General features: G+C 44.7%; 13 protein-coding genes across 32 annotated transcripts in view; 7 read left to right on the top strand and 6 right to left on the bottom strand.

Annotated features, from left to right (window-relative positions):
• Positions 1-21,015, top strand: part of cpx (synaptic transmission protein complexin) — a 23,792-nt gene extending 2,777 nt beyond the window's left edge. The window contains exons 3-7 of one of the 13 annotated variants that reach the window (XM_070282164.1): positions 1,616-1,773; positions 5,008-5,019; positions 12,735-12,892; positions 13,194-13,326; positions 20,740-21,015. In XM_070282164.1, coding sequence (XP_070138265.1) covers positions 1,719-1,773; positions 5,008-5,019; positions 12,735-12,892; positions 13,194-13,326; positions 20,740-20,801 — 420 coding nt within the window. In that variant the 5' untranslated portion in view covers positions 1,616-1,718 and the 3' untranslated portion in view covers positions 20,802-21,015. Of the gene's footprint in view, positions 1-1,615; positions 1,774-5,007; positions 5,020-9,388; positions 9,837-9,867; positions 10,027-12,725; positions 12,893-13,193; positions 13,327-15,390; positions 15,676-18,006; positions 19,641-20,739 lie in introns of those variants that run through there. The other 12 variants (XM_070282163.1, XM_017246442.3, XM_017246450.3 and 9 more) reach the window with 12 other exon arrangements.
• Positions 10,028-12,381, bottom strand: Nepl11 (Neprilysin-like 11). Its single transcript, XM_017246441.3, has 2 exons — positions 11,267-12,381; positions 10,028-11,213 (listed from the first exon to the last, which is right to left on the bottom strand). The coding sequence occupies exons 1-2, from the start codon at positions 12,165-12,167 to the stop codon at positions 10,297-10,299; spliced, it is 1,818 nt and encodes a 605-aa protein (XP_017101930.2). The 5' UTR covers positions 12,168-12,381; the 3' UTR covers positions 10,028-10,296.
• Positions 21,016-25,056: 4,041 nt separating the features above from the next.
• MP1 (Melanization Protease 1) lies at positions 25,057-26,835 on the top strand. The gene is made up of 4 exons (XM_070280989.1): positions 25,057-25,247; positions 25,456-25,619; positions 25,708-25,930; positions 25,988-26,835. Exons 1-4 carry the CDS (start codon positions 25,178-25,180, stop codon positions 26,710-26,712), a joined length of 1,182 nt encoding a protein of 393 aa, XP_070137090.1. The 5' UTR covers positions 25,057-25,177; the 3' UTR covers positions 26,713-26,835.
• Vps24 (vacuolar protein sorting 24) lies at positions 26,751-28,007 on the bottom strand. Its single transcript, XM_017246599.3, has 3 exons — positions 27,844-28,007; positions 27,476-27,716; positions 26,751-27,421 (listed from the first exon to the last, which is right to left on the bottom strand). Exons 1-3 carry the CDS (start codon positions 27,886-27,888, stop codon positions 27,024-27,026), a joined length of 684 nt encoding a protein of 227 aa, XP_017102088.2. The 5' UTR covers positions 27,889-28,007; the 3' UTR covers positions 26,751-27,023.
• A 150-nt stretch (positions 28,008-28,157) lies between these two features.
• Positions 28,158-31,111, top strand: Suv3 (Suv3 helicase). Its single transcript, XM_017246595.3, has 6 exons — positions 28,158-28,691; positions 28,749-29,252; positions 29,311-29,620; positions 29,670-29,804; positions 29,867-30,496; positions 30,555-31,111. Exons 1-6 carry the CDS (start codon positions 28,382-28,384, stop codon positions 30,958-30,960), a joined length of 2,295 nt encoding a protein of 764 aa, XP_017102084.2. The 5' UTR covers positions 28,158-28,381; the 3' UTR covers positions 30,961-31,111.
• A 21-nt stretch (positions 31,112-31,132) lies between these two features.
• Syt14 (Synaptotagmin 14) lies at positions 31,133-35,201 on the bottom strand. The gene is made up of 5 exons (XM_017246597.3): positions 34,849-35,201; positions 34,631-34,792; positions 34,232-34,558; positions 33,936-34,168; positions 31,133-33,878 (listed from the first exon to the last, which is right to left on the bottom strand). The coding sequence occupies exons 1-5, from the start codon at positions 34,892-34,894 to the stop codon at positions 32,901-32,903; spliced, it is 1,746 nt and encodes a 581-aa protein (XP_017102086.3). The 5' UTR covers positions 34,895-35,201; the 3' UTR covers positions 31,133-32,900.
• Positions 35,202-35,936: 735 nt separating this feature from the next.
• botv (exostosin like glycosyltransferase 3) lies at positions 35,937-39,580 on the top strand. The gene has a single exon (XM_017246766.3). It carries the CDS (start codon positions 36,011-36,013, stop codon positions 38,924-38,926), a length of 2,916 nt encoding a protein of 971 aa, XP_017102255.2. The 5' UTR covers positions 35,937-36,010; the 3' UTR covers positions 38,927-39,580.
• A 1,210-nt stretch (positions 39,581-40,790) lies between these two features.
• LOC108128762 (uncharacterized) lies at positions 40,791-48,573 on the top strand. 6 transcript variants are annotated; one of them, XM_070280674.1, is made up of 10 exons: positions 40,799-40,929; positions 43,984-44,156; positions 45,438-45,826; positions 45,900-46,123; positions 46,177-46,388; positions 46,566-46,739; positions 46,814-46,898; positions 46,960-47,041; positions 47,103-47,713; positions 47,936-48,573. In XM_070280674.1, the coding sequence occupies exons 2-10, from the start codon at positions 44,015-44,017 to the stop codon at positions 48,078-48,080; spliced, it is 2,064 nt and encodes a 687-aa protein (XP_070136775.1). In that variant the 5' UTR covers positions 40,799-40,929; positions 43,984-44,014; the 3' UTR covers positions 48,081-48,573. The 6 variants fall into 6 exon arrangements, with proteins under 6 accessions (XP_070136778.1, XP_070136775.1, XP_070136774.1 ...); XM_070280673.1 differs by having other exon boundaries at positions 40,799-41,362; XM_043211746.2 differs by having other exon boundaries at positions 40,799-41,366.
• Positions 48,570-54,081, bottom strand: LOC108128761 (zinc finger matrin-type protein CG9776). Of its 3 annotated transcripts, none has more exons than XM_017246541.3 (7): positions 53,198-54,081; positions 52,976-53,131; positions 52,230-52,417; positions 51,491-52,150; positions 50,894-51,042; positions 48,902-50,835; positions 48,570-48,821 (listed from the first exon to the last, which is right to left on the bottom strand). In XM_017246541.3, exons 1-7 carry the CDS (start codon positions 53,943-53,945, stop codon positions 48,802-48,804), a joined length of 3,855 nt encoding a protein of 1,284 aa, XP_017102030.2. In that variant the 5' UTR covers positions 53,946-54,081; the 3' UTR covers positions 48,570-48,801. The 3 variants fall into 3 exon arrangements, with proteins under 3 accessions (XP_017102030.2, XP_070136773.1, XP_043067680.2); XM_070280672.1 differs by having other exon boundaries at positions 48,570-48,762; XM_043211745.2 differs by lacking the exons at positions 51,491-52,150; positions 52,230-52,417; positions 52,976-53,131; positions 53,198-54,081 and adding an exon at positions 51,200-51,351.
• An 891-nt stretch (positions 54,082-54,972) lies between these two features.
• LOC108128859 (uncharacterized) lies at positions 54,973-55,446 on the top strand. Its single transcript, XM_017246695.3, has one exon. It carries the CDS (start codon positions 55,104-55,106, stop codon positions 55,395-55,397), a length of 294 nt encoding a protein of 97 aa, XP_017102184.1. The 5' UTR covers positions 54,973-55,103; the 3' UTR covers positions 55,398-55,446.
• On the bottom strand, positions 55,068-57,758 carry Skp2 (S-phase kinase-associated protein 2). The gene is made up of 5 exons (XM_017246694.3): positions 57,554-57,758; positions 56,463-57,345; positions 55,998-56,394; positions 55,769-55,928; positions 55,068-55,712 (listed from the first exon to the last, which is right to left on the bottom strand). The coding sequence occupies exons 1-5, from the start codon at positions 57,610-57,612 to the stop codon at positions 55,526-55,528; spliced, it is 1,686 nt and encodes a 561-aa protein (XP_017102183.2). The 5' UTR covers positions 57,613-57,758; the 3' UTR covers positions 55,068-55,525.
• Positions 57,759-57,847: 89 nt separating this feature from the next.
• LOC108128515 (uncharacterized) lies at positions 57,848-59,552 on the top strand. Its single transcript, XM_017246194.3, has 3 exons — positions 57,848-58,079; positions 58,150-58,462; positions 58,718-59,552. The coding sequence occupies exons 2-3, from the start codon at positions 58,246-58,248 to the stop codon at positions 59,176-59,178; spliced, it is 678 nt and encodes a 225-aa protein (XP_017101683.2). The 5' UTR covers positions 57,848-58,079; positions 58,150-58,245; the 3' UTR covers positions 59,179-59,552.
• A 4,325-nt stretch (positions 59,553-63,877) lies between these two features.
• hkb (zinc finger transcription factor huckebein) lies at positions 63,878-65,520 on the bottom strand. Its single transcript, XM_017246277.3, has 2 exons — positions 64,706-65,520; positions 63,878-64,634 (listed from the first exon to the last, which is right to left on the bottom strand). Exons 1-2 carry the CDS (start codon positions 65,364-65,366, stop codon positions 64,396-64,398), a joined length of 900 nt encoding a protein of 299 aa, XP_017101766.2. The 5' UTR covers positions 65,367-65,520; the 3' UTR covers positions 63,878-64,395.
• Positions 65,521-65,721: the final 201 nt, after the last annotated feature.

Raw genomic sequence — 65,721 nt, 5'->3', positions numbered from 1 at the left:
AGGGCCCAACCTATCAGAAAAGTGTCCAAAGAATGCGACAAGTATGCTCCAAACTTTTACGCATTTCACGTTAAATGTTTGTGCAAACTTTCTCGCAGCTTGCACATTTTTGTCCACATTTTGACGCGCTCAAAGCTGCGGTGCTATTATAAATCCTTCAAATTCCTAAAGAGCAGCGAGATTTCGTTTGGGGGACCTTCTTCTTTGACGCTTACTTTTCCAGGTTGCAGCCAACACGGCGGATACTTAATATTGTTGCTTAGTCCTCTTTGTAGTGTACTCGCTGACCCTATTCCTGGCCAGAATGTGGCTATGGAAGGGGTATGGTCCGGTTAGAGTCAGGCAACAATACTATACCGAATACCGAACCGAACGCAGCTTATTTGCGTGTTTATTGGCTTTGGCTTTCATACTGGTTCCTGTATTAGAAAACTTCAAACGTAATTGGATAGCCAGGCCACAGCCGAGCGGCGTTTGTTTGTAAAGGGGAAAGCGGATAGGGGACGAACGGATCTTGTTCTTGTCGGGCTGTTCTGTTCAGGGGACCACACCTTGGCCCACCTGACCATAAAATTCTAAGCACGAATGCCATAAATTTTCGCTTCTATTTACATATATTAAGTCAGGCATGCTCTTCCTGCCCGAGCCCGAGCGTTCCTACTGGAGCGTAGAAAACCCGTTTCCTTGCCTAATTTTCTCTGCCAGGCGGCTGGTGGAGATTAAAGTGAATTTTCCAAAATGTAAATGCTCTGGCCAATAAACAATTCAACTGTCTGTCCTATGCTGACTGAGTGGACTGACGAAAGGACTGCCAGCGGGAAAGGACTCTGCAGCATCAGCTTAATTCATTAGCTTAGACCGAAAATGGGGGCTGGCCGGAGGATGGAGGAAAGAGCGCACAAGTCAGCAACAAAATACGGACTACGGTCCTGCCTCGTCCTTTGGCTCGTCCTTCTCGTAAATGCTTTTTATGTCAATCTAATTTCGTTGCTCGTTTGCTGGTGTTGTTTTAATTTGCGCAGATAGTCGGAAAGCAAGTTGCCGCCTTCAGCTTAAGTTCGTTAGCCCAATTTGCGCAAATATTAATACATGGTTACATACAAAGCACACAGACAGACCCAGGCAGAGACAAGGCCAGCGGCAAGAGGATGTTCGGCCAGAGAGCCGGATTCGAATTCGAAGCCGGAGTCGGAGTCTGAGCCAGTAACCGGAGCTGGTGATGCTGCTGTTGCTGCTTCCCCAGCCGGAGGCAATAATAAAATTGAAAATTTTTGGCCGGGAGGCTTCGTGCCCACATTCATTACGGCATTATTGTACTAGAGGGCCCAGCCAGAGATATTAGATTTCCCCGAATTAAGTACACCACCACCACGGGACGGGGCAGAGTCGCAGCTGCAATTGATGAGACTTGAAACGAGTCGGGACTCGAAAAGAATTGTCTCAACAAGGACGAACCGTACCGACTCTTCGGGGAGTCTGACGACCAAAGGCATTTAAGCTAAGCGGCTTATGGTATCAGGCCCGGGCAGGTGACAGGGCAGCTTGTCGAATCTTCTTCGTCCTTCCATCCTGCCATACACGACATTTTAATTTGTCCTTTTCTCTTTGCTTACAGGAAAGGTCAGCTCGGACCGCGATTGCATTGCCGCAAGATCCGCAGGACTCACTAGAAGGACCTCACTAGGTGCCACGCCCGTGAAGAGACTTAAAGCTTAAAGATGGCGGCCTTCATAGCCAAGCAAATGGTTGGAAACCAATTAAGCGCCGTTAAAGGTAAGTCCCCGACCAGAGCAGGTCCCACCCAGTATCGAATCGAGGTATCAACCCTGGGCATTTTATTTTTGGCACCCGATCAATATGTGTAGTCCTTGCCAGGACCCAGGGGCATACATAATTCACTCTCAAGCTGCTGCGCAGCAACACAAAATAAAATTAAACACATGAAAGTGGCCAATGCTTTTAGATATATATCAGACCCCAGCCCCAGTCCCAGCCCCAGCTCCAAGCCCCGCCCTGCTGCCTGGGCATTAGGTAATGTCATTGGGTTCCCATTGTGGCTGCTGCTGCTGTTTAATCAGCGGCTGTGCAATCGCTCGGAAAATCATTGAATGCTTTCAGAAAGGCGCCCAGATGAGGGCGGGAATATTTAAGTTAAAATGCTTATCAGCCGACAACATGCGAACGAACCCATCATGGTCCTTAGTTTCCCAGTTCCCTCATCCCAGTAGCTCCATGTAAATGGCAGCGGTGCCTTCTGTGACATAATGCTCCTATATTTACCAAGTTGGCTGACGCGGTGGCAGCCCCTTCTGTTCAATTTGCAAGCGAACTGCAAGTGCCCCTCCAAGAATTCAAGAAACCATCCCTCAATGCTCCTAACAGAAGGATGCAGCAGTTCGGGGGCACATTACCGAGCAACGAGTCGCTTATCGAAACGAAAAAATTCTGCACGAATGCGCAGGGAAGTGGTTCCAGGAAAATTGATACACTTAATTGTGTAGATTGATGCGGAATTTGCCACACTTGCCTGCCCCAAAGTCGAGCCGGAACTTGGGCTGGCTGACAGCTGAGGCTCTCGCCCAAATTGTGGTTAGTACAGTCGGCCATTAGGCTGTCAGGTTTGGCAGGCGTGTACACGGAAACGCTATTAGCATGGCCGTAAAACCAGAAAAACCGAATTAAATAATCCGAATTTAGTGGAGGACTTAGTGTACGTACATAAGTGCATATTCATACGCGTGCCGATTCCGAGAATGTCTCACAAAGATATGCCTTCCGATTCGGACTCTGAGAAAGGAGGCTGGCACTTTTGGCGCCCAATGAGGCAGGAAAGCGGCCTCTTAAAGTTCGCCATAAAAGTGCGGCAGTGTGATGAAAATGAAATAAAATATCCCCATAAAAGCCACGGACGGGGTGATTTCTTGGCTGGCACGCAGAATTGTTCAGCAATTTCTGAGCTTCGTTTCCGCTTGTCAATTATCACAGACCGTGTTTTCTTCCAGCACTCCCCGGCTATAGATTGCGGCTCTATTCCGGACTTTTCGAGGTGAAGGATAGGGGTCTGGGAGTGAAAAGGGAGTGGGCTGGCAGGCAGGATATGAAGCCAGCTAATGCGTTTCCATTGTCAACCATTGCGCTCGCAATCAGACAATTTATTTGAGCTCGCGTTAGCCTTTATTACTATTGCCTGTCTTACGTAAGGATAAGTTATGGATTTGTTGTATCCGCTTACAGATTTGTTGGACTTTCATGGGGGAGTACAAGGAAGTGTTTCAAAGACTATGTCCTTAAAGGGTTAAGAGCTTACGCATAAAGTATGGCCCGGAAATGGAGTATTTTATTGCCAAATAATTGTTTTCCTCATAGGGCTATTATGTCATTAGTTTTATCTACAAAACCAATCTTACAAATCCTATACCATAATTACTGATAATATCTTTCTTTTCAGGTAAGCGTTCGTGCAAGAATCTCTACTGATTTAACTTTTAACCTTTGTCCGTAAGTTACTAACACAACTAGTCCATATACATTAACGATAATACATCAAAATAACATTTATGAATAATATCTAATACAATAATAATATCTAGTAAAGAAGCATTATAAAAAAGCACACTTTGTTTACAGTTCACTGATTCTGTTTCAGTTTTGAATGGGATTTGAGATTTTATTTTATTGGCAATACTAGCATGATTGAAATTTTTGAATAGTTACCCCAACGGCCGTTCAAGATTGAAACTGCAAGAAAGGCTTTTAATAAACTAAAAAAAATATTCTTTTTCTAAGCTTAGCATTGCACCAATACCATAGTTTTATCGAAAAATCCTAAGTTTTGAAACAACGCATATTATAATCGACCCGAGCTATGCACCCGCACATAAACCTCAACCCGAATATCAATACCCGATACCTGGAGCTCAGCTCTTTGAAACTAAGCTAATATTAACCTTTCGCGTCCGTGATTACTCCTAGATCATCTTATCCTTGCTCAGATTTAATCAAAACAACACACACACCAAACTTCCTAACGTAGATCAAGAGTTATCGTAATTTATTTAAGCTAAGTACACTCATGGATCATGCAACACTGACTCGTCCTCAGAAAAAGTATCCCCAAATAGGAAAAAAAAAATAATAAAAAAATAAAGAATATTTTTCATTCCTCCAATGCCTTCACAGCCGAACTTTACCTCATTGTAAAACACACAAACATAAGAGCTTGACAAACACACCGAGCCCAAATACACAAAAACGACTCCCAAGTGCACAGCAATCTACAGACTTTTCCTCTCCAGACCCCAACAGACCCCACCCACCAGACCCTCCTATCCTATCACACCCACGCCTACACCCGGTCCTAACCACCCACTGCAGTGTACCCAACAATGCCATACACAGACTCCAACAACAAAAGCAACAGAAACAACAAGAACACGAACAACAAAAGCCACACAATGAACAGCTGCCATCTCCCCGATAAAAAACATACAGAAAACACAATTCAATTTCTTCTATTACGATTTCTTCCTGTTCTACCAACCCTCGCCGTCTTTCTGCTCTTTATTTCGTACTCTCGTATATTTACATGAATGCCACACCCACGTCCATGTCCGCCTTCGCTCCATGCACCCCGAACGAACCAAAAGATCCTGCTACGCTCCTGCAAAGTGACTGGCCAGGATTTGTCCATCCGGCAACTGGTACAGCTACCACTTTGTAGGGCGACATACCCCCATTAAGACCCCCTACTTAACCATCTCCTAGCGACTTTTTCTCTTAGCCAACTTCTATGATTATGCCACTTATTATATGCCCACCAATGCTCACACTCATCCGCAGTGGTGGCACTGCTTATTATATACTCACATCCAAACTCGCCACTTGCCACTCGCAACTCGCAACTTGCAACTCAAATCGCAATTCACAAGCGTCGCAACTAATCCCAATAGAGAGTGAAATATTAATGGAACTTTTCCTCTACTCCCCCGACCACAACACGCTCGACAGATGCTGCAGGCGGTAATTTCTCAACTTTCTCAACTTATCGTATTTTTACATTTTACTTCGTGCATCCTTATATCTCGTTTGACTTAGTGTTGGTGCTGACGCCGTTGCAACTACATACATAGTATTGTAGCATCAACCACCCCCACCCATTAGGCATCCATTCCCACCTAGAAGCCGTATCAGACGGTATTAGTGGCCAAAAAAAAAAGTGAAATTCAAATTCAAAGTCAGTCTCTGCTTCAGCATCAGCCGCAAAATTAGCGTCATGATTCGAAATTGGCAAAGATGCCTCGAAATGTATCTCACAATTAAATAGTTTGCCACGCTGCAATTGCACGCCTCCTGAAAGATACCCAAGTATATTTGAAAAGTATCTTAACGATATCTACCCGAACTTACTTCCGAGAGCTGTTCAGTTCAGATAAAGTTTTTGGGGCAGAGTGCAGCGTGCCGCAAATGCGAACTAAAAGAGCCTTCATTCATTATTCGATTCGGCAGCAAATTCGATTCGAATTCGACGCAAAAATAAAACACGAATTAAAAAACACGCCCTATATTCGAACACCACAATGCCAGTTGGAAAAACATTTTTATTCGAACTGCGCATAGTTAGCATTGCCTTGAGTTTGTTTTATCGATTTAGTTGGGTTCTTTACGACATTAATACGTTACTCACCAAGACTAACAATTATTGGTTTTTGATTGATTTGGTTTGGTACAAAGTATACTGTTTATAACGTTCCATTCAAACTTTTTCTTTCTGCCAAAAAAGTTTTCTTTAAAATGCTTCTTTATCTACTTCTACTTCTTCTACTACTACTACTACTACTACTCTACTATCGAACTACTTCTTCTACTGCCTGTACTACTTAAACAAATATGGAACCATACTAACTACAAAACTACTTACATCTTCTACTATTCTACTATAACTACTACTCTAACTACAACTCAACTACAACTCAACCAATATACTACGAATTTACAATGAGGTAAAGTATAAGAATAAAGTATATCTATAAAGTATAGCAATCAAGCCCACGATACTCCACACGATGACACACTTTAAGTCCGGGAGTCTATTGCCCGATGTACATACAACCAGAAAAAGCCGCTCGATATTCGCCAGTTGAATCTGTCAGCAGCACAAGTGCTGGGTCCCATGAAAAAGGAGGTCCTTTTTCCCCCCTCGAAACACCACACTCTAGTAGACCAGTACACCCGTACACATATCCGTCCCGATAAGCAGACATTTTGACACATATGACGACTGCGACACATTCCTTCGTGCAGAGGACAGCTCTCCGAGAACAGCTGTGGGTGTCGTCCGGTGTCCTTTGGTATTCCGGTGTCCCCTCCCCAGCCACCCATGTAAATCAGGCAAATATTGCTCATGTCGGCAATATTTCAATTGTCTGAAGCACGTGCGCCACTAACTGCTTACCTCCCAGGATTCAATTCCTTGTTAGCAGGACGCAGGACTTGAATGCCTCAGGACACAAGTACATCGATCAATTTTTGAAATAACTTTGTCCACAAAGTCCTCGCCGAGTATGATGTGGTAATTCACGCGTTGCGGCCTGTCCGAAAGTCATAAATGGGCCGCACAGAGACGGGGGCTTCAACGGGACTGTCATGAGTCTGGAATAAATTATGTATATGAAAAATTCCTCGAATACCCTGCCGAACAGAGGCTTAAATATTTGCATGCACTCGGCTCGGCTTTCGACCGCACATGATGCGCAGTTGTGCAGCATTTTTGATAAATTTTCGCATTTACTGGCATGTCATCGCATTCCCGGCAAAGGGATGAGACCAGGATAATGGAAAAGGATCAGGGAGTAAGAACCAGGGACCAGGGATAGGGAACAAGGGAGCTGGGAAATGAAAGTGGAAATGGAAATGGATGGTTGGGTGGATTTTCTATTTACGGGGCAAAACTAATTGCTGCCGCTATAAGAAAAGTCGTGTGCAGCCTGCGAAATGTCAACGGGATGTCCTGCCCGTCCTGTTCCCTCGCTCGCAGCTCCTTCGGCGCTTCCGTTGCCAAGAAAAGCCAGACGGAATGCTAGTTCCGTGCCTCGAGAGCCGCAAGACAAGTCAGTCAAAATAGAACACAGAGCACAGAACCGAGAGCATTCAAAGACAAAGTGTCGACATAATTTCAACACTTGCAATTATGTCAGCACTGCTCCTTTGACTGCTTCTTGGGTCGTCCTGCCGCCCCTCCCCAAAGGACATACGAGTGCGGCCTCTTTGAGTCTCTCAAAATGTAATTACGAATGGAATATGGTAGTGTTCATATAAGCATCTATGACAATGAAAATATTGGGGAGTGCGTGCTGCTAAGCCGGGAGTTCCTTAGAAGGCTCACGTACTCACACCCAGCCACCCAGGCACCCAGCAGCCTCCTTCCCCGTGCCTGGCCTTTGACCCAGATGCGTACTGGGCCCAGCCAAGTTCAGCGGGCTTGAACCGGATTAAGCAAGAAAATAATTTGCTGTTCGTGCCTTTTCACCAACTCCTTGTGGAGGAGGAAGCAAAAAATTACGCTGCCTCGGGCCGGAACCAGGGGGCATAGAACACTTGACACAAATGAGAGCAGCTTCCTCTCCATTTCCATGCACAAATGTATCTGGATATGGATGTGGATGTGGATGTGAATGTGGACGACCGCTAGCACAATAAAAATGGAAATGGAACTCTAATGTCGTATTCCTTGGGCAAGCATGTATTAAGTCGAATAAATGTCACCCAGCGAGCATCCGCATCCGCATCCTTAGACTTATGGCTGGGGATAAGACAATTACGCTGGCCCCTTAGTTCTACTTTTGGGCCGGGCCTGGCCTGGCCTGACTTGGCATCCGCATCGGGTTCCGCTGACGTGTTGGTATTCAAAATAGCAGTTTAAGCAATAAAACACACTCTAGGGCTTATCCGTGGGCTGCGGCTCGTATATCAGACTTATGACTTCTGCCAAACACTTTGTGATGTATTGTGGGTGCGGGGCAGGACTACTCCTTCTCGGCCGTGCTGCGTGCTCATCCCGCAGCTCTCATCCCCAGTCCCCTGTGGCAGAAAGGTATTAAGTACCCTCATTTTGGCCATGACACGCAGCGAAAAGTAAAGCTTTTAACGGCAAAGGAAGCAGCAGGATGATGAAATGAATGAAGGAAAGAAACCCCAAGAACCAACAACCAATTTGTTCGGACAGCCGAAGCAGATTTTCTTTTCCCTTTTTTTTTTCGTTTCTTTTCTTTTTTTTGGCTGTCAGGAGCATTTTTCATGCAAATTGAAAGATTCCGCAGCCTTAAAGGACTCCCATCCTATTACTGGCCGGGACGCAGAGCCGTAACGGGTTGCCCATTTCCATTAGTGGGTGCTGAGGCGGCAAAAGGACGAGAAGGACTCCGAAGAAATACTAAGAATGCCGGACAAGAAGAAGTGCGTCTTGCTCAAGCGGTGTTAATTATGTTGGCCTGATAATTGCATTACAATAGGCTTGATTAGTTTTTAATTGAGTTGTGCACTTACTCGGGTCCCATCTTGAATCTGCGACTGGAAAGTCGATTGTTAAAGGGCTTTCGTTATCCAGTTTGCGGGCCAAGTTATGTATGTATGTAAGGACATGCCAGGCACGTATGTCCTGCCATACAAAAAAAAAAATAATAAAAGGAACGACCAACAGTAGGAGGGAGTTCATAAAGTTCATAAAGCAAATTACAAAAGTCCCATAAAAGCGGGTGCACTTTGGCTACTGAAGTCTCAGCTCCGGCCACTGGCACTGCCACTGCCCCAGCTCCTGCCACAGGCCCTGCCTGTCGCCCTGTCAGCCATTTGACACCATTTTCGGAAATCAATTTTTATTATAAAATACTTTGACTAATTTATGAAAACAATAAATGGTTCTGCAAATCAAGTCACAGTCACCCTAAAAAGTTCATTCACAAAGCTATTCGCCAAATTGATGACTATAAATTCAATTTAATGTGCGTTGCCTTTTGCGCAGAAAGAGAGGACCGGAGAGGCGTCAAAGTGTGGTCATCCCTCGTCCTCCACTGGGAGCTCGGAGCTGGGAGTTTGTGCGTTTGCGCCATTAATCGAGGCAGAGCAGCTGACGTAAACGCCACAGACGCTGCCTCTGCCACTGCCTCAGTCGACGGGGGCGGCGATGGCGACAGCGACGTCCTGCTGCCCTTATCAGGGAATCAGTGTTAGCAATCAGAGCCAGAATCCGACTCAATGCCCGTGGGGACCTGCGCAGGCGCGTGGTGGAGCTCCAAAAACTCAAATTGGTCCAGCGGCGCTGACGTCGCTGCTGCCGCTGCTTCCGACTGCGGCGGCAGGACATAAAAGGACAGGCAACTACTGCCAGTACTCCTACTCCAAGTTCGCACTCCTGCGGCTAAAGTCCCAAGCTGCGCTCCATCTCCAGCTTCAGATTCTGCATCGACTTCCGATTTCGAGTCCTCCTCCGAAAAGGACGACTTCCTGCGTTCAGTTCGTGCGTGCTCGTGGTCGCGTTCGCACTGCACTTCGTGGCCAGCGCTGGAATCGATTCGGATAGCCATGGCAACCCAGACACGGCAGCCATCACCGGCAGCAGCAGCATCGCGGCAACTGCGACTGCGGCAGAAAGCCACGAGGGGGGCACAGGGTGCTCCCGGCTGAGGCCGCTGCAACGAGAATGGCCAGTAGCCAGTAGTGTCAGCGTCGGCTGCGACAACGGTTGCAACCATCCACTTGCCCGCATCGGAGTCCGGAAAGCCCGAGCACGGACAGATAGCAGTAACTGCCGAGGGCGCCCCGAAATCAAATGAATTTCATTGGTATGCTTTCAAGTCCAAAACAGCCAGATTTGAGCCAGACTCGAGTCTGCCAGACTGGTCAAAATTTTGATTTCGTCTTCTCTCTATCTGCAACACTCTTCTACAATCCAAAAACTACAACCAAAACCCACTCTAACAACATCAACTTAAACGCAATTCTACAAACACAATCTTTCCGAAACGCTTCCATGTAAGTCTTTGAAAGAAAATCCGTTTATTTCGTTCTGTTTTTTTCGCCTCATGTGCTCTCTCGTACGTAACCTATTCGTAAGCATATGCTAGCCTGGCCCACTGCAACTGGGCCGAGAAAAATCAATTGATTGGGGCGACCATGTGATTGCATGGTTGCAGGGCCCGCGTATCGATTTTTAACACACACCCCTCAACACAGCCAACGGCCGCCCCGCAAAAATGTCAAGGTCCGACCGAAGTTGTCCGAAAAGCTTACAATTAACCAGGCCTAGAGGGGATTGCAGCGCTGCTGCTGTTGCAGCGGATGGAGGGCATCGCCAGGTCGGCATTGAAAGGCCTCGCCGAACTCGCGCGAGTTGCGCAAGATGGCGTGTGTCAGCTGACGTTTCCGCTCCTGCTGGAGGACCCCCTGGTCGGACCGGCAGTCAACGATCAGGCTGCCCACAAAGTATAGCTTCTGCAGGGACGTCTTTAGCCGCCCGACGGCTAGTAATGAGTCGATCCTTGTCTGGAGAGTAGTCCGAGTGGGTTGTCCTAGCCACTGACGGTAGCTGCGCAGGGCCTGTCGTTGGGCGAGTAATCCCAGGAGCAAATCATTAGTGTTAACCTGGTCGGCATGGGCTCCTCCAGCTCCCGCTACGCATTCGTGAAAGGCGTTGAAGCGACCCTCTGAGTCGGAGCTCCGCCAGGCGCCTGGGGTGCGACTGTTGCTGCCCGCGGCTAGGAGGCTCCTCGAGAAGTACTCCCCAAGCAGGAGGTAATTAAGCGGGGTACTCAGGTTCTGGCGACCCAGTAGGGCGTTTACCGTGGGAAACACCTGGGCGAACTCGCGTAGGTCCTTGTTGGCCTGCGAGACTGGAGGGCGGTGCCGCTGGAAGCGGCGGAGCTTCTCCAGATTCCGGTAAAAACTGCGTCGTCCCAGTAGTATCTCGCGGTAGGCGGCGTCCAGGCGCTCGTCCCCATTGAGGGTCAAGTGCATGAGTTGTCCGAGGAACTGCTTCGAGCTAACCTGGGATATTTCGTCGATCCACACGCTTCCCACTAGCTGCTCGGAGTAGGCTTTTCCCAGAGAGGCGTACATCTGGGCAAGCCCCGCCCTGTCGGCCGTTACTCGTTGCACTACATGGGCGTAAATGTCTCCGGCGTAGGTCTCCGCCAGCTGGTGGCAGTCGGTGTCCACAATGTCTGCGAAACTTGAATCTTTAGCATATATTTTAAATAGTATTCCTTGCACTCACCCATCAGATAATCCGTCCAAATCCAGTTAAGCAGCCGATGCATGCTGGTGTTCTGAAGAAGCACAAAGTACTCCACCAGTCGGGGCAGCTGCTTCACCACAATTGTGTCCGTTGCCTGAGGCGTCTTGCCGCCCAGCAGCTTCCGGAAGTAGACGTCCCAGTCGAGTCTAGCGAGGGAGGCGTTTCCGAAAGCACTCCGCTTGAAGTTACCGTAGCTGAACTGCACCTGGTCCTCGATGTGGTCGGCCTTGACTATGTCACGCCTTGCCCGCTCCAGGCTGAGCACCTCTAGGGCGGCCACATGAGCGCGGCTCTGTTCGATGCCGAAGCTCTTCAGGACCTCACTGACTCGCTGCTCGAACTTCCGCAAGGTATGCCGTCGCGTCGTGTCCGGCTGGAGCACCACCACCCGCTTGTTCGACTGCATGGTGACCACCGTCTCGAAGAAATAGGGCGCTCCTACCTCGTGGAAGAGTCCCAATAGCCCCAGCCAGCTCAGAGTCTGATTGCTGAGGCGCTGCGGGCCTCCTTCTGTCTTTGCTGCCTCCAGAACGGGCCAGCCTCCGCTCATCCTGTAGAGCTGCGATCCCTTGAGCGCATCCCCGCCACGTCCTGTTTCGCAGGACTTAAAAAGGTTAACCAGCTGGAGCTCCATGTCCATGAGCTGGTTGTCGTCGGCTCCCTTAAGGAAGCTTTGGAAGCGCTGGCGACCCGACTGGCTGAGGTTGGCGCTTCGCGAGCACACATATCCGTAAAAGTCCTGGCACGGCTGCCTGCCAGTGTCCAGGTACTGTTCGAGCTTGTAGGAGAAGTGCAGTAGCTCATTCTCTATCTGGGCTGTGCCATTCTGGCCGCGCACGATGCCTACCACCCAAAGGATGGCTAGAGCTGGCAAAATCATTTCCGCTGCACTGCTGCCTCTTCGGCGACCCGACGCGAAATGAGTGAGCCACTTTTTTGAGCCTTAGTTGGCCTTAGTCTTGGGCTCGTTTGTGGCCTTTTGAGGTCGGCTGAGTAAAGGTCACTGCTAATGCGACGACAGACTTCCGGAAAACTAGGTCCGCCCACTCCTCTTTACGAACTGAGGCACTGAGCTGCTGAGACGGTCGCTGCCAAGCCGCAATCCCAACTAATCGCGTTCCCAATAGTTTACCATGTCAGTGGCAAAGAGAATGAAACTGGCGGAGAGATAACCCGCCGCCAGATAAGGTGAACGCGGGGTCGGGCAATCAAATGTGTCAAAATGCCGGGCATTGGACATCGGGAGAGAACCAAAATTGGTCACGGCCGATTTTAATTGAATATCAAGTTGAACTCCTTATCGGAAAAGCCTGGAAACTTTTAGGAGTTCTCCGCGAGAACCCTAATGACCTCAATCAATTCTCATATGATTCCGAAGCGTAGCCAGATAATGACTCTTTGCTAACCACTTTCATTCCCTCACATTCCTCACACACAGGCGCCGTAGGAGGTGATGGCGGTGACGATGGCGACGACAAGGAAAAGGCAGAGGAGGAGGAGAGGGAGCGCCAGGAAGCTATCCGCGAGGCCGAGGAGCGGCGCAAGGAGAAGCACCGGAAGATGGAGGAGGAACGCGAAAAGATGAGGCAAGACATTCGCGACAAGGTGAGTGCTCGCTGATGGCTCGTAAGTGGCCAACATAAAGTGAATAAAGTGAGAAAATGTCCTGAAAAGGGTACTGAGATGCGGCCTTCCACCAACCCACCAACCACTTCCTGGCGCAGTTCAAATTGACTCTAGTAGGGAGTCCTTTTAACGAGCGACTCCCTAACGGAGTCAGATTGAATTACAAAGGAGCGAGACAACGACTAAGGGATTGCCCAAAAAGTGTTAGACTTTAAGACAAAATCTAAGATCTAATCCTACCAATCTGACCTGATGATCTTAACCCTTTGCACACCTTTAGTACAACATCAAGAAGAAGGAGGAAATCGTCGAGGCTGCTCCCCAGGAGGAGCCCAATCCCCTGATGAGGAAAAAGAAGACGCCCGAGGAGCTCGCCGCCGAAGCGGAGCAGGAGGAGCTCGACGATTTTACAAGTAAGTGGTCGTTGTTGTGCCCGTTGATTGCCGTTAACCTTTCGCTCAGCTACTGGCATCTATCTACTGCTAATCCAACTCACCAAACGGGCCGCTCCCCGATCCTGGGGTTCGGACCCGGTAGATACTCTGTGTAACTGTGTTTTGATTTAGGTTACTCTATTATTTCGTTCTCCCACTACTGATTTTCTACAATTAATAAAAAGATAGGCCCTCTGGCCGTCGAGTCCAGACAATACCAAAATACATAATTTTGACCAACAACCAAAAACCTACAAGAACCAAGAAACTAAACCCAATAACTAAACCCAGCTAAATACTCAACGGCGCTCGAAAGTAGTAACTGTGTTTATGTTTGTGCATCTGTGTGTATTTTCTATTTACCAATAAGTGCAATCGATCTATCTAATCTAACTCTATGAACAACAGCTACTAACCAACGCTATCTATCCATCTAATCTATCTATCTCTATCTCTACTCTGAACTCTAAACTCTAAACTCTATACTATGTTCTCTGTTTCCTGTGCGTGTAATAAGTAAGCTCTAACCTATGCTAAACTGTACTAACTTTAAATCTAAACCCAACTCTAAAGCTAAACCTTAACTACAATCTGTCATATCACATGTGTTTAAGATTTAACCGTCAACTGAAATGCAACGATGAATATGAACTCTCTATCTGCAAAATATCTACTTTTTTAACCAGCGTGCACTCCATTTTCACATTAATTTTGATTAAGTTTTCTATTATTGTAAGTTATGGATTACTATGTGTGTCTTGGGATGTCGATTGAGGGGAGGAATCTGAAAGGCTCCCAAATCGACCTCCCAAAAGCACTTGTGCCCCTAAGGTCACCGTTTTTGTTTGTAAATATTTTATTTGAAATGAATTCTGGGCTAAAACTAATTCGATTAATTGTGTTAGCAGACCTACTGCTTAGGTTTCATGTCATTTAATTAATTAGTCTAAGGTAAGTGCGATTATTCGTAAAGCCGTATGATTTCTTTGTGTGGTAATCTATATGTAATACCTTTGTATTCATGAACTACTCTACTAACTTCACCACCAACAGAAAAACAATCTCTTCTTCTCTATAATACTCACTCTGTATAAAAAAATGTATAAATATATGATAGGAAAAACCCAACTCTTTAAAAAACAAACCAAAAAATAGTAAGGATTATTTTCAAATTCAAAATTAGTCTTGAAGTAAGCAAATCAGGAGGTAGTACTGGGGTCCTTAGATTACGTTTCAAATGATTTTCCACGTTTATTTTAACAACATCCAACTCACCCACTGCACCTTTACTTTCATTATATAATATATTATATATATATATATTAAAATAAACACTTAAACAGCTTGTGTGCTAAACTGCATTTTGAAACGCAACACTCATAACAATATAAATGTAACCGAACTGTCAACTAAAAATATAAAACTAAACGATCAACGAATATTGGACTAGAAACCAATACAAAACTTTTTCCCTCTCGTTTACTTTCCTTACTTTCCTTCTATATGTGTGCTATATGTATTTTACACTGATCGACAATTGTGAAATATATATACGACATGTATACTGCATATGTATGTGTATTTCTCCAGCACCGAATCACCAAGTCTTGTCATTACTATCCCTATCTATTTTCAACTATAACTATTTCATTAAATCTAAGCTCGAATCTTCTATTTTGACACACTATCCTAAAGAACTGAACAAACAACGACTGATCCCCAAGAAATTCTTTTTTTTTTCTTTAAATATACGTTAATATCTTTTTATTTTGTTATTTTTAAGAATAATTCAAATCAAATTAGACTTTTGAAGGCATCATGGCTTTCCTGACTGCGCGCTAGTGATCTAGAATCTACAACTACGAATTACCTCCCAAATAAAATATACTATTTTAACCACACAGTTACCGACACAGTAGACAAGTTACAGTACATGAGCAACCATAAATACATATACATACCAGTTAACATATTTAACATTTGTAGTCTACTCTACAAAATATGCTTATTTATTGCTGTTTCCATACTCAATTTCTTTTACAGAACTGAAAAATCAAATAGAAACGCAAGTAAATGAGCTAAAAACTCAAATAGAGGGAAAATGTGTCATGCAGTGATATGTCAGTCAACAAAATAAAAGAGAAACATATATAATACAAATTCCATAATAATAATAGCATTGAGCCCATAAAAGGAAATTGTTTTAATTCTTCTCTAAATAATTGAATTTGTTATGATAACACGTATAACTGTTACGTTATCCCCATGGAAGCCCCTTCCCCAAAAAAAACAGAAAAAGAATAAACTTTAAAAAGCTAAACAATAAATGCGTAAAATTAGCCCTTAACGCGACAGCAATAATTTGAAACAAATTCGGAATTTAATCCTATTATGATCCCAATATTTTAAATACCAAAATCGACGAAAGCCATATGCGATAAATAAAGTAATAGAGATCCGGAATGAAAATGCGAACAGGACGGTGAACTCCTAATGAATTTTAAAGTAGCTAAAGAATAAACCAAATTATTTAAAAACCAAAGATAGTAAAAGCCTTTACTAATATTCAAATCACTTTGCTTCGATGATAATGTAATATACTCAACCCCAATATACAATACATAATCGTTGTTTAGTTGATAACATAACAAATATAATGACAAAAAAATAAATAATGAAACCATCGAAACGGCACGATGACATTCGATGCCAAATCGAAATAAATAAATGAAATAAAGCGAATGAAAATAAATATATAAAAACAAAAGACAAAAAAAGCAAAAAAAAAAAATTAATTAAAATAAATAAATAAGCGAATGGTGCGACAGAGGAGGTTGCTGAATCATGTCGAACCGTCGAAAATACATTGCTGAAATCACTTTGGACTTTAAATTCATATACTTAAGTGTGTATGAGTATGGAAAGATTATGAATTAAATCGGCGAATACGTTGTAATTTTCATTCAGATTATTATATATACCCGTTATGTATATAATGTACATTTTCATGAATTTAACCACGACTAAATGACTACACTTGCAAACGAACTGACGCAGATACGTAAAATTATTATTGCCGGTTCTCGATCGGCAAATCGCACTTCCAGAAGCCAGAAAAAGCAACAATATACGAAATACGAAAACAAAAATTACAAAACAATTTCAGTCAGTTTGTTTTTGAAAGTTTTTGAGAAATTCATCTTTAACAGCTGTTACATTTTGTTTCTTTCCTGTACAAACAACATACAACATACACCACAATTGAGTATTTCTAACTCTTTGAGATAGTTACCGATCTCTCCGGTTGATTCTTCTGAAATGTAAGTAAAAACCAGAAAACTAACTCTATCTAATATACCTACCTGTACCCCAATCTATGTATACCCCCACTATTTCTTAAATATATAATCAAGGACATTCAAGGACTTTCAGTTGGTTCATTTACCATTTGGTTTTTTGTTTTGGTTAGGCAACGCCCATTCGGTAGGAAATATATTGTGAAACAATATACTAAAGGATAATATACTAGCTGTAGCCATTTAGACAAGGACAATAGCTTTTAAGAGACGCTAGGCAGTTCTAGAGCATATTGCTGTGATACATTTAGCATACATATTTCACCGATAAACGCACACACTGGCCTCTGACCCGAGAACCCAGAAACCCCAAAAGAAACCCCAGAAACTAGAGCTAAACCAATCAGACGCTAAATCCAAATCAATTTTAGACTCAGATTCCGATTCAGATTCAGAACAAGTAACATGCATGCTAATCGGCTATCAAGAAACAAAGACATTAAGCATACGACACGTGTAAATAAGTACTCTTCACCGAATACCGAATACCCTTCACAAAGTCTGATGGGTGGGAATCCAAATCCATACACCTCCTACATGCTGTCGTCTTCTACCACGCATCCCTGCTGCACTCAAGGGGCCGAGTTAGTGCCGTACAAGGATGGACTTGCGCATGGATGGACATTCATGAAATCGAGCCGTCCTCGTTCCTAAATCCGCAAAACAATATTTCCCAGAGGTTTCGAAGAAGTGATTTCGGTCTTGATGTAGCATGGCCAGCCAAAGATTTCAGTTTCAATCCGATTTGTGACGAGAACGGCTCGGGGACGTGTTATCAATGTAGCTATACAGACATTCCAATACCATAATATATCATTCTTAACCACATACATGGACAACATATAATGTCCTTCCCACTATAGCCCCAGACTGGAGGGTTGTCGGGAAGGACATTCGAGCTCCGGATGACCGGATAGAGCTATTCCTAAATATATCACCACTCGTCATTATTTTCTGTTTGTCGAGAAACGCATACAACTACCAACTATTTGTACTTATATGACTAAATGTTTTAAATACACTGCATTCTATATATATATATAAATATCTCTCTCTCTCTCTCTTTCTCTGGTGTCTTTCTCTCTTTCTCTTCTTTTGATTTCGACACTGTCTTTAAATCTTTAATCTGCGCCACTTCTACTCTGCCTCAAAAAATCTTATATCTGATAAAAAAACAACAACCTGAACAACATTTGCAACAACAACACGAAACAACTAACTACAATCTCAACTAAAAATAACATCAACAACGACAACTACTCTACCAAAATCTTCACAACTACAACTTGATGGTCTCTCTCAGACATGTATTCTCGGTGTTTTACAAATGATATATCATCAATAACAACAACAACAACATCAAGTACAAGCAGAACAACAGCACAAGTAAACGCCTACAGCCAGTACAAGAACAACATCAACAACATCCAGTACATCCAATCTACAGAAGTGACTAGCTATGTAATATACGATATGAACTATACTATCAAAGTACTATAGAAGCCAAGCAAATAGTGAAATGATCAAAAACGGCATCAAACAAAATATATATATAGATCGTCTCTATTTGAGAATGACTACTTCATACTTCTGAACGTTGTGAATTCGTTTTTTATGGCTATAATAACCACTCATAAGTTTACAGACATCCACCCACACTAAACACGAGCATTCAAATAGATGTATGGTGTTGTAAATGGTTAAATACATAAATTTACAGATCCAAGTAATACCATAGAAATGTATCTACAATTTGCATTAATAGTCGACACACCAAACGAAATAGCAACCATGTCAGATGCAACATTCGTGTACATTGTACATCAAGGATGACGAGGATGATGTTTAACACCCATCTCTAACTATCCTTTCGAGCCGTGCTCTCACTTACTTTCCTGTCTAACTTTAAGCGGGATTCTATGTTTTTTTTTTCTTACTTCTTCACACAAAAATTATATTGGTAAGACAGCAATAAAGCCACAAGGCTCAACACCTCTCTCTGTCAATCTACTGAAGCAATCCTCTAGTGCCCCTCGCTCCATACAAAGTTAGGAACGATCGAACTAATGAATGAATGCCTTAACGTGGCTGAAACGACTAGACCATGAGTAGAGATTAGTTGATGATAAACCAGGATGACCATGTGGTTCTACCACGGGGAAAGGAGCCTACTACCCCCTAACTAATACTAGCTTTCTTGTTCCCATCGCACTCCTGTTACTGAACCGATACAGATACAGATGTCTCTAACAATTAGCTATGCTCTTTTCGAAACTCGAAACTATTAATGGCTTTCTAAATACGATTAGAAAATGTTTACCTAGATTCTACTACTATATCCATTGCGTTTTTCTCTCAGATACTTATGTGATTTCAATGTCACTTTAATTGTTTATTATATATTGAAACGAAAAATAAATGAATAAAACAAAAAAAAAAAAAACAAACAAAAATAAACATATTATTCAATCATAACCAAGTTTTTAACGTAATCATAAATGTTGAAAATGTTAAATGGTTCAGCCGATTTATTTTTGATTTCTGTTTGATAATATTGTGTTAACGTTAATATTATAGTTATGATAATGTAATTATATGTATATCAGACAGTTCACAAATCACGGATGATTAAACATTATTATCTATATATATAAATATGTATATGTGTAACTTAATAGGGAAATGAATTTAATAGAGAAACAACAGACAAAAATGATAAATAATAATGTTGGAAAATTACCATTCAAGTCATTATTAGATGTGAAAGACGTTCTATACACAACAAATGAATAAACAAAACCAAAAATTAAGAAAAGCGTTAATAGTTGATTAATTATATTGTTACTTTGAACATTTAATTAAAAGCAAACAAAACAATAGAAGGTATAATAAAAAAATATATATATATGTATAAATATATATGAGAAAACACAACAATACATTTGGTTTTTATTCCTAGCCGGACATTATCTCGAGGTTATAGCCTTTTATTGCCGTATTATCGTCACACACTAAATCCCACCGAAAACATATATTTCTCCCCAAGTACACTGCCGACTCTTTACCTGCCTGATATCTAATATCTGATACGTATAGTGAACTTCATTTGGCATGACCGTTAGTCTATATGTTTTTCTATCTATGTGTACATGTCGACCTTCTCTCTCTATCTCTCTATCTGCCTCTTACTCTTCCTCTATTTCCCTAAACTTTCTCTATTATCCTTCCCCAAAGTCTTTGTCTGTATCCAACCGCCTCTATATACATGTGTATGTTTATCCTTACGAATCTCGGCGAGAGCCTGTGTGTCCGCCAAGGGCGATTTCACAAGCTATATCCTAAGATAAGGGGAGGAGAAAAGCCCCTACGTTTCAGTATCTTAACACCTTTTGCATCGCCAAAGGCACTGTAAGAATAGGTGACCTAGAATAAGCCCATATCCTGTAACCAGCAGCGTTCCTAGGTGAGTGGCATCTGTTCCTAGGTGACTTCCTAGGTGAGTGGCGCAAAGGAGGTCGGTCGAGTAAGTACCTATTTACATTTGAACGATATTTTTTTAAGCTGTGTACCATTTCTGTTGTGTAACCGGGTCCATCGACCGCTCGGACAGGTACAGGTAGGTAACATAATGGCTTAGCCAGTCAATTTCGTGCCCATACTTCATGCCACCACCCCACCCCACGCCACATCCACAATCTCACACCAGCCATAACACCCACCTAGCTAACCAGCTATCCAGCCACGAAAAAAATTACTTTCAAAAGTTCCATTGTCGAAAAAGTTAATGACCACAGCAATTTGAAACAATAAGCAAACAAAACCAATCCCTTAGGGAGTATATTCTATTTACGCTGTCACTCTGAGGGTGAAAACAATGAAACTGCCAAGCAACTACCCTTTCATTTCTATAAGTTTTTTTTCTGCTATTCGTTTTTTGGTTTATGCAACTTAACATTTCGATTTCGTAGGCAGTTTTCCAATTTAAACTTTTTGGTTTTGTGCACCTTAACTGATTTCGCTCTGTTTGTACTTTCAGCCAAGTTGAAAAAACGTCTTAGTGATGCTTTTAAGAGTTGTCCACTGAGGAACTTGTTCTGAACAAGTCCGAAAAGATATCAAGGCGCGAGTCATACGACGATTCGGTTTCGGTTTCAGATATCGCACAAGGTGTCCACTGGTCAGGGAAATGCCAAGACCCGGAGGACATGTGGTGTGTTGGTGGGAAAGAACTACTCTACAAAAAAACGACGACGCCTTCTACCAGCCCCAAGCCCCCAAGTGCTCTGTTCGGCCCTTCCACGTGCATTACCTGCCAGCTCCTGATCCGCGAAGGACATGTCGCGGCGTTGCAGCCTTTCCAGCAGCTAAACTAGGTATTTGTAAGACGATCCTCAGATACGAACTCGCCCATATCCAATTAGCCGCATTGCCTATATTGTATTACTCGAACTATATGACAATTTTAGTGGTCTCTTTACCGCCTCATTGTGAGATCCAGACCCAAGTGTGAGGAACCGCATTTTAGAATTAGCACGTTTGCAAATGTTGGATATTTAAAAGGTAGTTTTAACTAGGTGATTTAGTTGACCCCAAGAGTAACGCACATGAAGCTTAGCGACAATTAGTTCCTTTATACTCGAAAATCGAAATGAGACATTTTAGAGTCGTTCGAAATTCGAATTCGGTTTATCCATAGGCACAACGATTAGAAGATAACAAATTTACGCTTCACCTACTAAATTGAGTAGAAGGAAATATAGCAACCAAATGTGAAATCAGAGATGAATCAACAACGACATTAGTTTAAATATCGATTTAGAATAGTCCATTTCGCCGCATACAAAGACGTCTTTCAACGGTGCCGAGTGCACTTTCTCCCAACATTCGATATGCGAATGCTACAGATACAAGTAGTTTACATAGTATCTGGCCCGGTTGCTTTCCTCATTTGCCAAAATAATTCATAAGATTTTCAAAGTACCTGAAATTCCAATGACCCTAGTGGAAGTGTAGTTAATAGGTTAAGTTTCTTGAAATGACAAATATTGTACCGATTATGGAACTTTCTGCACCCTCATAAAAAATCGTGCTAAGCCATTACTATCTTCGTATTTCAACTTTAAGAGTTTCATGCTGGCCGAGATTACTTTCGGCCCCACTTACTTGGCCTAAATAATTTCCCCTTTGACAATTATTCTTGACGAGCTTGGAAAAGATATAAGCATTTTTTCATCAATCATATAAATAAAACAATCATATCTAAACTTAAAAAATTTCGTGTCTTAATTTAAAAATTACATGGTTTTACAAGTTAAATAATAAAAATCGAAATACATAATAAGAGAGTAATCGAAAAAGAAAGCAAAAATCAACAAAAAAAACTTAAAGAAAAATCAGAAGTAATTATAGCCTAAGTATATATAATTTACATACCAAAATGACCGACTGAAATTATTGTTAAACGTTTTATGAACTATACTTGCATATATACATATATTGATATGATCAAGTAAAAGGAAAAATAAAGAAATATATATACAAGAATTCATAATAATATATTAAAGTTTCTATACCCTAACCAATCATAAATTTGCGATTCAATATATACATGCATACCTTAATATAAAGATAGACGAACGAAATCAAATTTTAACGATGCCACGTCGAGCATATCCAAGTTAATATAGTTATCTAGTGCCATAAAAACAAATAAAGCCAATTCGAACATCAGTTTGGACAGGGTCATCGAAATCATAATGTTTACTTGAATTACAAATAGAAACCCCACCCTCTTGGCCATCTACCATCGATCGAATGTGATCCGATGTTTTGATAATAAATGTCAAAATCAACGCAAGACTATTGAAAACAAATTCGATACAGTATGAGTTTAAAATAGCCGATATCCAAAACGAAATCTTAAATGTCCTTATGAAAAAAAGCAAAACAAAACCAAGAAAAATAAAACGTGACAAAATACCAGCCTAGCAAGTTATCAAAGTTCAATTTAGTATTAATGCATTTCGAAAACGTTTCGAAAAAATAACTACCCAACGCCATTGGCTCTTTCGAAAGTACATATTTATAATAATCCGCAGGTCATTGTGCATAAATACATATAGTACATATGTACTTGCAGAGTCGGAATAGCGAATAAAATAAATGACATTGCGATTGCCAGAATTGTACGAGATCTAAATTGAATTGAATTGAATTGTATTGTATTGCATTGTAATATGTTGTATTGTATTTACTGTTGGATTGTATTTTAATATAGAACGAGTTAATTTCCAATAAACAGTTTTTAAATGCATTATGAGAACTCCGGGCGTTTCTTTATTGCATGTCGATGGGCGGGTAAGGGTCTCCAACTCCAACTCCACCTCCATTATATTTTAATAAATAGAGGGCAGGACGACACAGGAAAACAGGAAGTTGTCGCTGCCACGCAGGAAGCTTTTATTGGAATTTAGTTAAACTCTTACCCAGCATTCTGCTCTGGTGTCTTTTTGCGAGCCCGCATTGTTTGGACATAAAATTCCAAAGTGCTTGGAATTCACAGTCTTCCGTGATGACTATGCTGCTGACTTCCTGCGTTGCCTTTGTCCCTGTGGCAGGGGCACCCCATTCCTTCCGATGCAGATGGTGTCAAGGAGTGGAATATGATGGGGCGAGCTTCCTCCTCAGCTTCCATTGCTTCTTCGTTAGGGGCTCACGTTCGACAAATCAATACGGAGAATGCTTGCGATTCCAATACACATATTAGGTTTAATTAAAAAAGTTCATCGTTGTTTCGGAACAATTGATTCCCTAAATAGACATCGATGACATTTCATTCTTACTGTCGGCCAGTCACATAATTCCCTTTGAAATGGCATCGCTGCTCTGGAACTCCGAGTCCTGGTTGACCCAAAATCTGAACACTTTTCACAAGTCCCGCTTAAGCGACCCAGCACCCGACCATTAGACCTGAATCTTATAAATTATTCAGTTAATGCTTTTAATTATACAAACGCATCGGTGGGATTCGCATTTCACCGTCCAGTCTCTTTGCAGCCAGTCAAGTGTGAAGAAGCCGTGTTTATTAGCCTGAAGAAACAACTTCGGCGCCATCCTGACCCACCCTTCATCCATCTACCCTTTCCCGGTGGTCCTCAGATTCTACTTTAATTTAATAGGAGTTACCCGGGCGGGAGATACATGCGGGAGAGCTCAGTGATAACCTCCGGCTTAAGCCCTAATGAAATGCATTGTCAAATGAAATGGTAAAATTGACGACGTCCACTTTTTCCTGAAGTGGCCATTGGCATTAAATCAGCAAACTAACTGCCACTAAACAAACAGCAACACACGCACCCTCGTCCGGGAAGGTGCCGGCTGGGCAGCTGAAAGCAGCCGCCTTGCCAAGTGCCCACACACTCGCATCCTGTCCGTTCGATATAAACATAAAAGCACTTGTAACAAATTGAAATCATCTATCTTACTTTTCGCATTCATTTGCACCACAACCCTCTCCTCAAGCACCCTCCCCAGTCAGTCCACTCCAAACTCTGGCCCCCAAAAAGCAATTTTCAGAGAGGGTTTGGGGTTTCCACGATGTTAAGTACTAATCGTGGGGATGTCGGAAAAGGGATATCTTCTGTACGTCTTCTACCTATCACGATAATAAATAATTTGTTTCTTTAAAATTATTCCCATTTTTAAGAATTTTATTTATGCAAAACTTAATTTTTAAAAATCTTTAAGCCTAATTATCTGAAAGCGTATATCAGAAGCAATTTTTTCTGGTCCTAAAATCCTAAAATTCAGATTCTAAAATTTTACAATAAAATATAATTTTGTGCTGCGTGTTTAGATATCAGACAGATATCTCAGTATGAGATTGTATTAATAAAATAAATGCACTCGTCCTTATAATGACACTTGCACAAGTATTTAGGTGTCACAAGCTGTTCGCTTGTCTGAATAAAAAATTGAACGCCCTCTCAATCAGCTTGTCGGCTGCAGAAGTAGCAATGGCATGGCTATTAAAGTGGGCCAAGACCTGTCAACCCCAAGTGCAACAGAGGGTAGAATCATCCCACCGCTGGAGTGGAAATTGCCCCGATGCTTGATGAGTCGGCAAGAGCACAAGAAGACTCACTGAATTCACCAATATATGTAAAGAACGCTTGCACATTTAATAAGCCTCCTCCTCTCAAGCTGAGAGAACGCATAACCCAAACCAAAAACCAGAAACAAACCCAGGCGGGCTCAGACCCAGACCGGACTTGAAATCTCTTGATTCTGGTTTTCTCCGGCCTTTGGAGTGGGAGAAAACCGCCGCTCGCTCAGCTGGCTGATAAGCTCGGCCTCAGACTCAGAACGTGAAGTCCGTTCACCAGGCCAGTCGCAGTCAGTGAGGTTCCAACACGCTTTGCGCTTTGAGTGGTTCTGCCTCAGAGAGCCCCAACTACCAAATACAATCTATCGCCATGGAGCAGTGCCTTCTTCTGGGAGTTCTGGCGATATTACTAGCCGGAGCTAGTGATGTTAAGTCCCAAGGTAAGTACTGCCCCAAGGAATTGTTTACATCGGAGCTGAAAATTGGGTACTACTTAGTCGCAATGATCAACTATCAGTTCTGAACTTGACCCCGGCGATTCGACAACAAACTGGCTCGACGGGGGGCATTCCCAATCTCGTTTTCGTTCTGTTTTCAATCCCGCGCAACCAGCCTTGTCATGGATGTTGATATTTTTTTCCGCCACAGAAATCTTTGGGTATTGCACAACGCCGGACGAAAGTAATGGAAGGTGCATTAATCTCAGAGAATGTGGATACCTGTTCGAGATAGTCCAGCGTGGGGCTCTTTCCCCTCAGGACCGTAAATTCTTGCAAGATAGCCAGTGCGGCTACCGCAACGGACAGGTGCTTGTAAGTAATAATCCGATACCCGATTGGGTTTATCCCCTGTTTGGATGAGTCAGGCGCTTATTTACCATTCACCTCGACTATGTTGTAGATCTGCTGCGCCAACAGCGGCACGCGCACCCAGCAGCCGCAGTGGGGAAACCAGGGTCAGCCCGCCCCAAGGCCAGTGACCCAAACTTCCTCATCAGGATCGGGATCCAGCCTGCTGCCCAAGGCGCCCTATTGTGGCGACAACTTCGAAAACCGCGTGGTGGGAGGCGTGGAGACGGGAAAGAGGGAGTTCCCCTGGATGGCGCTGATCGAGTACACAAAACGTATGTAATCAGAAGCCCCTATTTTAAATGATATAAGACCACATAATCTGCCCCCAGCTGGCAACATCAAGGGCCACCACTGTGGCGGTTCGCTGATCAACAACCGGTATGTGCTCACTGCAGCGCACTGTGTAGCAGCTATTCCTTCAGATTGGCGGCTAACAGGAGTGCGTCTCGGCGACTGGGACACGAGAACGAACCCAGACTGCACCACAGAGTTGAACGGTCGGCAGGATTGCAACGACCCTTTTGTAGACATTGCTGTATCTGAGCGCATTCCTCATCCGCAGTACCCAGGCAATGCGCGCGACCAGCTCCACGACATCGCACTGCTTCGGCTACGGAATGAGGTTAAATTCAGTGACTTCATTTCTCCCGTGTGCCTACCCAGCCTGCCTACCCAGCGTGACACGATTTTCCTTGGGAGCAAAGTAGTTGTTGCCGGGTGGGGTCGCACCGAAACAAATTCTACTTCCAACATCAAGCTGAAGGCGGAACTGGATCCGGTGCCCACATCAACCTGCAACGAGCGGTACGCCAGTCAGCGTCGGACGGTGACCGACAATCAGCTGTGTGCCGGGGGCGTCGAAGGAGTCGACTCTTGCCGGGGAGACTCCGGGGGACCCCTGCTCCTCGAAGACTATTATGAGGGAAATTCTAATTACTATATTGCCGGAGTGGTTTCCTACGGCCCCACACCCTGCGGCCTAAAAGGGTGGCCAGGTGTATATACTCGCGTGGCGGCCTACCTCGACTTCATTGAGAACAACATCAGACCTTAAGTTGACCTTTACATCCAAATGAACCGATTTACAAAGGATTGTCACAGCAAAAATCGATTTTTAATACAAGGTAAATAATAACATAAATAAATTTAATTTGAATAAATTAAATGTAAAAGCGGATGGTCCAATATAATTTGAACTGGGGCACTGTACACTTAAAAGATAAAAACGGAGTGTTATTCAAAGATTATTTTGGTTTACACAAAGTTCAAGGTTTCGCGTGCTTCTTGAGGTTCGAATTTAAAAAGGGGTTTGCCAGATTGTGGGGTTTAGAATCACTAGTTTATGCTAAATGCAACCTCTTAACTCTACGAGCGCAATGACGCCAACCGCTTTTGCATTTCCTGTAGTTCTTCGCCTTCGTCCTCGTCGTCTTCTTCTTGGACTGCAACGCGGGCTGGCGCAGGAGCAGCGGCAGCTTTGTCCGCGGGAGTAGCTTCTGGAGGTAGGGGAGCTTCACCCAGTTTGCCATCGGTTATCTCCCACAGAACTTTGTCGACCTCCTTTGCCGCCTCTTCCTCCAGCTCCTCGGACTCTTCCAGCGAATCCATGGTCTCGTCCAGCATCTCCTCGATTATCCCCGCCTTCATCATTTCCTTCGACATGTCACGCATAATGCCAGCCAGCTCTGGGTATCGAACCAGGTTTTGCATTGCTTGCATCACTTCCGTTGACTTTTGCAAAGATCCTGCGACTCGGAGCGTGGCTGAAAACAAATCATATTTCATTCTGTCCAGGTGCTAAGGTAAGGCGTACTAACCCAACTGATTTTTCATCTGCATTTGTATAGAGTTTAGATGCGCTTTCGACGTGTATATGCGATTAACAGCCTTCCGAGAGTTGACGATTTCCTTGGCCAGAATGACGCAGGTGTCACGGTCATTTTTCTGGGCAGCCTGCTTTAGAGAGCGTTTCACTTTATCCTCTTCGCGCTGAATACTCCGTATCTGCCGATCCAGCTGGTTTCCCTCCTTGCGTATTTTATGCGTCCATTCTTGAACCTAATTAGAGAGTATTTTAGAATATAAATAAATGTGTCAGAGTAACAAATTAATAAAAACAACGGGAACGTGACATCATTTCGCGAAAGTCATATTATCGAGAGGTCACTGGTGCGCCACGCCTTACCTGTTCCTTGGGGTCTTTACTTGGAGTTTTGCCGAACAAACCCATTGCAACGTTCTGGGGTGAGAAATTTGTTTATTGCTTTACTGTTTAAACTTGTATTTTGTTTTTAAAAGGCCAAGTGAGTCATTTTGTTAGAGCAAACATTAAGGGGGCTGCCAACTTATAGAACGATTCTAGAGAGGAGACACGAAACGAAATTTATTGAAAAATGGATTGCCTAAATTAAAACATATACTAATTTTATATATGAATATTATTATTTATTGAACATATCTGAAAATTTAAAAATATATATACATTTTTTACTTTTATTCGCACGATAAAATTATTGCAAGCCGAATTGTCGATGTGGCAACACTTTAAGTAGTAACAGTGACGTCACGCAAAGCGTAAGCCCCCACCTTAAAAACAGCTGAGCCTCAGCTGCACTGCCGCCCGCTATGTTATATCAGAACCAACAACGTGGATTGAGTTCCTTGCGATTTTCGCCAATTTTCTGAATTAAAATAAGTCTGAATTTCTCTGGACACATTCTGCTATGCAGCACTCGAAGCGCTGCATTAGCCTGTTGGGCGTCGTGCGGCAACCCCATTGCCTGCGTCCGTGTTTCTGGGCAGCACCTGGTATCCGGCAATTTCACCGGTCAACAATTGGGTATGCTCGAAAAAAGCAAGAGACTAACGTCTCCGCACTTTTTAAGCCGGTTCAAGTGCAGGCCAATGTCGATGCCGAGGACGTAGGCTCAGAGCTAGTTGGTAAACTGGAGAAGGCGGAGCTGCTGAAGATCCTCAACAAGTTTACTCAACGCCGGGAAGTGAAAATTTTATGCAGTGAGAATGGATTGGATTGTAAGTTTCAATTCTTTGTTTAACCTTCGATTGTCTAACTCGCTCTCCATGATCTAGCCTATTTGCAGCAACAGGCTTTTGGTTCCTTTCGACGATATTGTATCGAGGCAGAGAATCTCCCCGTGGACCTGCACATAACATTCAGTGACATAATGCAAGGAGCAGGACACATCGACGATATATTTCCTTACTTCCTCCGCCATGCCAAAACCGTGTTCCCGCATCTTGATTGCATGGATGACCTGAAAAAGATATCCGATCTGCGACAGCCCGCCAACTGGTACACGAATGCCCGCGCCATTACCCGAAAAATAGTTTTCCACGCCGGACCTACCAACTCCGGCAAGACGTATCACGCCATGGAGAGATACCTGACTGCCAAGTCCGGTGTCTACTGTGGGCCACTCAAGCTACTCGCCACTGAAGTGTTCAACAAGGCGAACGAAAGAGGTACTCCTTGCGACTTGGTCACTGGCGAGGAGAGAAAGTTTGGCATAAGCGAGGGCTCCCCCGCAAACCATGTGGCGTGTACGGTGGAAATGACCTCAGTTAACACTCCTTGTAAGTAGTGTACAATTCCCATGAGATATGGTAGTTTAACTCTTATATGTTATGGCAGATGAAGTTGCTGTAATCGATGAAATTCAGCAAATCCGCGACCCTCAACGTGGCTGGGCATGGACGCGGGCGTTTCTAGGATTAATTGCCGATGAGGTGCACGTCTGTGGTGAGGCCGGGTCATTGGGACTCCTGGAGAAAATTTGCGAAACCACCGGAGAAACGGTTGAAGTGCGACGTTACGATCGACTTACCGAGTTAACCGTGGAAAACACAGCTCTGGGATCCCTGGACAACGTCGTACCGGGCGACTGTATTGTCTGCTTTAGCAAGCATGATATATACACAGTATCTCGCGAAATCGAGGCCAGGTGAGTAAGTTTACGCCACCAAAGTATTCTTTTATAATTGTTCTATTAGAGGAAAGGAGGTAGCCGTTATCTATGGAGGCCTGCCACCAGGAACCAAGCTCGCACAAGCCGCTAAGTTTAATGATCCCGCCAATAGTTGTAAAGTTATGGTAGCCACAGATGCGATTGGAATGGGTTTGAACTTGTAAGTAGGAGAATCCCCTATTTATAAAATCGAAATAGACTGAAACCCTTATCTCTCGATAGGAGCATACGCCGTATTATATTTTACTCCTTGGTGAAGCCGACGATGAACGAGAAGGGTGAGCGTGAGATCGATACAATCTCAGTGTCGTCCGCTCTTCAGATAGCCGGGCGCGCTGGTCGGTTCCGGACGCAGTGGGAACATGGTTTTGTTACCACCTTTAAGCCAGAAGATCTGCAGACCCTGCATCGCATATTATCACAAACACCTGATCCTTTAAAACAGGCTGGCTTGCATCCCACTGCCGATCAAATAGAACTATATGCCTACCACCTGCCGAACTCCACTCTGAGCAACCTTATGGACATATTTGTGAATTTGTGCACAGTCGACGACTCGTTGTATTTTATGTGCAATATCGAGGACTTTAAGTTCCTAGCTGAGATGATACAGCACGTGCCTCTACCTCTGCGAGCTCGCTACGTCTTTTGCTGTGCGCCCATCAACCGAAAAATGCCATTTGTGTGTTCGATGTTTCTCAAAATAGCAAGGCAGTATAGCCGCAACGAACCCATCACTTTTGATTTTATCAAAAAGAACTGTGGCTGGCCTTTCAAGCTGCCAAAAACCATCCTTGACCTTGTACACTTGGAGGCAGTATTTGACGTGATGGATCTATACCTTTGGCTAAGGCAAGTTATTTTTGTTAAATATAAATCCAAATATTAATAATTGAATGTATCCGAGCAGCTACCGGTTTATGGACCTATTCCCGGAGGCTAATAACGTGCGAGAGGCCCAAAAGGAGTTGGACGAGATCATTCAGCAAGGAGTCTTCCAAATAACTCGGCTACTCAAGAACACTGAGGCCAACCAGGACGGAGATGTGTCGAGCTACACAGTGCGCCGCATAACACATACCAAAGAACCTCGTATTCCCAGCTCGTCGCGGGGCCGGCTTACGGAACGGTTGCTTGCTCAGGGCCTTCTGACGCCGGGAATGCTAAGTGAGTTGCGCAAGGAGTGGGACGCCCAGCAAGGCGGCCAATCTAGTGGGGGCCAATCCAAGGAGACTCAGGACACAAACACAGATAGTGACGACGAGGATAATTTATCCGGAAACAGTAAGAAGCTGAGGCGAAAGCGCAAAAAATAAGTGATAAGTTTTAAGTGATAGACGGTAGACTAGGTATAAGCTTTATGTATAGGTCAGTTGTTTTATATAATATATTTTTATTTTAAGTGGCAATTATGTAATATTAAAATTATTTTTTGATAATCAACGATGACAATTTAATTGTTTAAATTGAAGAGTAGAAAGATGCAATCTGCTTCAGACAAAATTAATCACTTCATTAGCATTTAATATATGGAGGGAGATTCTACTCAGAGCCTGAAATACTTGACATTAAATCCGCGCTTAGTGGCGAGGCTAACGGCTGTCGAACTCTCAAAATTGGGATTATTTTTAATACTGGCATTTGGAGTTTTAACAATTTAGATTGGTTGATAGTCCCTTAGCTGTTTAGCCTCACCTGTCTCCCGAAACGAATTCATATACTTAGCGTAAAAGTTACGTTTGTTGCAACAACGAACACACGATCACTTGAAGTGTGACTATAAAATATTCGACATTCAAAACATATAGATTTTTAAAAGATACAAATATTATCCGTTACAAAATACATTCATATGCTTGTTCATATAACTAATATTAAGTTTTTTGCATTAGAATTGCAATAGTTTAATAGATGTTATCCGTTTTTTGTTAATTTTTTGTTTTAGTTTGAATTAAAACCAATTAGTACCAATAATTATTAAAGCTTTCATATCTCCGTGTATAAGTTAAACTTATGTACTTTCAGAAACAGTGTCCTGTCATTTATAGAACTCTTAAGAATTCAATCATATGCAAGTTCCTGACCTTGGGCTCATCTTTCCAATTTTTAAATCGGATTAGAGGGCATTGAGAAAATTTTCCTATTACCTGACTGCAATACTTGTTATTTTCATGTATCCATATTAGCTTATATCTTATCAACTTCCACTTCCAACATCGCTTCCTTCCGGTTGTACATCGATCTTTGTGCGTTCGAATTCTAAGGTACCGATATTAATATTTTTCCGTATATCAAAAACTGGAACATGCGCATGGGCCTTGATCAAAATCACAAGAATTAATTATGTAGTTAGGTGTTTTCGGGTATGTATGCATGTAGGTTTGCAGGTATAATAATATAAAGACAGGGGCGCACTCACAAATATACTGTTAGGCGTTTAATTTAAAATTGTTTGAGTTTAAGGAAAAGTTAGTTTAACCGGACGATAGGTAGGTATAATTATTATAGTTAGTTCATTTGTGATTACGCCCATGTTTGCATATGCATATTATTATATTTTTATCATTCTACAATGGTTCCTTTTTGTTTTAGTTTTTATCCATTTGTAATAAAAAAGTGCTACTCTTAAAAGACGTCGGGTTCTCCGTGTTAGGCTTAATATTTTAAGATACGATGCAGAAAGGTTTTAATTACAAAAATTCGACATTCGAGCAGACCTTTAGTATCGGCCTCATCGGCTATTTAGTATTATTCATTATCACAAACAATCATAAAATTCAAATTTGAGTAATTTTTAAGTATTTTTGGCTGCCGTTCACAAGCCATTGCGTATAAAAATCCGATATTCTAGGTTCTTTTTTCGTGCATCTCACATTTTATCAAAAAATGTGTGCCAAATGGTTTACAAATACAAATATTCCCTGGCCCGTTTCGGGCCAGATCCGGAGGAGAATCCAAACATGACGGTCTGGATCGTCCGGCCGGCTCGCAGCTACAACAATCATGGTCGGTCCTGTTTGGACCGCCAAAAAACAAATCACAAACTTCGCACTCGGCCTCGGCTCTAGACAAAGTCGAGCTCGAGGCCCGGCTCAATGTCCACTGCAACGGCGTTGTCTGCAGGGAATTGGTCACCGTCGTCCTCGGCATACGAATCCTTCGCAGCCTTATCCCGGGACCGGTCCTTGAAGGCGGTCAGGCCCAGCTTCCGGAGGGCCTTGCCGCCACGACTTGAGGACTGGCCCAACTGCTCGAATCAGGAATCGACCAAAACATGCCAGCGGGCCAGCATCTCACCCTTGGGCATCTCACACACATCCGTCCAATGCGCCACCTCCTCCGGTCCGGACGAGTTCAGGCCCATGCTGAACCAGCCGACCATCTCATTCTTTTTCATGTGTCGCTTTGCATAAACGGAGATCATCAGCGTAACATCGTTGAGCTGGAAGAGAGCCACCTGGAAGGCAAACGTCTCCTTGAAGAGTGGGTTTGGCTGGCCCCGGCGGATCGAGGTCTTGGCGCGCGATATCTCCTGCCCGATACTGCTCACCATAACCATCTTAACGTAGGTGTCCGGAGCCTTGTTTAGGGAAAGGCTGCGGAACTGGCTGCCCTTGATGACCTCCACGCTCAGCCGACCTGTTACGCCGTTGTAGCTCAGGCCCAACAGCAGCTCCGATACGCCACCATGCTGCATGGACGATGTGGAGCCCGCGCTCTCTGACCGCGCCAGACTCAGGAGGTCGCTGGTGGATCCCAGAACCGAGGAGGTGTTGCGCGGTTCCAACGGCAGCCACAGGTTGGTTTCCAGTTCCAAGTCGACGGTAGCGAAACTCACGTATGCCTCGCCGATCAGACGCTCCTTGCGCAACCGTTCGCACCCGTACAGACGAACCCGCAGTCCCATGTTGTTCACGTCCTCAGGATTGACGCGATGGAGCAAGAAGCTCTCCATGTACTGCGGGTTCTCCCCGCTGCGGATCTTTGTCTTGAGCTTCTGCTTTTTGGTGGGCAGCATCAGCATTCGCACCTGGGTGTGCGTCGGCTGCCCGCTGGCCAGAGGCGGCAGGCTCCGCGCCTGCATCACGTGCACCGTCATCTTCCGCATGGGCGCGTCGTAGAGCAACGAAAGCTCCAGCTCGATTGGGCCACGAGGCGCAACCTTCACATCGCCGCCCACCAGCATGTCGTCCGACTTGATCGAGCGAAGATCACTGGTATCAAAAAGGGGTTCCTGAAAAGGGCAATATTATATAAAAATATCCGTTTCCCAAAGGAAGAAGGTCCTTACATCATCGTTGTTGTTATTATTGTTGTTGGTGGTGATGGTATTGTTGTTGTTAGTCACGCTGGAGTTGTTGTTGTTGCAGGAATTGGACATGGGCACCACCACGGAATTGCTGTCACGCTCCTTGTCATGCTTGGGCGGCACCACCACCTCGACCCTGTGCTGATACCTCAAGGCCTGCGTCTTGGCCCGATGATCCGCATACGGATTTCGGTAAGACGACGCCGGGTGAGAACCTGTCAATATGTCCAATTCAATCAGTTGTTCTGACACATCCTCTGTCTGACCCTGCTGCTTACCCTTGCTCTCGCCCGTGAGGATACCTGTATGACTGTCCACAGAGGCCTCCATCGAGTCGTTGGAGCTACATTCGCTGTGCGACGACGGGATGCCGACCTTACCCCTCTCGGCGACAGCCAACGGGTCACGGGTCACGGTAACCCGCTGCAGGTCCGAGCCGGCTTGATGGTAATTGAAGCTGTGGGCTGTCAGAGGATTCGCCTGGTTGATTCCCATGCCATAGCTGCCATGCTTGTCGCCCAGCTGATGCTGCTGGTGCCACCGCAGGCGACGCAGAATGTCCTCCTCCGAGTCCGAGCTGGTGTTCTCGTACCGCCGTTTTCGCGCTATAAAAGTATAGGGATTCAAGGTTAAATTTTGAAACCAACCGGGGGAGTCTTACGGCTGATTGTACTTACTAATTTTCTGGACGCACTTGGCCGCCAAATGGCGCTCGTCGCAGCAGTTGATGGCATGGCGATAGTGGAAACAGCACTTCCTACTGATGTAAAGAAAGAGCAGGAGCAGCAAAACGAGCACCCCGAAAAAGACGCCGAGTAGTGTGGTCACTTCTACAGTGCCTGCAAGGGAAGGAGCCGTCAGCGGGAAGGTCCCGATAGGTGTCGGGGCTACGTACCCAGAGTGGGGGTGCTATCCAGGCCAGAAGCAGAAGTGACAATCATCTTTGCTCATGCGACGGTCGCGGCAATTCCAACTCACTCTCACTCTCTCTACCTTCTCTACACGAAACTCATTGCGGCAGGTGGAAATCCCAGAGTCTCGGTCGCTTTTGTTTTCACTTTCGAAGTGAAAGCGAAAGCTCGGGATGTGACAGCGCAACGGGACAGGATAAAGGAAATCGATTTTTCGCAGGGGAAACGGCTGTGGCTGTGCCTCCACAAAAACTTTTAATTTTCGTATTTTTAATTTCGTTTCACTTTTTTTCGCCACTAAATTTAAAATAAAATATTAATTTGTTGCAGAAACTTTTTTTTTTCCTTTACTATTATCTATCTAGTTTGCACTTAAGGATAATAGTTCGTAGTTAATAATATTTCTGAAAATGTGCTATAAAGGCGCAGTTACGATTCTTAAATAATAAACCCGAAATCGCCTTTGGAATTAGTTCTACTGCGATTAAATGTGGTGTCCTTACACTCTACAGGAAAAGTGGCTCGGAAGGACTGAAGAGCTTAATCCCTCTACCCCAGAAAAGCTAACTCAAATTTTCAAGTGATGGTACTTTTGAAACTGTTTTTGAGCCGCCATGTTTATCGATTAAGAAAGGATAAGATTCAGGACATAGTAAAAGCTTTCGCTCTCCCAAAAATATATGTAGGAAACCTGTTGAAATTTTTCACCAACTATTTCGAAGAATATCTATATTATGTAAATATCTGAAAGGTATTATCCATAAATAAACTGTACGATTACGCGAAAATAAAGGACCGATGGTGCTAAATAGCCAGGGAGAAGCTGCAACATTTTGCAACTGACGCGAATCCCAACAGTACTTTAATGTTAACAAGTTCTCCCATTTTTTCTGAAAGTACTTTCCTAATTTTCGAAACATTTTTTTGGGAGAGTCGCAAAAGAGGGACATCTGCTTTTCTTTGAAAGCTGGAAGAATCAACTAACAACTGTTGCTTTCTTGTATTTGGGTCGCAATGGATGGAACTTTAATCGTCTTAAAATGTAATCGTTATCGTAACAATCGTCATTTTACCATCTCTAGCTGTAGAACAACAAGAATCGCGTAAATGTTATTTTCGTGAAACCAATACCATAGATCTGATGCCATGTCCCCGGCGTTAGACCTGGGCAACTCAGTAGAGGCCTACCACACCCTTGACAGCGGGAGCGTCAAAAGGGACACCTCGCCTAGCTCCTCGTCCACACCACCGGTCCGCCACGCAATGGGGCAGCGAACGTCGTGGCTTCGGCAGTGTCGCCGCTACAAACTTGTTGCCCTGATCCTAATGCTCTTGTTTCTCGTATCCTGCCTGGCATATAGGATTCTGAGTACTGAGCAGGATGCCCCTTCCTTGGATGTGCACCGCAGTTCGCCTCTTCTGGATGCCTATGAAGACTTTACTGCTATGCGAGCCGGAGATCTCAAAATGCGCATTGAGGAGTTGGTTCGGATCAAGAGCACCGTTTCGGTGGAGCTGCGAGAACTGGAGTCCCGTCGCCAGAAGCTGCAGTCGGACATCAGCCAGTACAACCAAAAAATCGAGGAGCTCAAACAGGAATTGTTGCGGGAGCAAACCGAACTAGAGCGCCTTAAAATCTCTGTGGAGCAGGCCCAAGTTGCCCAGCGGGAAGCAGTGCAACGAAATACTCCCGATCTTGCCTTACCACGCTCTCTACTGCCAAGCACTCTGCCTCGAAAGATGAATCCCATTTCCTCGGGTATGGCAGCCAGCTGCGAAATGCACAACTGCTTCAATCACTCTCGCTGTAGTTTGACGTCAGGTTTTCCTGTGTACCTCTACGACCCAGATGAACACAGCGTACAAAAGCATGGCTACGACATCGACGGTTTTTTAAAGACCACCCTAAAGCAAACATTGGGCTACAATGCGCATATTGTAAGGGACCCCAAAATGGCATGCATTTACCTGGTGCTTGTGGGTGAGGCTCTCCTGGAACAGGATCTGTTAAGGAACAATCGCTACGCGGCACAGGAAGCTGAGCAGCAGGTGCCCTCCACTCCAAGCCATGCGAACGAATGCCCTGTGGATATGGAGAAACTTTATCGGCTGCCTTACTGGGGCGGCGATGGACGAAACCATGTGCTGCTCAATCTGGCTCGGAGGGATCTCTCTTCACAACGAACCAATCCGCTTTATAAACAGAATACCATGCGCGCCATTGTGGTGCAGAGTGCCTTCGAACGGGAACAATTCCGTCCTGGCTATGATATCATTGTGCCGCCAATATTGGGTCCTCCAGGGGGGGATGTTTGGCAGGAGTGTGCTGGAATGGTTCCCGCCAGGCGGAAGTACCTTCTCACCTTCCAGGGTGAGTTAAGACCAAAGCAAAAGACCTCAGGGAGGCTGGATGATTTTATTATCGAGCACCTCACGGATATGGCCAAGGGAGCTACCCAGGACCAGTTTGTGCTCCAGTTCCAGTGTAATCCAGCCACGGAACAGCAGGAAGCGGACTCTGTGCCGGATTGGACACTCTGTGGCTCAGACTCATCCCGGAAACAACTGTTAAAGGACTCTACTTTTGTTTTAATTCTGCCTCCTTTGAACGGAAGAGTCTCCTCGACGCTGATGCTAGCTAGGATGTACGAAGCTCTGCGTTCTGGAGCCATACCAGTTATTCTAGGATCTGATGAGCTACGCTTGCCCTATGCTGAAACTCTGGACTGGAGGCGAGCTGCGCTTCTTTTGCCAAAAGCACGGATTACGGAACTCCACTTCTTGTTACGCGCTGTTCAGGATGCGGATTTGCTTTTGCTGCGCCGCCAAGGACGGCTTATCTGGGAGCGATACCTCAGCTCGGTGCAGGCCACAGTGGATACGGTTATTGCTAGCCTGCGAGATCGCTTGGGAATCCCGCCCAGACCAGTGCCATCAGTTCAGGCCCAGAGTGTTTTCAACAGCACTTTTATTCCATTGAAATCAGATCCCCCCGTGGGGTTAGATACAGAACCAGAGGAGTCTCTGGGACCTATCGAGCCGCCATATCCTAGCCCGGCCTTTCGACGAAACTACACTATCCTGCGGATGCAAGCCAAGGAAGCCTGGAACGATTGGCTAGACCCGTTTTACCTCTACCCTCAGTTGCCCTTCGACCCCGCCCTGCCATCTGAGGCCAAGTTTTTGGGCTCGCACACAGGCTTTCGACCTATCGGAAAGGGACTTGGAGGCGCTGGCAAGGAATTCGGGGAAGCATTAGGCGGAAACTATCCACGAGAGCAGTTTACGATCGTGATGTTAACCTACGAAAGGGAACAGGTGCTGATGGATTCGTTGGGCAGGTTGTACGGACTTCCCTACTTGCACAAAGTTGTCGTGGTGTGGAACTCCCCCAAGCCGCCATTGGACGATCTACGCTGGCCGGATATCGGAGTGCCTGTAGCTGTGCTTCGAGCTCCCAGAAACTCCCTGAACAACCGGTTCCTTCCCTTTGATGTCATTGAGACGGAGGCAGTTCTTTCCGTGGACGATGATGCCCATTTGAGGCACGATGAGATTCTTTTTGGATTCCGCGTATGGCGCGAGCACCGTGACCGGGTCGTAGGCTTTCCTGGTCGCTACCATGCGTGGGACTTAGGCAATCCGAACGGCCAGTGGCACTACAACTCCAATTACAGCTGCGAGCTAAGCATGGTCCTAACGGGTGCTGCTTTCGTACACAAGTACTACCTGTACCTCTATACCTATCACCTGCCTCAGGCCATTCGCGATAAAGTGGATGAGTACATGAACTGCGAGGACATTGCCATGAACTTCCTCGTATCGCATATCACGAGAAAGCCGCCGGTAAAAGTGACCTCAAGGTGGACCTTCCGCTGTCCGGGCTGCCCGGTTTCACTTAGCGAAGACGATACTCACTTTCAGGAGCGGCACAAGTGCATAAACTTTTTCAGCCGGGTGTTTGGCTACACGCCGCTACTGAACACCCAGTTCCGAGCGGACTCCATCCTGTTCAAGACGCGCATACCACACGACAAGCAAAAGTGCTTCAAGTACATCTAGTCGTTCCAGTGATCCCATCCTAACACCTCTTTTTGATTCCGACAACGGTGGCCACTCTCACTTACCTTACCGCCGTGGCCATCAGCTGAAATACTTTTTAGGGATAAGCACAAAGTAAACTTATTAGGCTAGATCCGGGTTCACTTAATTTTGTTTAAGCTAAGTCGAAAGATGTCCGTGCAATTTCTATTTAATTATATATCTCAATTTGTATTAATGTAATTCTATTGCCATAATCGATTTATTAATGTGTTTGGCTAGCATTTTGTGTCTTATAGCTGTTGCTTATTGTACTATATTGTTCAAAAGACAATTTTTAAACCAAAAAATGCTCTCAAACAAGAAAATGTTAAATTTATATAAAGATAAGAATTGAAATTGGTGAACACCGGAACAAGTCCCTATGTATATAGTTTATTTTGACCTTAGTCCGACCCTGATAAGCCCAGAGAACACTGCTCGCTAAAGTCTGATCAGTTAAACCATATATTTTTAAAGTCCATCTACGATTTATGCAATGACACTTTTTAAAGTGGAATTAAAAATATATGTTTACCTTAAGCGTTACCAAAACAATTTTCAAGACTTTTATTCTTGGTTTGCTTAATTAGTGTAAGTTTTGTTTCAATTTTTACTTTGTATATAACGCGTAATTAAAAATAAAAAATATTATAAGCACATATGTAAGTTTTTAATCGGTTTCAAGTTTAAACTTTAAACATTAAAGGGCTCCTATTTTTCTGATGGGTTCCCTTCAAAATTGGGGACAAAGCATGGAAGGACAATATGGCTCAAAGAGAAGGTCATATCTTTGCCAATAATCATCCGATTCTTGAGGGAAATACCTTAAACGATTTGTGATCGACTCTTCATCAACCTGCATCGAAACTTAACAAAATATTTTTTTTTAAGTTTTTTGATGTGTTCCCTTTCCAAATGGGGAAAATGCAAGGAAGGACAATATGGTCCCCAGGAAATTCCATATCTTTGCCAATACTCATCCGATTCCTCAGCGGAATACCTTAAACAATTTTTTGATCGATTATCCATCGATCTGCATCAAAACCTACAAACAAAAAATTTTTGAGATTTTTTCTCAAATTTTCTAATGGGTCCCCTACAAAATTGGGGAAAATGCATGGAGCGATGATATCTCCTACTGCGAAAGCCATGTCTTTGAAAATAATCATCCGATTCTTGAGCGGAATACCTTAAACGATTTGTGGATCGATTCTCCATCAAATTGGGGACAGTGCGTCTTTTAATTTGTCATGGCCATGTCTTTGAGGGTTTGTAGAACAATTATCTTTTAGTCTAAATTATAATCTAAGAAGAATGAATTTTTTTTTAATTTCGGTTCTAATGTTGTGGAATGATCCACTGTCTTCAAAACGTATTGGTGCTCATCAAATGTAATCAACCAGTGATGAATTGATGAACCTTTGAGGACATAGCTCAAACAAATCTCAATCTTACATTATCTTTTAGCTGCATAAATAGTCTTATTTTACTTTAAGAAATTAAAAACCCGCCAATGTTTCACTTTTCACCGTTCCATGCTGCGTGGCACAACAGGGTGGTTCGAGTACGGACTGTCGTTAGTATTATATTCTTAGTATTTTATTAGTATTTTTCGTAGGTAATGAGGAAGTGAGTTACCTGTAATCTAGTAAGGTTTGTTCAAATACAAGAAAACCTTTTCTTTAAGTTGTTTTCTTCTAAATCCATTAACTGTCTTTAAATTACAATCAAAGGAATATTTATTCCAATAAATTTTTACAAGTTTATTTATTTGTGACCCTAATATTCTTCAGATTTAAGACGTGGTATACAATCGTTACCAATTCCATTACTTGTAATGCATTATTTCATCGAATACCAGTTTGATGGGAAAATCTATTTAAGCAACCCGCCACACTCTCTTTGAAAAGTATCGAGAGAACCATCGGATTGTTTGCCAGCAGATACCCGATGGATAGCTACGCGTAACTTGGAAATCCTAAGTATTTTTACACATAATATTCCAAATATTTGGAACTGTCTAGCACAGCCCGGTTCCGGTTTAGCTTCCTGTGCAAATGTAATTCTCCGCCTTTTGTTTTGTGATTAGTGGTATTGTGATTATCGTTTTTGCGAAAAACTGGCGCTAGGTCGTCTGAAATTGCAACCGTCCCCGCGGCCCCTATACTCCAGGTGCGCGAACGCCCAAGTACCCCCCGCGCTTTATCCAAATTCCGTAAAAGCCCGTGCGTGACGCAAAGAATTCGGAATGGACAATGCCAGTTCGAGTGTAGTGAGATGATTTTACAAAGGCAACCGCTATTGAGCAGCTAATTAGCATCGAAGAAACCATCGTTGGATAGTGGATAGGGAGCAGTGAACAGTGCACCCACCCGTCCGCCAACTGGCGCTCCAATTGCGGACCGGCCGTAACGCGTAGGTAACTTGGATAATTGCCCGTAGAAACCGCTGCATTGGCACTGTGATTTGAGAAACCCTGAGAATTCGCCCCGCCCACAGCTCCACGGCGGGGCGGAGGCAAGGCGGTTCGCCGACGACGTCATCCGCAATATTTTTCTTTTCATTTTCACAACCAATAAGGGAAAGGAGAAAGAGTAAGGGGTGCTGCCTGGGAAACTCGATAGTCGCCTTTTGTTGTTGGGGGACAGAGGCGCATCCACAGTGGGGCTTTCCTCCATGCGAGACATATTATCTGTTCCACGGTAGACTCTCCTGAGAAAATTCTCTCCAAAATGTGACTGCTTCCGAACATGTGAGCGGCGGGGGTGCAAAGTCACTGCTGTTCTCGATGAACGGAAACGGGAGTGGGGGACGACTCGGTCTCCCCTCCTCCTCCTCCCACTCCGGCGTATTTCGCAGCCATATGTGCAGCTGCTCCTTTCATTGATCGCCTTGGGTTATTAAGTGCTCTCCGGCTGGTGCAACAAACCAAACAAACTCCAGTTGTGGCACATCGCCCGACGACATCTCTACGCCTGCGACTGACTCTGTTGTTTTGTTTTTATTAGTGTCATTAAAATTTGTTGAATGGAAAGGTCAATACACAGCGGACTCTAATGGGGGGAGAGCACGGAGCTCGACTGACCAAGCCAAGCGGTAGAGCGGTGGAGTAAACCGGTTCGAGGTTTGTTTTTTTTTTTTGTTTTGGGTGAACTGCCTGCCGACTGCCTAGATTCCATAGTGTTCATTTTCAAAGTCTCTTATCTGGCACTTTTTCACATGATTCCCACCGGCTAGATAGTTACTGCGACTGCGACTGCGACTGCGGCATCTCGTCATCTACAACGGGCGCTCCATGAGCCGAATACTCTAAAATTTCTTGCTGTGAGTGTGGTTTTTTCATGCAAGACGCGATGGCTCACCTTGCCAGCCAAATTCATGGGCACATTGCCAAAATAGTGAAACTCTGTGCTCGATGTCAATGCCAGTGTCGGTCCCATTCTGTTCCACTGAATTCATGGATGGCGAACTCGAGATATACCCTAAGATCCAGTTTCTAAGAGAACTTCCATCTATAAATTGGAGTTTCTAAGAAATCATAGTGTTATTAGTTCATCTCTGCTAGTCCTATCTATAAATGGGAGTTTTTGCCCCTTTTTTATTCTTAGAGAAACTTAGTAAGACTTTGTATTTAAAACAAAGTGGTTTAAGCTTCTGTTTACCCATTGCATAAAGAATTATAGGAATGCAAACTCTGTTCTTATCAACGTACTTGTATCAAGCATTTCTACGCTATCTTGAAGCTAAATTAAACACTAAGCAAAAGTCACCGCACTTGTCGCAGCCGCGCAATTGTTGCTGGCATGCTTTTCATGTTTATGATGCTTTGACTTTCGCCTCGTCAAGCGCCAAGAAAAGTAAAAACTTAATTCACTTTCAACCGAATGGTGAATGGCCTGGTACATGTTTGTACATTAATGCGAAAAGTCCACATACACACAAGTGTCTTTGGAGGGTCTTCATAAAAGGAAATGGATTTCGCTCCATATTCGTGCTTTAATTTCTTGATCGAGAAGATGGTTTACCAAAATCCCTCATCGTATGTGAGAGCATTTAAGCTTTACTTTGTTTAGAGGCTATATACACCTTGGTTTAATTAGTGTTTCCGACATTGAAGCCCACGCAAAATCCGCTGGCTCATTATGTATTTGTTCATAGTTTATTCCGCTTGGGTTTAATTATTTAAGTGTAACAAAGACTAAACGCCGCTTGACTTTAATGGTGTCCAGTTATAAAATTTAATTTTTTCTTGGCCAATTTCGATAAAGAAAGGTGGATAGACAAGCCATTGTACTAGAGGTAACACCTTGTACCTGCATAATTGCTGGAAGCGGAGCGTTAAAGTGTAGCAGCGCTCTGTTAATTTTCCTCCAAAGAAGCGCTGATGGGCTTTTCGTTTCTTCTTCTAAACAAAAACTGAAATTTTTCATTTCCCCAGATTTTCAGATCCCCCAGGCCGACTGGCGATTGTACTGTCATAAATGGGAACCAGCAGTAAGACAAAACAGGCATTCATCTCGTCTTATGACTTTGTTGATGGCATGCAAATGTTTTTTCTGAAACTTTCTCAAAGAATTTAATGAATGAGAAGCCCCAGAGGGGACTGTACTGTGTAGGTGGTGGTGGTGCAGAGCTCTCTGTATGTGGATCATTGTAGTTGCACGTTCCACGTTAAGCGATTGTTTACTTTTTGTCAATAAATTGGTTTTGGTTATATAGCCATGGCTATACGACACCAGCACCAGCTAACCGCCTGCAACCACCACAAAGCCTTACAAAGTTGCTCTTGCAAATTGAGAAAGAAAACGGACAGGTGTTTTCCGGTTCTGCACACTTGATGGCTGCTCCAAATGCTCTTTCCTTGTCCGCCACTCATTCCCATTCCCATTCCCACTACCATTCTTTATTTACTCCACTCCCCTGGCTGCACAAGGTGCACTGGAAACATATCCGCTTGTTTTTATGGTCGAGTGCCGAATCATAGGAACGGAAAAACGACGCTAAATAACAAGTATCTGGCCTTACTTTCGTTACAGGAGTCGCGTTTGAAGCGTTTTGCATGAGAAGATGACAACCACAGTCCAGATGGAGAGGAACCCCAACGGCGGTGGACCCGGGGGCATGGAATCGGCCGGAGAGGCTCCCTCTGCGGCGGCGGCCGGCGGCGAGAAGAATGCCCCCATCGTGGGCGTGGCTGGCCAACAGAAAGGTGAGGGTAACTGAGGCTAATAGCCCTAATAGCACTTAATTATGATAGATGCATGGACAGGAAACCATTTAATTCAATAATGAACTTTCGATGAGGCTTAATCACAAAACAGTTTCAGAAATAACCGACAAGCCATTAAGTTGCTTGAGATCTCAAGTCTCATAAATGGCAGTCTTGGCTGTAACTTAATGTCTCTTACTCTCTATACTGAAAGCTTTATTTCTTAATTCAACTTATTGTATAATTGAAAGGGTAACTAAAGCAATCTCCAATCAACTAGTACGAAATCTAAATCCAGTTTCCGAATCGATTTGTTTCAGCCGAGTGATGGGTTCACGGTCAGTGATTGATTTAATTTCGGGTATTTTCTGTTACGAAATCGAAACACGCGATCTGGCATTGAAATTAGATAAGTGATGTGAACTCGATTTTGATTTTAGACAATGTATCAGCGCCGAATTGCATTTACCTGGGAATTCTTTTGTTACAGGTTTTAGTCACAGTTCTAATACATACTATACATAGTTATTCATTTTAAAATAAGCTTAATCTTGCTTAAAGAGTGAAACATAGGTAGCTCTATAAAACTTCCTTAGTTTCCAACAAACCAGTGCAACTTGATAGTAGACTATTAATTAGGAACGCCCTCATCCATGACAACCCAGAGCATATTTATCTACATATGGGCTAAATTTAAACATCAGTCCCCTGTCCCCAGTCCCAAGGGAGCGCGACATATGGAGGACGTCATGTTATGAAAGGGTCGCCTTGGAACCGGAAGAGAGAGAGCGAGCGGGTTTCTCCAGAGTATGCATTCTCCAATGGAATTGAGTCTATCTGACTGGGTGTCCAGTGCAAGGGGGTTTCTCCGGTTGCTCTTAAAAACTTCGCATAGTTTTAGGAAAACTTTGCAGTCGGCTGGCTGACGCTTTTCCAAAGGAAGCGCTCACACTCAAATGTCCACAAGGCAAATATTTACCTAGCAGAAACCAAAACAAATCTGGCAACTGAATAACCAATGCGAGACCCAGACAGAAACTCGTTTTCAGACCGCGGCTCCCGCGACATTTTTGTGGCCTGAAATAACTTAGCCCGAGAGTCAAGTCGTGTTGGATCGGTTTTGGGCGAGTCGGCGAGCTCGAGCTTGGGCCAGTGAGTCATTTGCGTTTTTGCAATGCCTGGCTGCAGTTCGTCGGGGGTGGAAAGCCGTAAGGTCGAAGGCTTTAACTAACGATCCTAGGTAACTAGATATATATATATCATTTATCTTACTCCCAACAGCACTGGATGCTACCAAGCGCAAGAAGCTTAAATCGCGACTCACATCTTCGGCCTCCACTGCCGAGATGCAGGCAGCATCTGCCGCCTCTACCATCAATCAAAGTAATTCGGGCAAAATCGGCCGGAGTGGCGTAAGCTACTCCAAGGACCATCTCGATGCATGGCTGGAGAACTGCCTGCGGGATGCCACGAACGCCCAGTTGTCGTCTTCATCCGAGTTTTTGGACTTTATACCGCCCACAGCCACTGTTCCTAAGCCAATGTTCGTGAGTCAGGCGGGAGCTCAGCCTCAACAACAGCAGCAGCAGCAGCAGCAACAACCATTCCCAATGCGTGGACAGCCTTACGGAATGGGCACAGGCACGCCCTTCAGCCTGGGGATTCAGCGCGTGAGTATCAGTCATTAGGGTAAACTGTGTGTCGTGAGCCGGGCCCAATAATTCCACACTTTCCCTCACACAGCAATCGCACTCCCTCTCGCATCGATACCCGATGCTCTTCCCACCCCAGAGCTTCAACGGCTACGGCATGGGCTACGCCGGGGACAGTGGCCAGGAGTTCGCCAGTCTCCCGCCCCTGGTCAACATGATGGGGAGTGGGGGTGGCGGCGGTGCTGGTTCGGAGCACGAACCCAATTCCACAGACGTGTTGGATGGAAGCGGCAGCAATCCAAATTTCAGCAGAGGGTGAGCCTTATGGAGGACCTTCTCAAAATGCCAACTAATGTTTGTTTTTTCAGGTTTCGATTCAGCGACCCCTGCCTGCTGAACCCCTCCGACAATGATTCCAAAGTGAGCGGTCAAAATACCCCGTACTGTCGCAACGGCAACATAAGTGGCAGTGCCTGCGATCTGGCGCAGCAGAACCAGTTCTTTGCGGCGCTGATGGAGCAAATAAAGATACTGCACGACACCAATTCCAGGATCTGTCAGAATCTGCACGAAACTAAAGGTACTGGCCATGTCCTCCTTACCAACCTATGTACCTTTTCATTTCTGCTTAGCGACTATAGAGCTTCCGAATTCTTTAAGATATTTGTATTTCCTGCTATTATCGATTGATTTTTTATCTATTACCACCCGATCCTCTTTCTATGTATTTGTTGCACCCGTAAACACAAACACACAGTCGATATTGAAGCCTTAAAGCACGCTCCTTTTGGTCAGCCCTGGGCGCCGTCCGGCGTTGGGGGCATGCGGCACCGTAGAGATAGCTTGAGCGGATTGAGCACCCAAAGTCAACCGTTGGTTTTTGGCGGTGGACTAGGCGGGACGCACAGTCCGGCGCCCACCTTTCATTCAGGTACAGCCAGGCGGTACAATCGGGACCTTCTGCCCTCCAGGCCACTAATTCCTAACAATGTTTTTTTGTTGCAGGTGCATACACTCCTGGCATGATGACCGATGTAGTGCGAGAGGTTAAGGAGGCGGCCCGCGTACGGGAAGATGCCCTGCTCAGCCGGTAAGCATGACTGACTCCAGGTTGATGAGAAGGATATAACCTATGGGTCAAACCATTGCAGGGTCAAATCGATGGTCGAGGAGAGGCAGTGGAGCGTGAACGATGGGAATGTTCGTATTCTTCGCGATATTGACGAGCTGAAGGTAAGTCCAAGTGTAGTCTCTTTTTGCAGCTTTTAATTACAAGATTCTATCCCTGAAACAGTCCCATGTAATGCAGTTGCGCCTGGAGCGGAAGGAGACAAACAAGCGACTGACGCACCTCGAGGCAGAGAACAAGTACCTGCGCCAGGCCCTGGCCAGTTGCTACAACCAGCGCCAGTCCTATCAAGATATTATCTACGAAAATGATCGAGCTCGAGGAGCAAGGAAGCCCTTTCCAAATGGTGGAGGAGCCGTAACACGGAGAGCGCACTCCTTCAATCTCCACTACGGAACTGTGCATCAGACTCCGACCCAGGCCACGCATTCGCTGGAGGAGGACGACGAGGGGGAGGAGGAAAATGTACAGGAGCAAGCCGAGCTGGACAGCGAAGTGCAATCGGTGGTCACCAACAAGCGACTGTCCTGCTCCAGCAACGAGTCCCGCAGCAACGGAATGCCAACGCCACCAACCAAGCTACTGACGCAGCCCACCTCGCTCGAGGGAAGCCCGCAGTCTGTAAGGATTCCTCCGTCGTTTGCCCTGATTACCGACCAAGTCGACCCGTCACATCCTCCTCCCCTGCTGCCGCGCAAAAAGGAGCACGCCCAGATCAAGCGAGAGCTGAGCGAAGCTGCCGCCGCACGTAAGGAGGCAAATCAACGTATAATAGCGTGGGTGTAGTCTATGCTCTATTCTGTATTCTAGCACTAACCCAGCACCGCCTTATTTCAATCGCATGCAAGTTCTTAATGACCCCCGAGCACCTAACCTAACCATCACCTCATTACATCATAGAATCTCGGTGACTAATCACAAAACACTTACATACTTTGCATTTCTGTTCTTCTCTTCCGGCGACCAATACTTTCTCGTGTACTGTAACAAATGTGTAGCCTTGAAAAATTGGTTAAAGACCTAGGCGTCCAGGTGGCCCTGGCCAGCAGCGCTCCAGCACCTGCACCTGCACCAGCCCCAGCAGCAGCAGCAGCCCTGACAACGAAATTCAGCGTGGCAGGTGGACCGGTCACAGACTTATAGTTTTAGCTGCCGGCCCCTCCGGGTTCGAACGGCCAGCGAAGGGCAGTGCGCGTCACTTACTTATAGCAACCGGATCGGCGGAAATGGCCAGCTCGACGAACCTCCATATTTCGCTTTAAAATAATTTATAACTCCATAACCTGTGCTGGGCCGGAAACTAAATCATCCAACTCATCTTGCAAGTCCACAGAGTCCACAGGCTGGCACAAAATCCTGTTCCCATAACCCTTAGCCCTTCTTCTTAAATTGTTACTAAAACTCAACTAGAGGTCGTAGGAGAATTTAAACTAACTGAGAAAACGTGTACCTATATTGCGATGAACAAAAATCAAATCTAGATTCTACCGACGACGAATAATTGTTAATTTACGAGAATGTTGAATGCTTAAAAAGGTATAGATAGCAGTGTATAGTTATATACCATACTTGTTAAGTGCCATTCGATTAATTATAAAGTATATTTTAAAATATATTCGATTCTATATTACTAAAACTTGAGTAGACTTTTATTTCCTTCTTCATACATATATTACATACATATATGTGCATTTATTAAAAACAATTTGTCCAAGAAACACTCATACATTGTTAAGAAACTAAAAGCTTAAATGGTTCCTCGACCGCAGGCCCACCCAATGCGATCCATCTGGGTGTTCGTCAATCCGTGTGGGTTACAGCGCATCTACGGGTACGGGATATAGGTTAAAAACAATGTCTGTCACTAGCAAGCATATGATGAAACTATGGAAATGCGATTAAATTTTGTAAAAAAAAAAAAAATAATGAAATGAAGACGAAGGACACAAATTCTGTTTACATACATTGCGCCGCCATGTCGCTGCTATCGATGCCGAGCATGGCCAGCTCGTCCAACTCCGCCTGACGGCGCAGCTTCTCACTGTCCGACGGCGACTCCTTCGGCTCTGGTATGTCTAAGATGTCCGTCTGATTCGTGACGGGCTCACATTTTTTGTCCTCCTCAGCTGGCGCTGGTGCTGGAGCGGGTGGAGGGGAGCTCGGCATGGGAATGTCATCTGCTTCGATCTGCTTGAGGGCTTTAGCTTGTGGCTCCGATTTTCCGTTAAGTGCCGGAGATTCCTTGTCCTTCGTGTCATCTTTTTCCGATGCATTGACAGATTTTGAAGCTTCTGCTTCTTCAATGCTCACTAGATGGATTCCCTGCTTGGCCAAGTCTTGGAGGTTGTGCTCGCTAAGAACCGGCTCGTCCTCGACAATTGTGGTTACAGTTTGGGGCACAGTTGCTGCCTGACTGCTGTCATCCGCAGCCTCCGCCGCCTCCTCACTTGGGAATATAATGTTGAGGGCATCGGCCAGATCCTGGGGTAATGCCCCGTCGGCTGACTGAGCCGCACTGTCCAAGGGACGCGCCACCAGATCGGTTTCGGGCTCGTCAATGCCTGGTGGCAAGACATCGTTCTCTCCACTTTCGCCCTCTGACTGATCTCCCTCCTGCTCTCGATTTTCTCCATCAGATCCATCGCCTGGTGGAGGTGGAGGCGGACAGCTTGTCATCAAATTGGCGAACTGGACAGGATCTGGCATCAGTTCGTCGTAGTCCATCATCATGCCAGCATCCGGGTGAAAGGGGGGTGCGTTGCCAAAGGCATCCTCCATCATAGCCATTTGAATTTGAGCTGCTGTGGGAGCCGAGTGACGCACCACCATTTGTCCGGGCGGTCCCCCCATAGGTGGTGGTGGAGGAGGCGCGTCGAAGTTACCATTGGTGTATACTGAAGGGTCGAAATTCGTTGCGGCCGACGGCTGTTTCTTGAACACTGGCATCTTTCCAATAAAAGGCAATTTCTTTCCACCCGGACCTACAGTCACTGTAGTCTTTGGTACCTTCGGCTTGCCTTCCGTATCCTTTTTCTCCTTCTTAGCTTCCGGCTTGCGTTCAGGCACCGTGCGGGGTCGGAACTCGGAATGCTTGACCACTGGACGCTCTACCCTCTCTTCCGAACGGCTGCGACGACGGCGACCATCACGCGACCGGCTCCTACGACTGGATCTTATGGGAGATCGCGAGAAGCGTCTGCGACCTCGGCTCCGGGATCGACTTCGAGAACGCCGCCTCTCCCCCCGATCACGATAACGATCTCTGTCGCGATCTCGATCACGACGATCTCTGTCGATGCGACCGCGACTCATACTCCGCGAGCGACTACGCCGCTTGGGACTGCGCGATCGCCGACGCTTTGATTTTTCATCTGCAGCGGTAGCTCCTGAGGGCGGTGCCACACTCTTATGCTCCTCCGTTTCCCGAGGCGGCTTGTTCTTTAGCTTTCCCTTTAATTTTTCCAATAGTTTCTTTTCGCTCTCACTTATCACAGGCTGAACGGTGTTCCACTGCTGCATAAGGGTTTCGTCCCGTTTCTTTTGCCCCTCCACTGGCTCCTCTCCGCCGGCAGACGTCCACTTGCCACGCGCCGATGAGGAGTTTATGGAATCCTTGATTATCGGAGGAGGCGGCGGTGCCACCGAATGTGAAAGTATTTCCGGCTTAGCAGAGATCACCGGTGCAGCTTCCTGTTTCCGCATGGCGACGCGAATGGAATTGGCATTAGCCGGCTTGTCAGTTGGAGCACTTGATGGCTCCTCAACGCGCTCTTTCTTTGGCTGCTGGCTCCGTTCGTCCTCCGACGAAGAACTTTCCGACGAGGATGATGAGCTGTTCCCGTCTGTGGCACTTCGCTTGCTTTTCTTTCCGTGCTTCTTCTTCTTTTTCTTCTTGTCGCTGGAAGGAATAATATTTTTGGATTAAATCGTTATTAAAAACATAGTCCCATACTAACCTCTTTTTCTTCCGTTTCTTGGACGTCTTGTCTTCGTCCTTCTTGCCCTTTTTGCTCTTGGAATCATCGCGCTCCTTCTGCTGCTGAAGGGATCGCTCACGATTCGTCTGCCACTCGATTTCATAGTTGGGAGTTTGTTCAATAAAACACTGCAATAAAATGTAAACATATATATTAATAGTTAAACTATACTTTTAAACAATACCCAATTACAAAATCTAAGCACCACAAGGATGTAATATATTCAAACAAAAAGGTATATCTATATTGAAATCGTTTGTTTCAATTAAACGCCATAATATTCACCCAATGAACCATTTTTAATTGCTCTTCTTTTTAGTTCAACAGCGTAAATTAAATCACAAACTTTGTTGGAGTTTTTGGAAAATCCAGATCAGGAATAATACTCCTAAAAGCTGTCAGTGTCGACCAGAAATCGAAAAGCATGTGTGATTTAAAATTTGGCATGGTACCGGCTTGCTTTTCGATCACAATTTTCAACGCATTAAACCGAGAAAAGTATACATTGTAGTTTAAAGGTATAGCAGACCTAAAGCTAATCTGGTTTCTGTATTATTTTGTTTACTCAAAACTCACCTCGTATTTTTTAGAATGTAGCTTTGACTTAAGATGAGCGGATGCGCAATGGAGATCGCCAATCCAAACACTGCAGAGCTTGCAGTACCAGGCGTTGGCTGGAACCAGAAACTGCATACCTCGAACCGGAACGCGCTTAGAAGGTGCATTCTCGTATGTCGGAAAGGGATCGTGATCTATGCCCACATGCCATGGGGTCTCAATGGTTTCACGATTCATGTGCTCCTCGGAATGCAGATGCTTCAAGTAATCGCGTGCCGATTTCGGGAAAACATTGCAGCTCTCGCACCAATGCTGTTCAGGATCGAAAAACACAAAATTGTAGTTTTGTGCCGCAGCTGTGGCTGGCTTTGCATCACCCTGCCTAGTTTTCATGGTCTTGATGGCGTGGTGCTTGAGTCGATTGGTGGGACTACCTTCAGCATCACCGTTTTCTTCTCCCTCCCCATCCGAGGAGGACTCCGATGAGCTAGAATCGGATGAGTTGGAATCCGAGGAGTCGCCGGAGCTTTCGCTTGACGAGTGGGATCGGCTCACTGGTTCTGGTTCAGTTTTTACAACAGGTTTGGGCTTGGGCACATCTTCGTCTTCGTATCCAATGATGCCGTTTAACATGTCGATGACATTTTCGATGGTGTCCAGCTTTTTCTTAATTTGCACCTGCAGAGAGTTTATAGAATAGGTGGATTAGACTTCTGAAATTGGCAACACACTGCCCAAAGTGGGCAACATCCCCTACCTGTAGGCGATCGTTTTCCTCAATGAAATTTGTAGTGGTCGGAGAGGGTGGTGCTTCGCCGGCAGCCAAGTCTTCACGTTGTTCCTTAAGGACTTTCATTTCCTTTTTAAGAAGCGTCACTTTCTTGACGTAGTTTGCGCGCTGTTTTTTGAGCTCGTCCTTCTGCTTCTCAGCCTCTTGAGCCACGGCTGTCGTCCGGAAATGCGCATTGGGAAAGAAAAAGGGAAACCAATAAGTTTACATTCCTCCAGAAAAAGAAAGGTTAAAATTTCATTTACAAAATGCATTCTCGAGTGCATTTCACCGGCTTGTTACACACGGATGCGGTCGCCGGATCAGATCGGGAGACGCTATGACCGCGTCGTGTTTGCTTGTTCGGCCTTGTCCTCGTTGGGGGGTTGGAGTGCATGGTGGGGTGAAGACGAAGGAAGGCGTCCAGCAGGCCGGTATTGCGATTTTCGACTACGGCTACATAAAAACGACAAATGTGCGTTTTCAAAGCGAAACTGAATGACATATCTGGACCCCTGGCGCGGGTCAATCTGTGCTCGCTCTCGCAGCGCATTAGACGGCTATATATTTGATAATCTTTACAATACATTTTCGATATTTTGTGGGTTGCGAGTCTTTAGCGCGCGTTTAAGTTACAAGTACAAGCAATCATGACAATAGTAATAAAACATAATGTGAGAGGTTTACATGTGAATTTTCGTAGTGGACACAGTAAAATTCATTTTAACACTTACCGTCCGGCGGCGGCAAACCTGCACCTTCGACGGCAGGCGCCTTTTGCTCCTCCTCATGATGTTTAAGTGGCGGCACTTCTTGACCCGTCTGCTGTGGGGCTGCTAGTGTTTCCGGAGCAGGAGGCGGCTGTTGCATCCAGACCTGATGCCCATATTCTAAAAAAAAATATAACAAGACTGGTTGGTACACAAAAGATTATTACTGACATCGAAGGAATTTACCATTTACACCCCAGGCGCCTGTGGGTGGTGGCCCATAGGCACCTCCGAAATTGGGCTGGCCAGCGGGACCCGGCATTACATATCCTGGTGGCGGTCCCTGTGGTGGGAACGCATTGGGTGGCATTCCATACTGATGGCCATAAACGTCCGGAGGACCGCCGTAAGTTCCCTGGCCATACATTTGGGGTGGCATGACTCCATAGCCAGGATTCATTTGCGAAGGTGCTCCGACTTGCTGATGAGGCGGGGGATGTGGAGGCGAAGCTGGCTTGTTCTTGGGGGACCAACGACCTGACGGGCTCATTCCGCGACCGCCTCGCCGTAGAGGAGAGATACTTCGTGAGCGGGAGCGCCCGTATCGCCTTCCTCGACGAGGTGGAGAACGCCGTCGGTCAGGTGAGCGGCGTCTATCGCGATCAAAACGCCGGCGAGGGGGGTAGCGGCCAAAATCTGGGGAGTCATAACGCCCCCTGCGAGGGGGAGTTGGCGAGCGAGACACCGAGCGTCTTCGTCGTGCTGGTGGAGATCCTGCGTTGCGGGAATCAGGACGACCACGGGATGAAGAGCGGCGTCGTGGCGTTGAACGGCGCCGAGAGTTCGACTTGCGGTTTTTTCCCGACCTTACACTCCTGTCATCACTTTTTTCGTTTCCGCTTTTCTCGTCCACGCCGGGTGGCCCTGACGGCAGGTCAGCCTCAGTTCCCGACCGCTTGTCCGACATCTGCTTCGAACCCGAGTCTACATCCATCGCCCGGAGTAGTCTTTGTCGTAATCTAATTCCTCTTAACCTTTTTGTGCGCGTCTAAGATCAATTGCAATTTTTTTTTGCTGCGACATCAGAGTTGTCAACGGGCAGTCTTTTTCTTGAAAATTTTAGTGTTGAATAGTTTTAAAAAAAAAACAGTGTTTCAAAAGAAATAATGGCGGGGCGCTAAATATCGTTTTATTTTTATAAATTCGTATAACAATTTATTTATTATCAAAAATTAATTAAAACAGTGCTTTAAAAATGTTATTTTGTCGAAACTATTATTAGCCACCTCTGCAATTCTTTTAACACTATCGATATATTGAGCTAAATTATCTCCCATCTCTCTTAAAATAATTGGAACTCTAAGGGCGGCATGTTCAAATTACCTTTAAATTAAACCGGTAAGAATATACCTATAAATTGGCAATTTATATTTTATACATATTTTCTTTATTTGCAGTTCTCTGTTATGTATATAGCCTTGAAATCATATGTTTTAGTTTCAATAACTATATATTATAGGATATAGCCGGTCGATCCAATTTTTAATTTTCCTGATCCATACACCCTTAGCTTGAAGAAATATTTACAACTTTTGGAAACAAAGTCAAAGTTTTTCATCCTTTTGCTGGTTAAAATCCCTCTTAAAATCCTTTTAATATTTTATTCTGGGACTTCTTTAACAACAAAATAAAAAACTCGAATTTTTGTGGTTTATTGAATTAAATATTCTTCAAAACTCTATCGGCGACGTTGTGTATTCGTCTCGAGAGGTCTCAACAATTTTTATTAATAAATGAAATCATTTTTTTTTTATAACAATCAAATTATAGTTCATTAATAGCACATCCCGTGTTTAAATTTAATAAAACTGCGACAACAAAAAGTTAGCAAGAACTGGTTGTTACAAAGTTGTTAATAGTATATGTTGAAAAATACAATAAACAAAAATGAAGTTTTTCAAATGTAAACGAAAAGACTCATTTTAGTCATAGACAGAAGTTATCTAGTCAGTGCTCTTCACAGTGTTTACTTCTATGCCAATCTCTAAAAGCATTTTCTGATAAAAAAAAAGTTTAGTTTAGTTCACAGTTGCAACTAATTTGCTATATAAGACGCTTGGGTGGCACCAGTCGGCCAACATTTTGTCGCAAGATGAAACTACAGATCGCCCTTTGTGCCATCCTCGTGGTTTTCTGTGGTCTTGTCAGTGCCTACGAAGGCGATGGCCAGCCCGGTTGCAAGACCCAGGCGGAGCTAGAGATTCAAGTTTTCCGCAACCATTGGGATGCTACATCGTACTGGAAGTGTGAAGCTCTAAACGAACCGGCCACCGAAATGAAGTGCCCCGCAGACACTGGATTTGTGGATAGTCTCAAAAACTGCGTCGGCTGGGAAGAGTGGGAGTGGGAGGCACCAGTTGCTCCTTTGAGCGAAGCGGACCAGTGATAAAACACACGAGAAAAAGTGCAAAAAGCGAAAAGTGGTTATCCAATAAATGAAAAATAAATTACTGCGTTAGGAGGCAAAATACAGCAGTTCTTATTATGAGTGTTAGAATGTATGTGAAATTTAATTTAGTCTCTTGTACGCAGGCCCCAAATTGAAGTGCGACGCGTTCCCACAGTTGGACGGGATACCGAGCTGTGAATGAACTTGTTGATCCCCATTTCTGGCATTTGTTTTTCAAGGACTTCCATTGCTGCGTCTGACAGCATTCCAAATATGTCCAAGTAGGTGAGAGAGGGCATATCTTTGAGTTCTCTGGAAAAATATTTTCTAGATTAATTAAGTACGATTGTAAATCGGAATAGACTCACATGAACCTGGAAGCAGGTATAAGGTAGCATCGAGAAACGGATAGGTATTCCAGCATTTTAAATTGCATAATGGCCGGAATGACTGCTGGAGTAAGGCTGTTGCAGTCGGATAGGTCAAGTTCCAGGAGTTGGGGGCAACGTCTTTGCAAATTTAGAACATCTATGGGAAGGAATTCAAAACTATTATTGAGGAAAATAGTTGAGGAAAATAATGGACCGTTGCACTCACGATAGTCGAAAAGCACGCGCCGGCATCCTGCGACATTCAAACGAATAACATTGGGACTGATGTTACTGACCAAAGCTGTCACAGCTTCTGCGCTTAGGTCGGTCCAAGATATGTTCAGGCTACTCAAGTTGTTAAGAGACTGCATTAAGACCCTTACGCCGCCCGCTGTAAGTCCGGAGGCCATAGTCAGATTAACAGCTTCCAGATTTTTATTCTGGGCGAGCTCGGCGCATATGTCATCGTCCAGGTCGTTATTTTCCAAGCTGATCTTTTTTAGTTGGCGACATTGCGAAAGGAACATGCGCAGACAGCTTTTGCTAATGGACGCCATACTCAAGTCCAAATATAGTAGTCTAAAATTAAAATCAGCTGATGGCGTAAAAGCCGGTTCCTGAATCTATATTTCACAATGAAGGGAAAAGGTTTAATGGTTTTGACATGAGCCAGCTTAAATGAGATACTTACACTAACTTGCGCTAAACGCAGGACTAACACACCACGGTTCATTATTTGCTCCAGGGCTCCTGGGCGCAGTGTGCGCAGGCCAAGATCCAGGCGCGTCCACAAGGTTTCGTCGCGAGAGCAGCGATTGAATCGCTTGCAAACGGTAGAAATGCGCAAAAGCGTCTTTTTAGGCAACCATTTGAAAATATTTAGTACTATCTCATCCGACAGTCTTTCGAAGTAGTTGATTCCACTGCTGATGTGGGCGCTCATAGCCGGCGTGCGGTATACGAAGAAGCTATCGGTGGGACACAGCCAATCTGTTTGCGGAGGAGGCACAACCACAGGCTTCTTGGCTTGGCGCAGTTGGGCTTGGCGACTAGTCGAGGGTTGCAAATTAAGAGGGGCCGCCGCTTCGCTTTGGTTGTTGCATGTGACTGCCACTAGGGGGTTGCGCAAGCGTTTGCTTGGCGAATTGGAGTTGCTTCCAGCCTCAGACCCGAGGGCTGAGCGCTTTACCTGTGTCAGGGCCTGCAGTTTCTCGGCTGATTGACGTAAAAGGCGCTGCTGCGCTTCATCAATGACGGTTGTATTGTTCAAGCTACTGTCCAAAGTAGTGTCTGCAGTGGAGCTCATATTCAGGCGCTGCTGCTGTTGGTGCAACATGCGCGAAACGTTCACGTAGGGTGTTGTCTCATTGGAGTTGTCATCGCTGGTGGCACTGACCGCCAGTGCAATGGCTGATAGGGCCGAGGAGCTGCTTTCTTCAGAGTCCAGCATGCCGATGCCCATCTCCTCCAGGGCTTCGTAAGTAAGTGCTGATGGCGAAGAAGGCAGTTCGTGATGACCAGATTTCGTGGCAGAAACGGCGGGTGTTGGGCCGCATTTGTTGGTTGAGCGTTTTCTGTAAGGGTGGCAGGGGAATTCGTTAAAAAACGCATAGCTGGTTGTTGCTTGCATCAGCACTGAGGTCAAGAACCCAGTAATTAAGCTATTACACTTTCTTGACCTCGTTTTGTTTGCCTTGTCTCTGTGACGTCACGGGAACAATTTTCATCGAACTCGGATGGTCCCGCAAAGAATTAAGATACTACCGGTGAAAAGTTATTTACCTAGTAATAGGACACAGATTTTCCATGTTTTCCGAGCCCCGGTGCTTGCGGCCGCTCATATTTGCACGAATTTTCCGCGTTCTCCTCTTTTTTTACGGCACAGACAAAAACTTCGCGCTATTTTTACCGGGCTGCCACCCAAACGACAGGGTTGTCACAAATGTCAAGTGAATTGCGAAATGTCATAAAAATGTGATAGCTTGCCAATGACAGTATAAAATGACTCGATAGAATGTCGATGACGAAAATTAATAACTATGTTTCGATTTATTCATTTAATAAAAGAATATATCTAAAATCAAATTACCGTGTCACGTCTGGCAACGCTATTGCGCAAGCTGTAGAAAAAGAGTTACCGTATTTGCACAAACAAGAAATCCCGTTTACAAAGAGCGAAGCGTCAAGACAAATAACAAAGATTAAACAATATTCTTAACATTGTTGTTGTTTTTTTTAAATTAAGTCAGGTGTAAAACAAAGAATCCCGTGAAAGAGACAATATTGTTCTGCCGCAGAATTGAGAAGAGTAAGAAACCACACGGATTATAGGAACTTGTACGATCGGCTTTAATTTCACCGAACTTTCTTTGTTGCAGTTGGAGTCTGGCATTGGCAATTTCCCTATATAAACGGTGAAAACCGTCGCAAGCCGTTTCTCCGGACCCGCCGTTGGCATAAACAACGTTATCAAGATGAGCATGCGCACACGTGCGTTGGTCTTCTCCACCTTCTTCGGCAGCTGCCTAGCCATCGGGCTGCTGCTGGTCAGTCTAACCACCAACCACTGGGTTCGTGCCAATCCACGGCGAAATTCCTCCTCGGAGGCGGTGGGAGAGGTGAACTTTGGCCTGTTCTACGGTAGCCAGCAGTTAAATCCCGGCTTTGGTGTGCGTACCAATCCGGTTGATGGTAAGATTTTTGGAATTCTAATAAGAACTACAATTCTTCTCTAGTTAGACTTTGTTTTTAGATTCAGCTATCAGAACTTAACAATATTATTTATATACCTTCAAATTAATACATGCAAATTAAAAAATACCCTTTCTTTAAATTAGTTTTTGGTTCAATCTAGCTGGGTTGTATTATCGCAACCCATATCCAGTATATGTTACAATTTTTATTATATAAAACTATACAAATATAACGATACCTTTTTTTTTACAGTATACACATTCGTTCGCACGGAAAACACTGAGACTAGCTTTTGGCTATGGCTTCTCACCACTCTTGGCACCGGATTTGGTCTTCTGGCCTGCGCTGTTGCTGCCATTGCTGCCGTTCTGAAATCCGCCTCGGGAGCCAAAAAAGGCGGCACTATGGTGCTGCTTTTGGCGGCCAACATATCCGCAGCGGGAGCCCAGATTGTGGCGTTTGTGTCCTGGCTGGTACAGTTTTTCCAATACTTCACCCATAACGTACTTCTGACGGAGCAACAACAACAGCACTGGTACAGCACAGGACTTGCGTATCTGGGCTACAGTTTCTACTTGGTCGTGATCTCCACTATTGTGGTACTCCTCAATATAACCGTTTTGCTGTATGCGAAACGTCGGGAGGTCCGAGATCGCCTCCGCCTTGAACCGCCTAGTGAGGACAAGAATCAAACTGCCATAATGCTCTACTAGGATAGGCAAAACATTCTCAAATAACCTCAACGGGCCTACTCTGACATGGAAGAGAGTAGCAACACTTAGTAATCTCAGCGGCTCAAATATTTGTGCCTTAAGGATGCCTATTGCTTGCCAAGAGAAATGGCTCATTTATATACACTCACTTACCAATATACATATACTTAGATGTACCCAAAGCAGAAGTATTTAGGCGTTTCACCGGCCTCCTGTGAAACAAAGCGCACGATCAATATTTATATATACACCTTATGTCTACTTACGTTTTGTATACTCGAATGACCTTTATGTACTCTGATTTCTTTACTCTATGTATTTTTATATGTGCTTATTTACGAATACAACAACAGTCATTATTAAGAAACAGAAAACACCGACGCTTTGTTTCTTGATTGATCCGTCAGACCAAGGTGTTGGCTGTGCACTTTTTAGGGCAACCTCCCAGGGGAAATGGGAAGCGGCAGTAGCACACGCTACGCTGCGGGGAAACATCCGCATCATAGTCCTAAAAATTCCACTAATAAATCAATTAAAAAAGAAAGCCATCTGGGTGGTTGCGTCTTGATGAATTGCCTGGAAACTGGCCCTTTCCCGAAATGTCACAACATTCATCCAACTGCAACTACAGCGTTCCAGCTAATTACTTCTAAGGATCTGAATCACAGTAACCCGGACCACACGTTGAGCGGCAAATTCCAAGTGTCATCGCATAGAATTTCGCAAAGAAGTTAATTATCTTTTTTACTCGAATCTAAGGCGCATTCGTCCTTCTGAGGGCCCCTGACGGATGGCTGTTTCCTTTCCAGGACAATGCAATGTTTGTGCATCATTGTCCGTTCTCTGGCAAGCACTTCCTATTGCCTACTATGATCGAGCCAATTATGTCATCATTAGTTTCGATTAGTCCTTAGAGCTCACGTTGATGGGAAAACGACCGGGCACTTCCGGCACCACCTACGGTTTGTATCTTGGACCCGCTGCCCCGCTGGGCGATTCTCGGGTGCTGTTTTGGTTTGGTTTTCGGTCTGATTTCAATGAAATTACGCAAGAATGATGGACGCGTTTTTGATCGAGGCTTGATCGAGGCATATCCTACTGCCATGAGCCGCAGGCCCCAAGGGAAAGCGAGGATTTTTCAATGTTTTCATAGCCACTGGGTTATCTAAGCAAACAGCTTAGGACCATGTGTCAGGACCTTCCACTCTTTGGTTCCTATATAGATGCCTCAGACATATGTATAAGAAGAAAACATTATGCAAGTCGCGGCGTTAGGATTAGACCACAAATTGCGTACATTGGTGAGGTCAGATAATGGAAAGACAGGCTCATTAAGACCCAAACCCGGACCAGATTACGGCCACACAATCGACTTATTAAGAGTGTTTATGCAGATAAACTCATCGTTTAGCGAGTGTCGGGACATACCCACTTTTCCGCCTAGGATTGGCGGACAGACCCATGGAAAACACGAGCGGAAATCGCTAAAGCCGCAGGATAAGCACCTAAGCTCGAAATCTTGTGCAACTGCAATGCTGCCGAAACCAGGCTGTGAAAACACAATTAACTGGAAAGTCTCGAAAGATTTATCAATAGAAATACCAACTTCCAGGCCAAACATAATATTCCGCCACACACGTTGCCCAGGCAGCCGCGAATACGTGGAACTGTGGCACCTTACTCCCGAAAAATCCGCTTGTTTACACGAATTGGTCTTTATTTTTTTATAGATCGGTCCTTTAGACCATATCCTATCATTGTGAAAGCAGTTCCAGCAACCGCAAAACACATATTCTAAAAGAAAGCCAACAAGAGGGCCAGACAAACTGTCTCCTATTCTTGCTCGGCTGTTGCTCCTGCTGGCCAATAAATTTCCCAATTAAATGGATCCTCTGACACTTTGTATAAAACGTCAGCCCCGGCTACTACCCCCCGCCTTCTTTCGGTTGTGTTGTTGTTACCTTCTCGTTCGCTCTGATATCATCCCTATCGCACTGGCTAAGGAGGTCTTGAGGCCCAAAGGCTCAATGAGGGATGAGGGTTGTTGGGCGAGGGGTTGAAAATAGACCAGACATCGCACTGACTTGCCATGGACTGGCGCTGTGAAAGGTAGCAGGACCCGTTTCGCTACGCTGCGAACCCACCAAGGCAGTTGACTCCATTTTTTATTCCTCCTCACTCGTTGCTCATTTCGATCCTTTGGCATTTGTTTGCTTTTTTCTGCACTGTTTCTCGCTCAATTGCCATGGCCCGGCTATTGTAGAATTGCGAAATTATGGCCCGAATATTTCTCTATTAGTGGCACAAAAGACATTTCAATTTCTCACTCCGAGCATGCTGGGTGGCCGCCAAGAAAGTGGTCCTGGTAAGATACCATGGTGGTGTTGCGAAATTTTTTTGGACCACCCGACGTCTCTTGTTTGGCCTCTTTGTGGTCTTGAATGGCTGATAGGATAGTGCCTCCTACGAGGCAATTGTTCCAAGACGTCACTGGGTTATTGATAACCGTCCCACTTTCTTGTTAGGAAGTAACTTCTTTCACTCTACGATACGAGAGTATTGTCTGCGAAACAAAGGCAATTTTCTTATAACGAAGTTTATTGCAATATTTGTTTATATTTTGGGTTCTATTTAAAACCAATTTTTTTCTTTTTAAAGTGAGAATTCTAGTTCCTAAAAATTACATGAATAGCAATTAAAATGTTATTTATTATATACTGAATTTTATATTCGGCATTATATAATTTAAAAGTGTTTCTTTCCTAAAAAATGCACCCACTTTATATGCTTTTCTTTATAATAATAAATTTATAAAATTTACAGATTTTAGACATACTGCTTTTACGATTTGAAACTCTAAATTGTTCTATATAAACGTCCTTGGGAAGCACCAACAGCCGAAAAAATGCCGTCGCTGAATTTCCAAACTAAAAATATTTAAAATTTTCAGTTTGAAACTTTTTATATCGAAATCTTTAAAGCTTGAGTTTAGAACATATAAATAGCAAGTGCCATTTTTTAATACATATAAAATGTCTTTAAATGTATTGTAGTTTTATAATATAAATTTATTTGACGGGTAGATAGGCCTAACATTTATTTTTAAATATTCAATTGGAAGAAAAGTCTCAAGTCGAATTTTTGAATAAAGGCATTAAAATTTTTGATTTATTAATTTAAAGTGAGGCCTAAAATTAAATTGATTATCATATCATATTTATTTTATAACAAATCTATATTTTATGTAAACATCTACTATATATCACTCTATCATGATTTATGATTTACTATGAAAAAAAAAAGAAACTTTAAGATGCTAAGAATAGATTTAGAATGTATGATATTCAAAAAGAGACTGTTTAAATATACATTTTGTATTTCTAATAATAACTTTATTTCTGGGTTAAGCGCTTTTATTAGTTTTTATAATATATATTTTGTGGTTAACCGACGGAATTTTTGTTTTTGGGAACACCAGACGTCAGATTATAATCGTTTATTTCAAGCTTCTCCAAGCCATTGTATTTATCCCTAAAAATGTGTATTATGTAATATATATATTTTCATGCAGTAATAAGTAAATGTATGGGAATCACGGACAGGCAACTAAAACCCTATGTAATATTTGTAAAAGACATGATCCCTATGAAAAATGTACACTTCAGACTTAAATTGCCGAACGCCTATGTCAATCAAATATCCTTTTATAAATTGCCAGTAATAATGAAACAATTAAAGGCAATAGATTACCACTATGAGAAATGGGTGTTTGAACTTGTTGCAGTGTTTCTTGGGTTTCGACTATTTGTCCAAGTGGTCAGAGTAAAAGATTTGGATCGGTTTCAATCGACGTCATACATTATAATTCATTGTGTCACTTGTGCGACGTGGACGAGGACGAGGACGACGTCGCACTGTCTGGGAGATGGAAGAAATATTCTCAGGCGAACACACAGGTAGGAGACAGGTAGGTGTGTGAGAACTGCACGCCCCTATCAAACGGACGCATTTGGCATTGTCCAGGACTTTTATTGAAAAACCTAGCATCGGTAGTTGCCCACCGGTCTGCCATGGTGCACCAAATTGGCTTCAGAAATACAGCCTATTGTCCGATCGACAGGAGTCACAATGAAATTGGCCAGGTCGATCCTTTGGTCGATGGATTGCTCGTTCGCAGAACGAATTCCATAAACGAGCGTAAGTGCAGACACAGAGTCTGCAGAGTCCTAGCGTCCTGTCTTATTGCTCAGGTGGGCCCATCCATTGTCCCTATGAATGACGCAACTTGTCAGGTGAGTAATGTGGAGTCCGAGAGCTAGCCATTGTCCTAGATTTGGATCGACGAAGGACTGTGGGAACACTTCTTGCCAGATATCAGATACCAGCGACATTCAAAATAAATGTCCTCCAAATATCGATCAAGACCATTTGGTTTTTGAATGCTATTTTGCTAAATTTTACCCAAAATGACTTGTGGATTTGAATCCTTTGATGGGTGCGGCGGGTGTCGGCTTTGAAATCGCCGGCATGACGGGTAATTTGGCAAATGATTCAGTTGACGGGTTGTGACACATCCTGTGGAAGTCATTAGTATGCAAACAAAATGGCGGAACGACAGCTCGCTCATCCATTGTCCCAGAAAGTCCATTGAGAACTAGAATTCATATATCTTTTTTGAAATTTTTTGTATTTTCTGGTGTAAACATAAATCGTATAATGCAACTCGGAATATTTAACTATAGAGTCTTATATCTACGTACAAATTGTATATTGCTCGTAACTGCATTCAGCGTTTCAAAAAGTGAAAATATCAGCTTAGATCTAGTATATAGTATAGTTTTATGTATACATATATGGGTATCTCTTAAATCTCTTAATCGCTTAGCATATGAGAAAGGATCACTTAAGGAGGTATATTTACACATGTGCGGGAACTAGTCACGTAGCTGGAAGTGTAAATACTCTTTAAAAAATAAATATATCAATATTTGAATATATCGTCGTGGGTCGCGGTCCCTCAATCCCTCCCTGTCTTAGAGATTGATAGTGGTTGGATTGAGATTGCGCCAGGTACGGCTGAGGTAGATCTGTCCAAGATTGGTTATTGGCCGGCATTGAGTTTCGTTGTGGAACGTTTCTGTTGAGACTTTAAAGCGGGCAAGCGCTTCACAGATCGCTGGGTGGCGGCATCTTCCGCGGGGACATCTTCTTCCCGCATCAGTAGCCGTACAGGTAGGGGTACATGGGCACAAAGATGGCCGGGCCCAGTTGGCGTTCCTGCGGCATGTGCGTCTTCATGTGCTTCTTGAGGTGGTCCCGGCGTCCGAACTTCTTTCCGCAGGCGTTGCAGGGATATGGCCGGAGTCCGGAGTGGATGCGCTTGTGGCGTGTCAGTTCCTCGTTGCGGGTGAAGGTCTTGCCGCAGGTGTCGACATCGCACTTGAAGGGGCGTTCGCCTATAGAGATAAAAGAGGAGATGCGTGAGTAAAGCTGATCCAAAGGAGGATGAGGAGGTGTCTAAACTTACCGGTATGGATGCGGATGTGTCCCTTGAGCTGACCGTTGTTGGAGAAGGCCACGTCACAGTGGGGGCACTTGAACTTCTTGGGGCGCTGCTTGCGGGCGTTGAGCGCCTTCAGCTGAGCATCTTCCGCCATGACGCGGGCATACTCTTGCTCCATCAGGCCCAGTGTGAAGGGATCCATGCCGAAGCCTGCAGCGGCGGCGGGAGTGTTAACAGCGGCGGCAGCAGCAGCAGCGGCGGCGGCGGCATAGTAGAGGTCACTGGCCGGCGGCAGGAACGGAGCCTGTTGCGGCTGAGGCACAGATGAGGAGGAGCAGGCGGCTGTAGCCGGATGGGGGAAGGCAGGCTGAGGCGCCACATCCAACAGAGGTGTGGAGGTACGGGTGTAGCTGCTGTGGTTCAATCCATCCTCGTAGCTGGACTTGCTGCTGTGCGACGAGGAGGATGACGCAGATGAGGAATCGCGGTCGCTGTCATGCCCGAAGCTGCTGCTGGCCAGCTCCGTCTTGATGGTAAGGGTTCCTGGCTCCGACATCGGTTCCGGCTCCATCTGGCGTTCCTGCTTTACGGCTCGGGTCGCCGGAGCGGGCGACTGGCGCTGCGTATCCCAGGGACGGAACAGGCGCGAGTAGGTTTGGGGAGGATGCAAGTTAACCGTCGACATTTTCGTAGGTTTTGTAGACAAGAGTCTTCTTTTTACGTCACTGAAGCACTTGGTAGGTGGGTTTGTGAAAACACTGTACACGGATTTCGGATTGGTTTGTGGCAAGCGAAGCTGTGTGTGCGCTGCAAGATCTCAACTCGAACTGAGCTCTCCTCCGCCGCCGGCGCACAATTTAAAGAGATTTCTCGTTCATTGAGCGCGGCCAGGACTCTGTCAGCGGAACTACCTAGTTGCCTACCTACGCACACACACACATACGCGCGCGCACGTCCTGTGCTCACGTACCCGCGCGAGGGTCGCTTCATTCATCGATTTGTTGTCTGTCTGCCTCTGGGTTGGCTGCTCCGGGGTTGGT

The sequence above is a fragment of the Drosophila bipectinata genome, chromosome 3R (genome assembly GCF_030179905.1).
Source record: "Drosophila bipectinata strain 14024-0381.07 chromosome 3R, DbipHiC1v2, whole genome shotgun sequence".
Lineage (NCBI taxonomy): Eukaryota > Metazoa > Arthropoda > Insecta > Diptera > Drosophilidae > Drosophila > Drosophila bipectinata.
Note: the sequence above shows the minus strand (reverse complement) of the source record. Positions and strands in the feature narration are given on the sequence as shown.

What these genes read in the sequence shown, in the direction of transcription:
- Nepl11 (XM_017246441.3), bottom strand. Translation starts at nt 12,167, where the DNA reads ATGATTTTGCCAGCTCTAGCCATCCTTTGGGTGGTAGGCATCGTGCGC. An exon ending in TTGGACGGATTATCTGATGG is followed by an intron (nt 11,214 to 11,266) that starts GTGAGTGCAAGG and finishes CAAGTTTCGCAG; the next exon opens with ACATTGTGGACACCGACTGC.
- MP1 (XM_070280989.1), top strand. Translation starts at nt 25,178, where the DNA reads ATGGAGCAGTGCCTTCTTCTGGGAGTTCTGGCGATATTACTAGCCGGA. An exon ending in TAGTGATGTTAAGTCCCAAG is followed by an intron (nt 25,248 to 25,455) that starts GTAAGTACTGCC and finishes TTTCCGCCACAG; the next exon opens with AAATCTTTGGGTATTGCACA. An exon ending in GCTGATCGAGTACACAAAAC is followed by an intron (nt 25,931 to 25,987) that starts GTATGTAATCAG and finishes ATCTGCCCCCAG; the next exon opens with CTGGCAACATCAAGGGCCAC.
- Vps24 (XM_017246599.3), bottom strand. Translation starts at nt 27,888, where the DNA reads ATGGGTTTGTTCGGCAAAACTCCAAGTAAAGACCCCAAGGAACAG. An exon ending in GTAAAGACCCCAAGGAACAG is followed by an intron (nt 27,717 to 27,843) that starts GTAAGGCGTGGC and finishes CTCTCTAATTAG; the next exon opens with GTTCAAGAATGGACGCATAA. An exon ending in GCAGATGAAAAATCAGTTGG is followed by an intron (nt 27,422 to 27,475) that starts GTTAGTACGCCT and finishes ATTTGTTTTCAG; the next exon opens with CCACGCTCCGAGTCGCAGGA.
- Suv3 (XM_017246595.3), top strand. Translation starts at nt 28,382, where the DNA reads ATGCAGCACTCGAAGCGCTGCATTAGCCTGTTGGGCGTCGTGCGGCAA. An exon ending in GACCTCAGTTAACACTCCTT is followed by an intron (nt 29,253 to 29,310) that starts GTAAGTAGTGTA and finishes ATGTTATGGCAG; the next exon opens with ATGAAGTTGCTGTAATCGAT. An exon ending in TCTCGCGAAATCGAGGCCAG is followed by an intron (nt 29,621 to 29,669) that starts GTGAGTAAGTTT and finishes TTGTTCTATTAG; the next exon opens with AGGAAAGGAGGTAGCCGTTA.
- Syt14 (XM_017246597.3), bottom strand. Translation starts at nt 34,894, where the DNA reads ATGATTGTCACTTCTGCTTCTGGCCTGGATAGCACCCCCACTCTGG. An exon ending in GGATAGCACCCCCACTCTGG is followed by an intron (nt 34,793 to 34,848) that starts GTACGTAGCCCC and finishes CTTCCCTTGCAG; the next exon opens with GCACTGTAGAAGTGACCACA. An exon ending in ATAATAACAACAACGATGAT is followed by an intron (nt 33,879 to 33,935) that starts GTAAGGACCTTC and finishes TGCCCTTTTCAG; the next exon opens with GAACCCCTTTTTGATACCAG.
- botv (XM_017246766.3), top strand. Translation starts at nt 36,011, where the DNA reads ATGTCCCCGGCGTTAGACCTGGGCAACTCAGTAGAGGCCTACCACACC.
- LOC108128762 (XM_070280674.1), top strand. Translation starts at nt 44,015, where the DNA reads ATGACAACCACAGTCCAGATGGAGAGGAACCCCAACGGCGGTGGACCC. An exon ending in TCAGCCTGGGGATTCAGCGC is followed by an intron (nt 45,827 to 45,899) that starts GTGAGTATCAGT and finishes TCCCTCACACAG; the next exon opens with CAATCGCACTCCCTCTCGCA. An exon ending in GCGATATTGACGAGCTGAAG is followed by an intron (nt 47,042 to 47,102) that starts GTAAGTCCAAGT and finishes TCCCTGAAACAG; the next exon opens with TCCCATGTAATGCAGTTGCG.
- LOC108128761 (XM_017246541.3), bottom strand. Translation starts at nt 53,945, where the DNA reads ATGGATGTAGACTCGGGTTCGAAGCAGATGTCGGACAAGCGGTCGGGA. An exon ending in AGGTTTGCCGCCGCCGGACG is followed by an intron (nt 52,418 to 52,975) that starts GTAAGTGTTAAA and finishes TCCGGACGACAG; the next exon opens with CCGTGGCTCAAGAGGCTGAG. An exon ending in TACATTCTAAAAAATACGAG is followed by an intron (nt 51,043 to 51,490) that starts GTGAGTTTTGAG and finishes ATTTTATTGCAG; the next exon opens with TGTTTTATTGAACAAACTCC.
- LOC108128859 (XM_017246695.3), top strand. Translation starts at nt 55,104, where the DNA reads ATGAAACTACAGATCGCCCTTTGTGCCATCCTCGTGGTTTTCTGTGGT.
- Skp2 (XM_017246694.3), bottom strand. Translation starts at nt 57,612, where the DNA reads ATGAGCGGCCGCAAGCACCGGGGCTCGGAAAACATGGAAAATCTGTGT. An exon ending in TGCGTTTAGCGCAAGTTAGT is followed by an intron (nt 56,395 to 56,462) that starts GTAAGTATCTCA and finishes TGTGAAATATAG; the next exon opens with ATTCAGGAACCGGCTTTTAC. An exon ending in ATACCTGCTTCCAGGTTCAT is followed by an intron (nt 55,713 to 55,768) that starts GTGAGTCTATTC and finishes ATATTTTTCCAG; the next exon opens with AGAACTCAAAGATATGCCCT.
- LOC108128515 (XM_017246194.3), top strand. Translation starts at nt 58,246, where the DNA reads ATGAGCATGCGCACACGTGCGTTGGTCTTCTCCACCTTCTTCGGCAGC. An exon ending in GCGTACCAATCCGGTTGATG is followed by an intron (nt 58,463 to 58,717) that starts GTAAGATTTTTG and finishes TTTTTTTTACAG; the next exon opens with TATACACATTCGTTCGCACG.
- hkb (XM_017246277.3), bottom strand. Translation starts at nt 65,366, where the DNA reads ATGTCGACGGTTAACTTGCATCCTCCCCAAACCTACTCGCGCCTGTTC. An exon ending in ACACATCCGCATCCATACCG is followed by an intron (nt 64,635 to 64,705) that starts GTAAGTTTAGAC and finishes TTATCTCTATAG; the next exon opens with GCGAACGCCCCTTCAAGTGC.